Here is a 72,089-nt window from a genome sequence, read left to right on the forward strand (position 1 = left end):
CGTGGTTAGCTCTCCTCTGCCGCAGCGTCGTATCCGCACCGTCAGCACCGTGCCCCACCTCGCCCGCTTCGTCCTGCAGCACTGCCGCCGCGGTGCCTGAAACATCAAACGTGTAAGCATGGCTCTGCCCCAGCAGCTAGTGTCAGCGACGAGAGAGATGGTCTTGGCACCTACCCATTTCCACTCATTCTCGCTCATCTTGGGAGCAATGACCCTGATCGTGTGGACTGTGGACACCGCACGGAAGCTGGCCTTGTCGCACTCCTTCTCCGACGGGACGCCGTGCCTCGCGTACTCCGTCACGGTGGCGCGCCCCGTCTCGTTCCGGACCCAGCTCAGGAAGAACATGGCGGGTCGGGCGCACGCGTTGTGCGGGCTCAGCGGACGGGTGTTGAACACGAACGGCCCATCGGCCCAGCTCCGCCAGGTCCGGAACGTCTGCAGCGGAACCTCCAGCTCGTGCGGCGCGACGGGCCACGGGTACACCTGCACGGTGTAGCCCCACGCGACGGAGACGGACCAGGTGTACCCCGGCCCGTGCTGGTAGCAGAAGCTCTGCTGCAGCGCCCGCGCCGGGTCGAAGCGGGACGCGCCGACCAGGGGCCGGACCGCGTCCAGCGCGGTCTTTCCCTGCGGGCTGATGGGCTGGATGTGGTCGAGGTGATGGAGCGACACCAGCGGCGCCACCGGGTGGGCCGCCAGCATCCCGTACGCGTCGCCGCGGATGTCCACCTGCATAAGTTGCGCAAGCGACGGTGTCAGTGAAAAAAAGCGAGACAATTTCATGGGTGCCGGTCGGTTCTCGTGACCACTTGCATGTGAAGCTTGATGGCGAGGTTGGCAGGGAAAAAGTAAAGACGTGTGCGCCACGCGACGTAACACAGAACTGTAACACAGATCTTGAAGCAGTACACGCGTGTCCCCAAGCGGCACACGCTTAAAAAGGGAGAAGAAAACGGGCGAAACGCAGAACTGTAACACAGTTCTCGTGGCCATTTGCACCGGGTCGTTTGCTCGTCTGTCGTAGCCTCCTAGAAAACGGCACAAGCGTCTCGTCCCCGACTCAACGGGCACGTCAAGCACGGTAGAGAACCAGTACGCCGACTGCGCTGGGATGCTACAACATTTACCGTTCCCCGTCCGCACCGGAGCGAATCATGCCCGTCGCTCTCGTGATTCCCACAACTCCCCGTGCTACAAAAACTACGCTAATCTGACGACACCTACACCCGGAAATCTCCTCACGGGAAAAGATGGCCAGACACCTGGCCCGTCGAGGTAACACGTCGCACCAACCAACCTCCGCCGCGTTGGCGGCACCACGCTCGGGAATGCGGCGTCGAGATTTGGACCGCCGCCCCGCCGCGGTTTTCTACAACCATCAACTTTGGGGTCCCCAAAACGAGCCGAAGCTTTTGCTCTGCGGCACCAATCGTGGACACACGTCACACCCCCACTACGACCTACCGGCAAAAGCAAGCGGCGGCGGATTCATCAATTCGTGCGCCCAACCAAAGGTTCAAGACCCGCGACACCTAGGGCCCAGAGGGAGTTTACCTCCACCGGGCTCCGCGATTCTGGGCAACGCGATAGAGTCCAAGCCTGTGACCATGCAAATATGATTGGCACTAGAGGTGAGATTTAGGCAGGGCCGAATTAGAGCGATCTATGTGATATGATGATTTGGTATGACCTATAGCACGATGTGGTACTAGAAAAATTAGGTCGAGCCAGTAAGATATGGACACACCGGCGGTGCCGTGGTCAGGTCTTGGCACGGTGGACGGTATGGTCCGATCCAAATAATGGGTCGTGTCTGAGCTAGCCTAACACAAATAGATCTGATTCTCGCAAAGTTGTTGGTTGGTGATTGTAATATACTGTCATTGACAACGGGTCAAGCGAATACAAGTGATTGGCAATTGAAACGTTATTTGGATCGTAATATTTTGTCCAAACCTCTCATTGTGGTGTTGATCAATTAAGTTAAAGAGTCTTACGTATGTCTATAAACATATCGAAGCTTGTTTGCTGGTTGTTGCTAATTATGTTTATGCGGATAGTTTAGAGACTTCCATGAGCGACTAGTGGAGGCGACTTCGAGCGAGGCGCGGATCCGACATCTCCCTTGTCGTCTCCGGCTTGCCAGTGGCGTGTATAGGAGGAGGGACCCATCCTATTAAGTTGTAAGTAGTTATTAGGTTAGTAGTTGTTGAATAATTATGCTCTTGCCCTTCACTTTCTTCTGGTCCGTCAGGGGCTGCGGCGCGTGGAGCTCGGTGCCGATCGAGTGCTACAGTGTTGGCCATCGCCACCGCTCGATGAGGAGGAGAAGGCTGCGGGGGCTGCAGGAGCAGGCGTTTTGGCGCAGTTCGTCGTCTAGTAGTTGTGTTTGTGTATGATTTTGTGTTGCATATAAGTATATATATGCGTATGTGATTGTGTTGGGGTGTATGAGGTTTCTTCGGGTCGTTGGTCTTCTTATCGGGGATTGTAGGGTTAGTGTTTCCGCATCATCGGCTTGGGGGTCGATGGTTTGCGGAGGTTGTTGATGTTTGCTCGTCGGCATTGGTTGCCGTAGTAAGGTTAAAGTTGGCGACATCGGTTTGCTTCAAGTCTGACGAGGTTTCGGTTGTTGGTCGATTTGTGTTGCCTGTTCATTCATCGTTTCGTTCATAAGACCCGTCTCAGGCGGGCTGTCTCTTGTGCTGGAAAAAATTTACGTTTACTTGTTGGTTAAGGGAGCAGCTTCCGGATTCATTTTTAGTGCACTTCCAACACCGGCGATGCAAAGTAGTGTTCGGGAGGGTTGACTGGAGGTGTACCTGAGTTTCAATTGTTGTAATCGGTGGCCTGTAATTCTCGTGTTGTATCAATGAAATGTCATCCTATTCCTTAAAAAAATTATGTTCATGCGTGTCCCTATTCATCGAGCATAACAATCATGTTTGCTTATCGTGACAGTCAGATCGCACCCTCGACGATGCCTAATCGTGCAGCAGTAACTATATGCGAGTTCACAAATACGAGAGTCGTGCTTGAGATGTGCCATGGGCCATGTTTGGGTCTGGCTATCCGCTTGCTATGCATGGCCCGATGGGCTAAATGGGTTGAGTCTGGTCGGCACAAGACGCCACGAGACACGAAAGGGTTATACCGTGCCAGCCCGAACCAATCTAACCCAAGTCCCACCTCTGATTGGCACTACGCCAACCGGCACCGCGCTAGGACAGGGCGGGGAAAATCTACATACCGTGGCAGCCCGGACCAATCCAACCCAAGTCCCATCTCTGATTGGCACTACGCCAATCCCGGCGCCGCGCCGGGTCGGGGCGGGGAAAATCTACCCCAAATATGGATTTTTTTTTCTCTGATTCGTTGTCCTGTTTACAGCGGCTGCGGCACGGCAGATGAAATGGGTGGCGATGGCGAGGTGCCTGGCAAAAAGGAAAAGATGAAGATGTACTTTTACCAGAGGTGGTGGGCAAGGCCAGGCATTCCTCTCGTGACCTGTCGACGCTTGGCCTGCTAGATACCCATTTCACATGGGGTGAACTGGTGGGGAGAGAGAGAGATGTCGCTCAAGGACTCCAAGGACTAGGCCTGCTGGCCAACGACTCCACGCTATCCGGCAACTTTTTATCGAACAGGTCATGGATGGCATTGTCCGTCGCCTGCAGCCACAGCCGGGCTCCAGTAATTTCTAGAAAAAGATTCCAGTGGCAACAATATTGGTCTCTGCAGCAACCGAAAGATGCTTCCGTGGATTCTCAACGGAGGACGAAAGATGCTTAAAGCTCATGAGGACTTTTTACTTGGGGAAACGGTGATAAGTTGGTCAAAAAGCTTTGATCCAGGGTGATGCAGAGAAATTCGAGTGGAATCAGGATGGTCTAACTGCTGCACCATGACCTGCCGAACGGAATTTTGAATGCGAATCAGAAGTTCAGATAATCGGTTATCCATTCCTAAAATTGACATTTTGGGGAAGAAGGGACATTTTTGGTTCCTTAGGCACAACTTGCATACTTCGGTATTAAAAAATTGACTTTTTTGGGGGAAAAATTGACATTTTGGGGAAGAAGGAATCATGGCAGTGCTTAGTAACGATGAAAGAAATGGAGCTGCGTTAAGGACGTTCACCTGGTGGAATCCGTGCTCGCGGGTGAGCGGGACGCCGAGCTCGCTGAGGCAGGCTTGCACGCGCTGATCGCTGCCGTAGAACAGCCTGTACCGGTCGAGGCAGCCGTCGATGGCCTTGGCGAGCGCGGCCGCGGCCGGATAGCTCACCGCGAACCCGCCGCCGCCGAACGCCATGCCGTAAGAGTGCATCACGTTTTGCTCCACGCTCTCCGACGGCGCCCCGACGTAGTACAGCTCCTCGTGGTCGTACTTGCGCAGCACGGCCACCAAGTTGTCCGGGAAGAACACCGTGTCGTCGTCGCCCATCACGAACCACCGCACCTCGTCCGGCGCAGTGTCATTCCCCAGCTCCGCAGTGATGGCTAAGAACGAGTCCACCACGATCCTGGCCATCCGCGATGCCGAAGCCCGGTCGCCGAACCGGGAGGCGTCCGCCGAGACACGGTACGGAGGGCACGTCGCCGCCGGCCACGGGCTCACCGGCTCCTGGTCGAGCCAGACGTGCCCGCGCAGCTGGTCGGGTCGCCACCACAGCTCCACGTACCCGCGGCGCTGGTCCCACGTCTGTGCCGATGCTCCGATGCCGAACACGATGTGAGACAGCGTCGTCGGTGCGCGGCCGCCACCAGCCGAAGGCCAGTCGGCCGCGGCCGCCTCGTCACCCGGGAAATCGCCCAGCTCGCCCGCGCAATCCTGGCACCTCCACAACCGGTACAGCCCACCGGCGCCGTCATCCGGGAAGAAGGCAACGTAGGCAAGGAACGCCAAGGTGGCCGCAATCAACATGGACAGCGACGCCGCCACGCACCACCGGCGCTGGTCTACCCCGCCCGCGCCCGCGCCGCACTCTGCGACCTTCCATTTGTGCAGCATTCGCTCCTGCCACGATCACCGTCTTCCTTCACGGGGATCTCGCGAGGCAGGGCGAAGTGGCTGGCAGGGCTCGAGGCCCCGGCCGTTCTTTTCCTGGAAACAATGATGAGAGGCTGGTGGCGAGCGCTCCCTTTGAGGCCCCTCCTCGGAGACGGCGGAATCGTGCCGCGCGAGCGTGGGAATGGAACGCTACACTGCTCCCCGTCCTTCTCCTCCTCCTGCTACGTGGGCGTATTTGTATTTATCGCCTCCGGCCGGCGTCCGCTCTCACCTTCGGGAAACGAGGAAGCGGCGACACCGTACGGCGTGGGTGCTATGATTTGGACGCCGCGTCCTTGCGGCCCGCAGGTATTGTTTAGCTTTGCTGCTTTGGAAGGACGCCGCGGCGTGGCACTACAAGAATAAAAGGCGCGTTTTTAATCGGAGAATTTTATAGTACAAACTAGTAAATTAATATAAATATAGGAAGATAGAATCAATCGTAATTTTCGAATGAGATTGAATGGACGGTATTCTTCTTTATATATTTACACTTATTTGTTTGTTTGCACTTAGGATTTTTTTAAAGATTTTTTTCCTTTTAATCTCGGTTTGATAGGGTTGGGATGGAACGCTTGAAAAAGTTAGGTGATTGGTGTTGTGTCCCCCGAGATAACCGAGCCGTTAACCTTTCCGATAAAGGCTCGCGGAAGGAACCGCCCGTCCATTCGCTATGGACGAGGAGTCGTAGGAGTCACGAGCCATATCTTCGAGTGCATGTGTGGTGCGGTGGTGCCCAGCCCACCGGGCGCGGCTTGCTTCGGCGCCGCTCAAGGGAATTTAGCCAGCCGCGTGGAGCCATCGCAGCGTTTATTGGGCACTTCGCTGTCTACTTTCCCGGCATCTTCCGAGCCTTTCCTCTCGAGCTTTGATGCCGTCGCACGTGGACTAGTCAGCAAAATCGGGTGCTAGAGCGGCAGCGGTGGTATTCAAATTTGTGTAGCTTCTGTTGTGCCAATTCTGAGATAAGAGTCTGTCTGCGGTTGCGATCTTGTGCTGTGACGTGAATGGAATCTAGTTAGTTAGAGAAATGTTTGGTATTTTGGAGTGAATTATGTTTTTACATACTCAAAATATACTTCTAACTAACAATTACACGTATAAATAGAAATAAATAAACAGTTTTGAAAAGCCACTACAGTAAGCATGTGGACCAGGCCCACATGTAGGCTGTGTGTATATATCCTTACATCTGCAAAGATATTAAATAGTATCATTGAATACTATTGAATAAAAAAACTTAATTTAATATTATTAAAATACTATTTTTAAACAGTAACAACAATACTAAAATATTTAATATTGAGAGCGACCTTTCTTTATTCATAGGTATTCAGGGATGCTATTCAGGATATTTGCAGGTTGGTGAAACAATAAAAATCCTATTCGGTATTCACCATTCTTATCACTAGTTTATTTTAAAAGTAGCAAAGTTTTCCTTAGATATCTCTAGTTATGGACATAAGTGATAAGTTTTTATCATCACTCTAGTTAGTTCCACCCAAAGAAAATACTTCTCTACATATATAGAGCTCTACTTACCCTATTATGACTATACCAGATGCAGGAATTACCTGAGAACTACCAAAGAGATTTCTTCTATATGGTACATAGCATAAAAACTCGTCTCATATAGACAAACTAGAAGACCAAGGAATTTTCAAAGACCACACTACTTCATTTCCACAAACATAGCTTACAAATAATTTTTCCTTTTGAGAACACTCAAATACTTACACACACAGAGGATTACCTTATAGAGGTAGTAGCACAAATCATTCTTTCAATATAACTATTTTACAAGGTGGACTTAATACTAGGAGTGAGAGAGGGAGTGCTAAGGATGCTCTCGCTCTTCTTTGGATGCTGCTCGATGGCTGGTGACTAGTGTCTGGTGGTGTCCCCCCTTTCTGCTGCCTGAAGCCTCCTTTTATAGCCGCGAGAGGATCTCCTATTCTCCTTTATTTAATCTGGTCTAGGTAATTGGATAATAGTTTGGAATTTCAAGATACAGAATATATTCTCTGTCGATGGAACGTAAAGCCATGTGAAGCCGTCTGCTGATTGTCTTCTTTTGATGACGAAATGCGCACTTTGGCCTTTTCAAAGCATGTGAGCATACAGTCTTCTGAACATGTGAGTATGCAGACTGTCTTCTATCTTTTTTCTTTTGCACGGGTCTTCCATGACCAAATTATTGATATCACCTTATCAATATCATATACCTTCGAAGGACAATATTCCCAACATCTTTCATCTTTTCAACAGATATATCTCTTTGTATAGTTTTCTCTTTTTAAGATATATTCTTTAATTTGGATTTTGCTATGTCCGGTAACATCCATAGTGTCTTCATTTGAAATTGGATTTCAAATCTGTCATCATATGCTTTATTCATTTCTTCAAACTTATCACTCATCTCTTTTTGTAATTCTTTTAAATTTTTTTTCCTTCATTTCTATCTTCAAAGGATCACATCTTTTATTAGGCATTCTTTATATGTGAGATTTTTTGAAGACTCTTCTTCCTTGACACAAGATGCTGCTACTGGAATTTTTTTATTCTTTGCTCTTCTAAATTTCTAAATATAATCTTTAGCAGCAGGTTCTATGTAATAATTTACTCCCAAAATTTTTCGAGCTTGATTTAATGCTTCATCAATATTTGTATATTTTTTCCATGACATTCCTCATGCCAATTTTAAATCTATCTTTCGAGAGATTATTTCTTCAACTGATATATATATATATATATATATATGTGTGTGTGTGTGTGTATGTATGTATGTATGTATGTCTGGTGTCTGGTACCTTTCCATCAAATACAATATATATAGGCTTCGGCTCTATTATCTCTGGATTTTCTGATGTGAACAGTAATTCATTTATCATGTGAAAATATTCAGTAAGATTATTTAATATTGATAGCATATATCTTATTTCTTCTCGTTTATTGTTATATTGAAACCAAAAGTTATCTACTATGCATTGTTGTAATATATGATCCTTTGGTTTAAATTTATAAGAATTTGGTGGAAATATTCTTAGCTTATTTTCAGCTCCAAAGCTAAATGATTCAACTCCGCTAAAATTCATCGATCTCTTCATTCCTGCAAAATAGATGAACGAGAAAATAAGTCAGGCAACTTATTATTCTTTCCTTTTATATGTTCAAAAATTACTTTATAGTCATTTCTAGTAATAATATCTTCGAACAAAACCTATCTTATAGTAGAACTCTTCTTGCTATTGATTTGATTATAATATATGCATATAGCTTCACAGTTTGTTCTAACTGTAAATTCTTTTAATCTTAAATATAGTCGAAAAGAGTTTATTGTATACATTATTGACAAAATTTCTCTATCAGTATTATATATGGTTTTTAACTTGTAACTTCCTGAATTATATCTAAATATTTTTTTCTTCTATTTTTGGAGAATATTTATTAGATTTTTGCTTTAATATAGCACATCATACTTCTTTAGAGGCATCAATTTCGATAAAAAAATAATTATCATCTAAAGATAATTCTAACGGTCTTAGATCTTTAACTTTTTCCTTTATCAATTTTACTAATTTTATATCTTCCAAGTTGAAATACTTTTAGCCATTCTTTCTTAACTTTGTATATAATAGCCCAGCAAGCTTAGCCAGAATATATATATAGTTTCTCGTATAATTTAAAATTTATAAAAATTGTTGTAGAACTTTTTTGTCATTCATGGTATCAGAGAATTATAAGATTTTCTTTGCAATATGCTCTTATAGATATATTTTACCTTCTCCTATCTTATATCAAGAAAATTAATTTTTTCTTTACAAATTTCCATTTTCTTTTTAGATAATATCAATCCATTTTGTTCTACCTTTCTAAAGAATATTTCAATATGGCCAATATGTTCTTTGTAAGTTTTTGAAAATATTAACAGATCGGCTATATAAACTAATATAAACTATTGCTTTTCATTAAAAAATATTTTGCATTTTCCTCCAAAATAATGCAAGCACATTTTTTAAGACTAAAGTCATTACAAACCATTCAAAATATCCTTGAGGGCATGTGAATAATGTCCATTCTATAGATTCTTCTGCCATCTTGACTTGCCAAAACCTAGCTTTCAAATCAAAATTTGGAAAGTATTTGCTACCTTGTATCCTATTAATGCATTCTTGTTTATTTGAAATACTATATACATCTTCCACAGTATTATCATTTAACCTTTTGTAATTTACTATCATCCTTGATTTATCCTTACTATTTCAAAACAATTTCTTACTATAAATATTGTTGATCTATCTGGATTTCTACTTTCTCTTATAGCTCCTAATTTTAATAATTCTTCAATATTCATTTTAAACTCGTCTATGTCCTTTGGAGTGGCTTCTATAGGACATGTCTTAATTATATAATCTGGGCTTATAATGTTTATCTTACATATAATAGAATTCTTATCCCAGTATTTTATTGGTATTTATCAAATTATTTGGATATCTTCTAATCTTTGTTCAATCTTCTCTATATCTTTTTTAGATTTTATGTCTCTATACCAATTTGGTGCGAATGATTGTAATTCGATGCATTATATATAAGAATTTACTATGTAATATTCTTCTATGCTTGCATTAGACTCGTTTTCTTTATATCTGTCTAAGAACTTATTGTTTATACTACATTCAAGATTACCATTTTCAAGATCAAGATTGGCAATTTTTTGGTGTTGCGTTCCACCACGCTTTTGTACTTTTAAGATATATGGGACATTGTCTTGATATGGAATAAATGTAATACCTTGTTCAGGTATAATTGTGATTTGTAAAGAATGTCGTAAAAACCTTAATCCAATTATCATGTCATCGTTTATCATAGATAGGTCTCGTATTGTAATTTCATCTATTATGTATTTTGTGCCATTTATTAATACCTCAATATTGTATGCTAATTGATTATAGATCTTCCTTATTCCTGACAAATACTTATACATACAGAGGATTACTTTACAGCGGTAGTAGCACAAATCCTTCCTTTAATATAACTATTTTACACGGTGGACTTAATACTAGGAGTGAGAGAAGAAGTGATAAGGATGCTCTTGCTCTTCTCTGAATGCTGCTCAATGGCTGGTGGCTGGTGATGTCCTCTCTTCTGCTGCATGAAGCCTGCTTTTATAGCCATGAGAGGAGCTCTTTTTCTACTTTATTTAATCTGGTCTATGTACTTGGATTGTAGCTTGGAATCTCAAGGTACAGAATATATTCTATACCGACGAAATATGAAGCCATGTGCTAATTATCTTCTTTTGATGACGGAACACGCACTTTAGTCTTTTCAGAACATGTGAGCATACAGTCTTCTGAACATGTAAGTATACGGACTTTTTTTTTGTCTTTTTCTTCTGCATGAGTCTATCACGTCCAAATTATTCAAAGTGTGCATTCTTATTCAAATTATATATATAAAGTTAGTGGCCACATGGGCAGGCACACTGAAAATTAAGGGTGTACAGATGTATATCTAATTTTTTTGCAAAAAAATTAATTATATGTATTTTCTAGTGATAAAGCCTAACTCCCAATAGCCTAACCGGCGTAGCCTAACTCCTAACCACCGGCTACCAGTCCAATCGACTCTTGTATATTGTCTTGGCCACCGGCCCAATGTCATATCTGAAGTGACCATTGACCTAATCGCTAATCCAATGATCCAATTCAACATCCAAAGCCCCAAACGACAAGCGAACGCATGAGTGCCTTGTCGAGAATGGAGATGGAGAGCGGCGACGGCGGCACGGGCATGAGCTCGGCGGACCATGGTGGCAGCGGCGCTAGCGCAAGTGCGGCTCGGCTCGGCTCGGCAGGGCGGCAAGAGCACGGCGCGGCGTGGCGGGTCCCACAAATACAGAAGCAAGGGAAGCGGGAAAGAAGGGTGTTTTTCTTTTTTTAATTTACTCGGTGGGGCCCACAAGTACACATGGTGAAGAGGGGTGCACAATTTCAACTGACAACTGTGGGTCCTTTTTTTTTTTCTCTCCTGGCATCACTCCATACTGTCGAGGGCCTGAAGAGTACTTCAGTCGGTGCTGCATCAAAAGACGAAGTGATCAGACCTGTTTTGATATTCAGAGCATCTGTTTCCAACTCCACTCGTATCGTGCTAGATTCATTAGCTGCATGGCTGCTACAACTTCAGTCTGTATAGCATCAGAGATGTGATCGGGCCTTCCCGCTCCTGATCACACGGCTGTACCATCACTACCATGGTGATCACGAACAACAAAGCCCCATCCTCCTGTGTTGTTATGATCATGAAAGGCCCCATCAACATTTATTTTCAGATAATCCTCGCTGGGGAACTGCCACTTATGTGCCTGACAGTGGTGCTGCTCGTTTGGCTTCCGAAAAAAACTCCAAATATTCAGTAAACATTTTATGAATCTGAAAAGAAACTTGCCTAGCTGATTTAGCTGTATCCCCATTATCCACACAAATAAATGGATGATTTGGGACCGAAAAGATTGACTCATATCTAAAGTAGAACTTATGGCGATTGTAAAGCAGCCAAAGCGATACATTGTTCCTCCAGCATCAGTTCTCTTCAAATTGCCTTTATCGATTTGCATCAATACTCTATCCTATCGGCGGAAGGAATCGCGAGGGCGCAAGGCGCCACGGTCCTGTAGCTCCTGTAGCTCACCGTGCGCCATTGCCTGACGGGTGGGCTCCAACATCAGCAAGTACCGGTGCTGTCCGCTTCCGCAAATAATAATAATAATAATAATAATATCCACCGCACCCCGGCTCCAAAAGCCTCCAGCTGCTGGCCGAAAAATCTCCGCACTGCGCTTCGCCCAGGTTTCTCCGTCGCACCTCGCTTCATCCACCAGCTGCAACGCCTTCGGCACCGTCGCCCGCCACCACCATCCCACGGCTCCGCCCTCTCTCCCCCACCCTCGCTCCCAAGCTCCATAGTCCAGCGCGTGTGTTCGTCCTTCAAGCTCCACCGCCTCCATTCCTCACCAGAAGAGGCACATCGGTCCATCTCTTCCCTCCCCCCAATCCCCCCCAGGAGTTCATCGTCTCGATTCATTCCCGAGCTCCACCGCCTCCATTCCTCACCGGCAGAGGCACATCAGCGCGTCTCCCCCCCCCCCCCCCCCTTCCGCCTCCATTCTTCACCTGTGCAACCACATCGGTCGACCTCTAACGATTCGGCCCGATCCCCTCCCCCCCCAGCGGCATTCCTCTCTCCGAAAACCTAAAAGGCCTGGCCGCGGGTGCCCAGCACTCGCCCTCCTGCATCCTCTCCGTCTCAACTCGCGCCCGTCGCTTCCAAGCACCTACCTTCCTCCCTGTGCCGAACTGTTGGTGCGTTAATTCAACAACGTGGTGGCCTTCCTCATCTGCAAGGATTCCTGAACAGTGCCGACACAGGTTTGACCCCTCTTATTCGCTCATTTTCTTTCGACTGTTCATTGAACATTTGCAGTAACAAAGTGCTAACTGAAGTTTCCATCTTCATATCAGCTATGTTTTCCACCGGGGCATCAACACTTGCAAATTGATATAACAGTTTCGCTAGATAAGCAATGGAGACATAAAAAAATTGCTTGACCTTTTTTAACCAATAATTTCAGATCTTTCTACCTAAGGACCTGTCCATTATTGTTACAGCCAAAGCTTCATTTTTTGAGTGATATAGTGAATACTTTAGAAATCCAATACAATGATGTCTGTTAGCTCGAATAGTAGCATGTAGATCTACAAAAGCTCCAAGTTCAATATATGCTTGCAATGGTTAGAACTACATGTAGGCTATTTTCTTTTCTGCTATCTTGATTACAGTTAATTTTAAGTCTTTCTGTCTAAAGTTCTGTTCATTATTCCTCCAACCAACACTTCATTTTGAGTGTATTATTATATGTTTAATGTATCCTTGCAGTGGTTACAACTGTGTATTATTGCTGTAACCAAAGGTTCATTTTTTAGAATGATATAGTAAATACTTTAGAAATCCAATACAATAATGTCTGTTAGCTTGAACAGTGGCATGTAGATCAACAAAAGCTCCATGTATAATGTATTGTTGCAATGGTTAGAACTGCATGTAGACCAATATAATGATGTCTGTTAGCTTGAATAGTAGCATGTAGATCTACAAAAGCTCCAAGTTTAATGTATGCTTGCAATGGTTAGAACTACATGTAGGCTATTTTCTTTTCTGCTATCTTGATTATAGTTAATTTTAAGTCTTTCTGTCTAAAGTTCTGTTCATTATTCCTCCAACCAACGCTTCATTTTGAGTGTATTCTTACATGTTCAATGTATCCTTGAAGTGGTTACAACTTGAATTATTTCTCTAACCAAAGGTTCAGTTTTTTGAATGATATAGTGAATACTTTAGAAATCCAATACAATGATGTCTGTTAGCTTGAACAGTGGCATGTAGATCAACTAAAGCTCCATGTTCAATATATTGTTGCAATGGTTAGAACTGCATGTAGACTATTTTCTCTTCTGGTATGTTGAGTACAGTTAATTTTAGGTCTTTCTATCTATCTTCTGGTATGTTGATTACAATTAATTTTAGGTCTTTCTATCTAAGGCTCTGTTCATTATTACTCCAGCCAAAGCATGATTTTAAGTGTATTCTGACATCAGCATGTAGGTTGACGAAGGCTCCATGTTCAATATAATCTTGCAATGGTTACAACTGCATGTAGGCTATTTTGTCTGTTACTATCTTGATTACAGTTGTAGTGGTAGTTTCTTTTTTTTTTCCTAAAGATGATAAATATGCTGATCTATCCATAGCTAAGTTACAATGTGGTTCACTAAAATTCTTTCTGCAAGTAAAATTCATGAGATCTCTAATAGTGGTCCTTTTTAGATTGTAAATGTGCTGATCACCGTCCATAGGTAAACTATAATGTGTTTAACTGAAATTATTTCTGCTAATGCAACAATATGCTGACTACTGTCCATATAGTTCACAGATACTACTGAGCATAATTTATACACCATATATGCAAGTATATGTGTTGATAGATAGCAGTGTTCACAATTTATACACCATATATGTAAATACATGTATGTTCAGTCTATCCAATATAGTAATCTCTGCTAGATTAAAACTACTTCTACTGATACAATCCATCTAATTATTTAGCAAATTAAACCATATGATCATTTCCAGTCTAATAACAGGGAAGGGGGGGGGGGGGGGGGGGGACTGAGCACTATTCATGCTGCATATCTCCAAACATGTCTATTTCTATTGGTACAATACCTATAATGATTTAGCAAATTAAAGATGAACAATAACATGTAGGCTATTTTCTCTCTTGCTATTTTAAATGCAACTCTAATGCTGGTCTCTTTTCCTTTTTTTTAGATGAGTAAAATGTGCTGCATGTAAGCTAGTTTGCTCTCCTGCTATCTTAATTAGAATTGTAATGGTAGTCCTTTCCTACAACATGCTAAACTGAAACTGTTACTGCTAATGCAACAATTTGTTGACTATTTTCTATAGTTAAAGTAGAATGTGTTGCTTTATATGTTATATCTGTATAGAATTTCATTTAAGAATTTATGGTTTGCCTTAATAGATTGATCCTTCCCTGTTTAGTAACAGGAGCGGGAAAAAAAAGTGATTGCAACTCTAATGGTGGTCCCCTTTACTTTTTTTAAAGATGATTACAATGTGCAGCATGTAATCTATTTTCCAGTCCTGCCATCTTGATTACAATTGTAATGGTTGTCCATTTTTTTCCCTATATTTTTTAAATTACATGTGCTGATCTGTTCATAGCTAAAGCATAATTTGCTTCACAGATATTATTTGTGCTAATACAATTCCTGTAAACAATAATGGTGCTCCTTTTTAAAGATGATAAATGTGCTGATCACTCTCCATAGCTAAACTAGAACGTGCTTAACAGAAACTATTTCTACTAATCCAACAATTTGTTCACTATTGTGCATAGCTAAACCATAATGTGTTGCTATATATGTTATGTCTGTGTAAAAAAAAACTGTTTACTCCAACCTCATCTATATATATGTTATGTGTGTTTGAAATTTGCATTTTACAATTTGCGGTTTACCTTAATAGTTGATAGGTACCATGGACTTCTATCTATATATCACATATCCTAATACATGCATGATTGCTCCAATAAGTTCCAAATAATAGCTGGCTACTGTTCTATGCTATTTAGTTATATACATGTCTTCAAGTCGTAGATCTCGCACGCGGCGGCGCGTGCGAAGCAACTCTCTTTCACCTCCAATGAACATGCCAGCTATCAACTATCCAGGTACGATCTGGTTACTAAGCTCTGATATATGACTTACAAAATCACTCTGCATTATTCAATATATATATCACATGAATTTTTTACATGATTCTTACTCTCAAAAATAAATCAATCATATATTTTCGCTTGGACTTAATATTTGCGACCCACAAATGCCTCTTATCCTATGATTTCTTCTACTAATCTCCAACATATACCTTAGAAAATAACTCTTGATTGTTCTAAAAAATAAAGCTATACTCACAGAGGTTCTCATCTTTTTCTTATTTGGAACAGAACCCCTTGGAATACCTGTTTCAATTTCATACCTACAGCCAGACTGCCAGAAGCTACAAACCACAATAGCAAGTAAGTACTGCACATAGACAAAAAAAAATATCAAAAAAATAATAAAAAAGTAGATATAGATATGAAAGTACAGATACATACAATGCTTCTTACAATTTCATTGAAAATCATTATGAATAATGCAGGGGATCATTTCTGTCCCATTGTACTACCGCATATCGCTACACAGAATCGCAAGAAAAGAAAACGTTCGAACTATTTCAAAGCTCTGGCGCAACAAGGTTTATATTTTCTTCCTCTTTTAGCAACACAAGTATTTAACAAAAGAAATATGCTAATGGTATCAACACTGCATCTATTAACTGAAATGATACTCATGTTTGCAGCTTCAGAAACTGACCTGCCGCTCTATTTATTACAACATATGTTTGAATCAGTGAAAGAATATACGAATTTCCTCAAAGGTATGTCCCCTCTACCTATGCACTCAATTAATATAATACAGCATGTAATCTTTTGCCACAAGGTATTATACCATGTTTAAACTAAAAGAATTTTCTTTTTTTTTGTTGCATATATTTAGAGACATATAAAAATCGATCTTATTATGGTGCACCGGATTATATCTGTGATAAATGTGATGCTATATTTTGGTACCAAGAGCGTATCGAAAAAAGCAGCTCACATGCCCAAAAAAGAATTATATATAATTTGTGTTGCCATGGTGGAAAAATCTAATTGCCATGCTTTAGACCTAGACTAGAACCACTTAATGAACTTATTCGGTTTGATGGAGGCCCACAAAGCAATAAATTTATGCGTCATATAAGACAATACAACTCTATATTTGCTTTTACCTCTATGGGAGTTCATATTGATCAACGCATTAACACTGGTGATGGCCCATATGTCTTTCGTATCAATGGTGTTGTCCATCATCGTATAGGATCTTTATTGCCTAAAGAGGGCGAGCCTCCTCAATATGCTCAACTTTATATCTATGATACTGAGAATGAAATAACCAATATACTAAATATATTTGGTAATGATGCAGCGTCGAGAGATTTAGATCCAGCTATTGTAGCAAATATCATAAAGATGCTAGATGCATATAATCTTTTAGTAAAAGAATTCAGAATGGCAAGATATCGTTTATTATCACCAGCTGCTCCAGACATCTCAATTAGATTAATCAGAAGTTATACAACTCATGCGGACAGATATGGTTTACCTGCTGCTTTTGAATTAGCTGCTTTGGTAATTGGCGATGCTTCTATTGGTGCAACTGAATTTGACATCATTGTTGAATGTCATAGTGGTGAATTCAAACAGATACATCCTATACATCCAGCATTGATGGCATTACATATCCTCTTCTGTTTTCATATGGTGAGCCAAGTTACCATTTGGGTATCAAATATAAACAGATCGACGATCAGCCTGTAACTGGTAGACAAGAGATCACAATGCTCGAATATTTTACCTATTATGCTCATTACCGAAAATATGTCCCAAATCCCTATAATTGCTGTGGTCGATTATTTGATCAAGCTTCCGTAAATGCATACTCTTGCGTGGAAAGCGAACGCTTGACATTTCATTTTTTCCACCAAGTTGAATTAAGATCTGAAACATATAAAGGAATTACTGAAGCAATTAACAAAGGTGTATCAAGAGGTAAAGATGTTGGGATAAAACGTACATTACCCTCCAGTTTTATTGGCTCCAAAAGATATCTGATACAAAATTACCATGATTGCATGGCTATATGTCGTGTCTACGGAGCTCCACAGCTCTTTATAACACAAACTTGTAATAGCAATTGGCTTGAGATAATAGAAGGAATCAAGTATGAATCAGGTCAAAAACCACATGACCGAAATGATATTATTGTTCGAGTGTTCCATCTCAAGTTACATGAGCTATTAAATGATCTCAAAGATGGGAGTACATTTGGACTTGCTCTAGCTGGTAATACTACTCTCAATTCATTTTTGCCTTCTACTATTTAATTACATTCTTGCATTTATTTCAGATAAGATCATCATATTAGAATATTTTCAATATATAGCAGTCCTGATATTTATATTCTTTTCTTTAATTATGCTAGCTTTAATGAATAACAAATTTATTTTCCCTTTACAGTTGTTCATACAAATGAATTTCAAAAACGTGGGCTACCACACTCTCATATCCTAACATGGTTAACACATGATAAATTCGAATATTTACCATCCTCTATTGATCATTATGTTTGTGCTAAAGTTCCTAACAAAGAAATAGATCCTTTGGGCTATTATTTGGTTGAGGAATTTATGATTCATGGCCCATGTGGGAGACACAACCCAAATGCTCCGTGCATGAAAAATGGTGTATGCAGCAAAAGGTTTCCAAAACAGTATCGTGAAGAAATATTCATTGATCAAGATGGCTTTGTAATCTACCGACATCGCGATGATGGTAGAACAGTTACAAAGATTGGAATTCAATTGGACAACCGTTGGGTTGTGCCATATAATATGATTCTTTAAAAAAAATATCAAGCTCACATCAATGTTGAAGTCTGCAACAGAACTAATTTGATTAAATATTTATTCAAATATGTGATGAAAGGTCCTGATTATGCACGGGTTTCTTTAATCAACTCATTATCCAATGATTCTTCACATGGAGATACAGATCAACCAGATAATAAGGATGGAGTAGATGAAATAGCTGAGTACATAAAATCTCGCTATCTATCTGCTTGCGAGTCATTTTGGAGGCTCTTTGGGTTTGAAATACATAGTAGAACACCTGCTGTTGAGCAGCTCCATGTTCATTTACCAGATATGAATATCATTACATGTCATGAAGCTCAAAATCTCCAAGCCATAGTAAATAACCCTGATTACCAAGTGACCATGCTTACACAATGATTCGTCACTAACCAACAAAACATGGAAGCAAGAGACCTAACATATTGTGAATTCCCTACAAAATGGACATGGCACCCTGATAAAAAATATGGGCCAAAAGAGGTGTAAAAACACCCAAGATAGGCCGACTACGGTTTATACATCCTAGAACCGGAGAAGCATTTTACTTACGTGTGTTGCTTATGGTAGTTTGAGGTGTGACATGTTATGAAGATATTCGAACATATGAAAATATCACATATCCAACATTCCATGAAGCATGTAAAGCTTGAGGTTTAATTGGAGATGATACCGAATGGTTTATTTTATTCGAAGAAGCCATTGTTTGGGCAACATCATCTCAATTGAGGCATCTATTCATGACAATTGTTACCTATTGTGGTGTTACTGATATACAACTACTATTTGATAAATATTGGAAATATATGGCTAATGACATTCTCTATAAACTCCGTAGGACATTGCAGAACAGCTCATATAATATTCTTACTGAACATCTCATGGCATTGCTCATGCAAGAACTAGATTCAATGTTTGCAAAAAATGGACTATCTTTAGGTGCTTATAATCTTTCTCCATCAATCAGTTCTTCTACCATCACTAGAAATAGATTAATCATAGAGGAATTATCTTATGATAGAAATACATTACAAGAACAAGCAAACAAGATGTATCAAACTCTTAACAACAAACAACGAAGAATATATGATTCAATCATGACGAATATTCAAAACAATACAAATTTTCTTTACTTTGTGTCAGGTATATCTGCGCCTTATATTCAATGCATGAAGATCTACACCTTTCTAAATATATCATAGATACTAATGTATTTATTTTCTTTTCCCAGGATTTGGAGGAACCGGTAAAACATTTTTATTGAACAACATAATCTATAAGCTACGGTCACAAACAAAAATTATCTTACCTGTAGCTACAAGTGCAGTTGCTGCTTTGTTACTCGCTGGAGGTAGAACAGCACATTCAAGATTTCAAATTCCGATAGATATCAATGAATCAAGCACCTGCAATATACAGCGAGGTACAAAGCTATCCGAACTACTAAACAAGACTTCTTTAATACTCTGGGATGAAGCACCAATGGCTCATAGATTCTGTTTTGAGACATTAGATCGAAGTCTAAGAGATATCCTTTCACTTGAAAATCCTGATAATAAAAACAAACCTTTTGGTGGAATGAACATTCTTTTAGGGGGAGATTTTAGATAAGTATTACCAGTAGTCAACACTGCGACATCTGCTGAAGCCATTGGTGCATCTTTAGTCAGTTCTTAGTTATGGTGACATTTCAAAGTTTTTAACCTTACAATCAATATGAGATTAGAGAATCCAAATTTGGATTCTACTGAGAAAGAAAAATTGTCAGCTTTTGCAGAATGGCTTCTAAATGTTGGTGATGGAAAAATTCCAGGGCAAATAGATTCTGAAAGTGAAGATGAGAAATGGATACTGTTGCCTACTGATATTCTATTACAACCTACTAGCAATAATCTAGAATCAATAACCAATACTATCTACGATGAATTCAGTAGTAACTTCAATTCTATTGAATATCTTAGCAAAAGAGCATTGGTATCTCCTTTGAATTTAACAGTTGATGAAATCAATGAATTTATGCTATTTATGCTCCATAGAGTTCCAGGAGATTGTAGATATTATTTCAGCTATGATAGCATCTTAAATTCTATTGAACAACCCGATTATTTCTCAATATTATATCCACCTGAATTTTTAAACTCTATATCACTCAATAATTTTCCTCAACATGCATTGGCTCTCAAAATAGGTGTTCCTGTAATGCTTCTAAGAAATATTGACCAATCAATAGGTCTATGCAACGGAACCAGGCTAATTGTTACAAGATTAGAACAACACCTGATAGAGGCTAAAATTATTACAGGTTCCCATATTGGTCTCCATGTATGCATACCACGCATTGTGCTACATGGAAACAACTCTAAATGGGCTTTCACTCTAACACGACGTCAATTCCCTTTAAAACTTTCTTACGGTCTTACTATTAACAAATGCCAAGGACAGACACTTGATAGAGTTGGAGTTTACTTGAAATGTCCTGTATTTACACATGGGCAACTTTATGTTGCCGTATCAAGAGTAACATCAAAACAAGGTCTCAAAATACTTATTGAGAATGAGGATGGTACTACTGGAATGATTACAAATAATGTAGTATATCAGAAAATTCTGCTATGGTTATGAATTATGCAGAAAAAAAACTTCGATCCTGCATTTTTGTTTCTTGCATGATATTTCATGGCTTCCAGTCAATTAATGATTTGCAAAAGAGTGCAGCTATGTCATTCTACCAATTCTAAAATAAATAAAAGAAACTATATACTTTGGATTCTACTCTATTAGAACTCATATATATCTCAAGCTATACAGATAGAGCTGTTCCTCCCAATATAATATCACAGCAAGAACAATGCTCTATAGATTCAAGTGAATGAATATTTTGCAAAAGAGCATGCAGCTATGTCCTTTATGGCTTCCAATGAATTGATATATTGCAAAAGAACATACAAGTATCTCATTTCAGCAGTTCTAAACTAAATACAAGAGGACATCATGTATGATCAGTAGCAGCTGTTATCAGGGATGTCTATATTTAATTTTATCAAACATAATCATCCCAAGACTAAGAAAAATGCAAGGACCTGTCAAAAAAAAAAGAAAAAAAGAAAAAAGGGAAGGTAACAGATAGTTACCTGGCAACTATTTCTTATGTCAGTCTTTGACCATACTCTTTAACAATCAGATACATTCAGATATCTTATCATTATTTAATCATATGCTCCAAGTATCTTATTTCAGCTCAAGCTTATGGGGTGTTTGATCCTGTGCAATGCAGACTATCTTACTGAGTTCGATCAAACTAAAAGGAGGAGCATATCTGTTGTTTTATGGCTCATATATCTCAACTTATATCTTATGTATATGTATTTCTAACACTACTTGCAGCTGTGCACCAGTGGACATCAATATATATATATATATATATATATATATCCTTTTTCCTCCACAACATATTAATTATTATGAAGATAATATCTTGCTATGCTGTTTATCTATATGATTTTCCATTGTTCCATCATGCATATTTTACATAACTGCTGCAATACCTCCTGACTTCAAACAAGTACGTTCCAAAACACCTTGCAGTTTGCTTCCAAATCAAATATTATAGCTTCTTTTTGTCTTATAGCTGTAGCTGACAAATTTGAAACCATGGACATATAGCTATTCTTCATAATATAATATAGCAAAACAAAACTGATTGATTTGTACCCCTATGCAAACACTTTTGAGAATATAAATATATAGACCCGCTGAATATATACCTTATGTATATCTATATCTGTACATACATACATACATACATACATATATATATATATATATATGTATATATAATTATTATTTTTAATTGTGTCCCGCTGGAAATCAACATTACTTTAAATTAATTGTGTCCCGGTGGAAATCAACATTACTTTAAATTCAAGTTCTTTTCTGTAGATGTGAGTTTGCTACATTGCTATACACATAACAGTTATTTAGTACTATGTACATATATATTTAGTACTATGTGTGTGTGTATATATATATATATGTGTGTGTGTGTGTGTGTGTGTATGTATACCCTTTAAAGCATATCTAAAATACTTTCACCAAGTAATTCTTTAACACATGATTTTATCCTTTCAGATGACAATAACTCCTTTGAAAAATATCAATGCATCATCATTTTGAGCAAAAATATGTGCAAGAGTTACAAGACTATCTGAATTTAGACTTGATAATAACCCAGATAAAATACAGAGACTTGATTTTATTCTACTAGATGAAGAGGTAACGCTTTTGTTACAGACTTGATTTTATTCTACTAGATGAAGAGGTAACGCTTTTGTTACTACCTTTTTTATTTACATGCAAGCCTAAACACATAACTAACTCTATTGTATACACGGGGGAAAGCTATTGAAGCTCAAGTGCCTGAGCGTCAAGTAGATCGATATAAACCACTACTTAGAGAAGAGGAAGTATACTTCATTCAATACTTCCAAATATTTCCAGCCAAAATGACTTATCGAGCAGTTGATCATATGTTCTTAATCAGATTCACGAATTACACTGAGGTCCATAAAACATCGACAATCTCTCCGATGTTTCCAAAGATTGCTTACTCCTTAGTTTCCTTTGACATATTGAAGACAAGAATAGATAACATCAATGATATGTCAGGTACTCTACAAATCACCCATTATATAAAAATGCATATACTACCATTTTACAATATCATCATTACTTACAGTTCATGAATACAAGCAATCTAACAATATGTATGGTTCCTAAGATATCATAGGTAGACTAACTACAGTTGGCCATACTACAACAGCCTACGTTAAAGGAGTACAAAAACCAAATCGAAAACTTTATTTGACAGATGGCAGGTATGTATAAGTATAATTCTTTGTGACATAAAATTAAAAAATATTTACAACACCTAATAAATTTAATACTATCTCCAATCTCAAATTGTGCATCAATTATGCAGGGAAAGTATTGAAGCTATGCTTTGGGGTCGACAAGCTACAGATTTTCCCGCCGAACAAATTATAGAAGAGAGCAAAAGAACACCAATAATTATTCTATTGCTTGGAGTGACTTGCAAATCACGTGAAGGTAAAATCGTTTAGCTTTCTATATGTATAAAAATACATAGAAGCAAGTAATACACTAAGCACTGTTTGAAATTTACAATACTTCTATTATATAGGCCAACTAAAACTCCAGGGGAGCACCACATGCCAATGGCATATTAATCCCATTATACCTGAAGCAATTGCACTTCAAAATAGGTAATTGCTTACTTACTTTACATAACATATTATACAGTCCAATATTTCTTTCGCTGATTCTTAATTCCTATAAAAAATTTTAAAGTATTATATGTACACAGATTCAAAGCATTTCCATATGAAGTGTCGTGGCTAAATACACCAAATGCAAGTACCCAAACCATATCAACATCCATTAATGATCTTGGAGACGTCATCAACCCACACAAGATATATGTAAGCTAATTCGCTATGTTTCTCAACTTTCCATCAATTTAATATCTACGTTCATACTAGATATTAATAATCACAAGTATTTACATACATGTACTCTGCAGGGTAATACATACCAAGTTGATGTTGTGATAAAAACACTGAAACCTAATCAACCATGGTGGTACCTTGGCTGTACTTCATGTCACAAACGAGTGCTCCAAGAAGGTGATGGCTATAGATGTCCAAAATGTGCTGCAACTACTGCTAAACCAATGTAAGCATACAAATCATCCTATACAAAATAGTAAGTTCAATAATGTTACTAAGCTAACAAATGACTTATTTCTTTATTAGGTATCGTATCACATTAGTAGCAATTGATCCAGCTAATTTCAATGAGGAAGACCCAAAAAGCATTGAAATTGTTTTCTTTGGTACCACTGGAGAAGAACTCACAGGTGTTCCAGCTTTAACACTTGCAGCGTCTTAGACAATAAATCCAAGAGAAATACCTCTAGAAATTACATGATTATATGGACACAAGTACACTCTAAAGATTAATGTCTCCTTTTCATCCATGCAACAAACAGACATATCATTTCAAGTTAGATCCATAATAAATACATATGGTCCAATTGTTCCTGCCCTACCTACAACAAGCAAAACGCCAGGTACATGCTTAAACATAAATATTTTTTACAAACTTTCACCTATTGCACAAACTTGCATCTCCAACTTGCATGTTCCAAAAAGTAGCTTACCTACATAGAAGAAGTTTCAATGTTTTAGCTTAATTGCGTAGCTCTGTTAGTGACTAAAATCTTTATAGTTCCTTTAAATAAACCATCACAGCTATTACTTCTGTAACCTTACAAACCATGCCAAAAAAAACAACGTTAACCTTTTTTAACCAATAATTTCAGATCTTTCTACCTAAGGAGCTATCCATTATTGTTACAGCCAAAGCTTCATTTTTTGAGTGATATAGTGAATACTTTAGAAATCCAATACAATGATGTCTGTTAGCTCGAATAGTAGCATATAGATCTACAAAAGCTCCAAGTTCAATATATGCTTGCAATGGTTAGAACTACATGTAGGCTATTTTCTTTTCTGCTATCTTGATTACAGTTAATTTTAAGTCTTTCTGTCTAAAGTTCTGTTCATTATTCCTCCAACCAACGCTTCATTTTGAGTGTATTATTATATGTTCAATGTATCCTTGCAGTGGTTACAACTGTGTATTATTGCTGTAACCAAAGGTTCATTTTTTAGAATGATATAGTAAATACTTTAGAAATCCAATACAATGATGTCTGTTAGCTTGAACAGTGGCATGTAGATCAACAAAAGCTCCATGTACAATGTATTGTTGCAATGGTTAGAACTGCATGTAGACCAATACAATGATGTCTGTTAGCTTGAATAGTAGCATGTAGATCTACAAAAGCTCCAAGTTTAATGTATGCTTGCAATGGTTAGAACTACATGTAGGCTATTTTCTTTTCTGCTATCTTGATTATAGTGAATTTTAAGTCTTTCTGTCTAAAGTTCTGTTCATTATTCCTCCAACCAACGCTTCATTTTGAGTGTATTCTTACATGTTCAATGTATCCTTGCAGTGGTTACAACTTGAATTATTTCTCTAACCAAAGGTTCATTTTTTTGAATGATATAGTGAATACTTTAGAAATCCAATACAATGATGTCTGTTAGCTTGAACAGTGCTGTCGGAGGGTGAACTCCTATCGCAGGGATCCCAAGAGACCCCCCTTTTAGAGATTCGGCCGGGGGAATGATCCTGAATAAGTTCATCGGAGAAATAAATGGAAGTGGAAATAAATGCAACGGTCGGTGGTGGGGGATGATCGACCTAGTGCAAAGGGAAGTAAATGCACCGGAGTTTAGACAGGTTCGGGCCGCACGGGGGCGTAATACCCTACTCCTGTATGGATGCAATAACTTTCCTTGAGGGGGATCCCTCAAGGAATATGTCTGGTTACAAGAATATATTGTCTAACTAAGAGCTTGAGGCTCCTTGTTCTAGCTTTGCTCAGGCTTGCTTGCAGTGTTCTTCGTCTAAGTGTGGCACGGTCGATTGCTTGGGCTTGTTCTCTCCTCCGATGCTTCGAGTCAATCCGGTGTCTCGGTCCAATCTTCTCTTCTTTTTGTACGCCCATCTTTTATGCACTCGCCGGCCACGACATACCCCGAACGGGAAAGAAGGGGCACAAGTTCCAAGACGCCACGACTGAGAAAGGCGTCATCATTTCCTCTGGGCGAAGTGACAGGGGCGGTGGAAAAACGCGGCGCGCGTCCGACCACCCGTCACTGTGGACGCCCTGGCGCCGGGCGCCGTTGAGAGGGCCCACCGAGCAGCCACAGAGGCACCCGGCGCGCCCACCCTGTCTTGTTCCTCTGCCACGGCAGGGTGGCAGGCGGAACGCCTTGATCCTGGCAACGTTATCCCGAGATACACCGGATGATACGGGACGGGACCCGTGCAATTAATGGCCCCACGCCTCTCTGCCAAAGCATGGCAGGGACTGACACTGCGGCGGGAGCAGTTGGGGATGTCAGGATGTCAGGCCGCGCACGCCCATTAAATGCGGCCTCGGACCTCTGACTGGTTGACACCTCTTCGGCGGGCCCCTCGGGGGCCCTTCTGGGTCGTCAGGGCACCGAGTGCTCGGGGGTACTGTTCACCTCCCCGAGCACTCTCTCCCGGGCACCCTCGCACGAACCTTCGGGGAACCGAGTGCTCGGGGGCTGCCATGTGCAACCCCGAGCACCCTCTCCCGAGCACTTTTGCACGAACCTTCGGGGAACCGAGTGCTCGGGGGCTACCACGTGCAGCCCCGAGCACTCTCTCCCGAGCACTTTTGCACTGACCCTCGGGGAACCAGGCGCTCGGGGGCTGCCGCACGCAGCCCCCCGAGCGCTCTCTCCCGGAACTTAGCTCTTCTGATCATCGGGGGACTAGGGTGCTCGGGGGCGAGTGGGCACCTCCCCGAGCACTTTCTTTCCGGTACTTGGACTCTGCGGGTCATCGGGGAACTGGGGTGCTCGGGGACCAGAGGCTGTAGCCCCGAGCACCTTCTCCCGGAACTTAGATTTTTCTCATCCCGCAGGAGGGACCTCGCGGGATGGTGACACGTGGCGGACGGCTGGCCTGGCCTCGGGACTCAGGGATCCCCGGTTCCTGATACACCGACAAGTGCCATGTAGATCAACAAAAGCTCCATATTCAATGTATTGTTGCAATGGTTAGAACTGCTTGTAGACTATAATTTACCTCTCAACTCCTATAATTTAGTATTCTTTCATTTTTCCAATGTATAGGGAATACCTTACTATTACTTACTTTACATTTATTGCTTTAATTCCTATAACTGCTGTCCCTATTTATTCATCTTGGTCATTCAGATTTTACAACCTATTTACAATAAGAAGCAGTAATTGATTATACAATGTTTCATATATCAGTTATATTTTCTTTCCCTTTATTCCACGTGAATATATATACTTTACTACATTTAAAAAAAAACACTTTATACCTACATACTGACTAACATGCTTTCAATTACACAGGAACTACTTCAGCTCACACACACAGCCCAACATCAATTGATATTCCGCAGGTACAAAAATTTTCTGCTTCCATATTATAATAGATGTTCATAGGATAAATATCATACGTTGTACAAATAATTACAGGAACAACACAAAAAAGAAACAGAAAGTCTATTATCTAGATGAAACAACGCCAGTAGAACACATCATGAGTATTACCATATCCTTATTCCAACATCATTACCAAACAGGAGGGAAAAAAAACATGACAAACCATAAATTCTTTGTACTATACAGACTTCAGCTACGGATGTGAAAGAATCATCTAAACGGCACCTCACTGAAGAAGACCCAGATTCATCTGATCCAAAAAATATAACCAAGTTAGTATTCTTTCTCACTACATTTCCCTGCTCAGTGTTTCTAATTCATATAAAAAAGGTTGAATCATTTTATTTACTCAAATTCAATATACTTCGTAGTAAAAGACATGCTGCAAGGAAGCTTCACTTCAAAGACTAAATTATCACCAATTGAACTTCTAATGCGGTAAGTCCTCCACCAATGAACATATACATGCATTTTCTTTTCAGGTTCATCCAAAAACACAAAAAAAAAGAAAAAAACTGACTATTGTCCTCTTTCATTTTCTTCCGGATCTTAAGTGTTGCTGCTATATCTTTAACCTCTCAATGTGTAAATATAGTACTCCTCTGTACAAATAACAATACTAGAGACTAATTCCTATGTATAACTTACCATATACAACTACTACATACTTATGTTTCTAAACTATATCTTTTCCTATATCATATCTCTAAAACATGAATTCAGTACGGGCGCAGCAACGCACGCCACTCTGACTAGTTTTTTTTTAAAGATGAGCACCCTCCTCATCAAATCTGTAGCAAAGCGGGCGCATACATATACATACATATATAAAGGGCCTCGTATCCACGGGCTCCCAGACCCTCTCTATACTGTAGCTACTGTATCTGGCATTCGCACTGCAATAGCACTGCGAATCGCTGCTACAGTACCGTGTATTACTGTTTGCCCGATGTATATATATTTATTATTGTAGATACTATTCTCAGATATTTAGAAAATAAAAAATTATTCCATTCTAAAAACAGCACAATATCTTACTCATTTATTTTCTGGTACAAGTGTGATCAGACAAATCTAATGTCTCTGTCTAGAAACTTCTGTCGCCGGCAAAAAAATGTTTATGATCTCATTTTTTCAAATTAAAACTTTTATTAATCCTTACTGTGCTACCTGTTGTCCACAAAAATAATAATTTTATACAACAAACATATATAATGTGCTGCTAATCAATTACATCTGTAATTTCTCTCTCTTTACCTTCACTTACACTGTAATATGAATAGGCACACTGCCTAGTCTAGTATCAATATCCATCCCCAAAGTGCTAATCTTTTTCCTCGTAGGCAGACTTATGCGCTAACCTCCACACAAAGGTTTTTATTACCTTGTTCGGGCAACACATTGCCCATATTTTCTTCCAAGGAAATATTGTGCCCGTTGTTGGATTGTGAGCATAACACCAGAACTCGGCCCATCGAGATTAGCAAGTTGTCCACACAGATCTGTACGCCGGTTTGACGCTGAACAGGCCCTTTGAATAACCTCTGCATGCATTTTCCCCTTAAGGGAATCGATAAAATATCCTCTGCATCCTCAGGATTAAACACCTCTCGCACAAGCTCTTCATTTCAATATGCAGTAACCGGACTGATAAGCTCACTCACCTTTTGCAGCTGAATTTGTTCTTTTATGTATCTATATCTATATTCTTATAAAATAGATAAGTTATAACAGATTCAAACGGTATCGACCGTACAACTTACATGATTAAACGGCTCACAATCAAAATTGGTCTCCGTCTCCTCCCCTCTCAATTGCAGATTGATTGCCAATCTTGCCAACCTCCCTGCTCGATGTACGAGTCCATCACACCGACCTCCCCTGTTTGACATACGAGAGCATCGCACCGACCTTCCCTGATCGATGAAGTACTCCACCAAGGAACCAAGATGACCACCCTGATCGGTGACGACCTCCCTTACACGACCAAACAACGCCGGGAAGGACTCCACCCTGCGACAAACACCCCTGCTTGGCGAAGGACTCCACCGCGCAATCAGCGTCCTCTGCTCCGGGAAGGCCTCCACTACGATGGCCTTCCCAGCTCAGCGACAACCTCCACCGCACTGTCTGCGTCGTCTGGTCAGGGAAGGCCATCACTGCACCGATAAATACAATATGCTAAACAGGGCATTAGCACTTGGACTTTGTGGCTGGATTTCCTTTGCTCAAATTGTCAACAGTAAACTATGCCTTGCTCCGAGTTGTGAAACCAGCAGCCTTTATCTTCTCTAATCTTGATAATACCTTGCACATCAATAGGAAAATAGCCAAATTGCATATAATGAAGATTCGGAATACTCTGTCAACTAGTAAATTCTTGCGCCAGGCAGGTTTTGAAAATTCATCGAAAACCGATTGATATTCGTGAAAACCGATCAATTTGATCCGTACCGAATTCTGAATTCGACCGGTTTTTGAATTTGAATTCAAAAAATCACAAAAATTCAAAAAAAAATACTAGAGACAATCTAAGACATTCTGTGAAAAAACATTTCAAAAAAAAAATCCTTTGCATCATATTTCATGGAGAGGAAGTTTGGGAAAAAACGAAAAAGCATGCTTTAAAAAGTGTGCAGCTCATTTAGTAGGGTTCATGTTAAGGAAAATATTAACATGCAAACATATATTTTTTGTGTGGGTAGAGTATACGTTAGAAGGATCAATAAAATTAGTTTCACTTCATTTAGAGTTTTTATTAATTTCTCCATAACTTTTACAAAGTTCATAAGTATAAAGTAAACATATTAAGAAATAGCATTGTAATTAACTTTTTCATGTCTACCATTATTTTTCCTACATAAAGCATAGTATAAGTAAACTAATAAAAGTGGTTTCACTAATTTTTAAGGTGTGATGGGTTAGTTATGAATTAATCTAGTTGCAACACATTTACACAATCATGTATGTTACAATAACTATTTCATGAGTTTATATATTTTTAAAAGATATAGGATCATGTAAGAAGACTAAAAAATGATTTCATGATTTTTGGATTCGCAAAGAATTAACTATGCATTTAACTAGGTTTAGCAAATACATTTTCTCACAGAAAATATTTAACTTTTTTATGATTATAAATACTTTTATCATATAGATCATGTTAAAAAAACCAAAAAAAATTTGTTTCACTTGATTTGAAACTCAGATGAATTAGTTATTGATTTATAGGTTTGAGCTATTTTTGATTTTTTTTTGTTGAACTTCATTGAAATTCGAGAAATGCGCTTGGTAAATCAGAAAATTAGACCGGTTTTTGACTAATTCATTCAAAATACGTTTAATGTGGAAAATGCAATCGGTAAATCGGAGAATTCGCTCGGGTTTCGGTGGAATTCGATCGGTTTTCATTGACTCGATTCGGTCGGTTTCTGTCTCCGATTTATAAATTTGATCACGTGAATTTGTCCGAATTCTCACCGAATCTTGATCAAATTTTCTGGTTTTCATGAATTTAGAAAAATCGGTGGGTAGCGGTTTTTTTTTGCCCAAACGAATTTTTGAACCAGGTCTCGTGAAAATTGTCATAGTTTTCTCACTACTGGCAGCTACAAGTTCAGAACCATCAATTTTCTTCAAGCGAAAAATACTATGAAAATGATTAAATTGCAATTCATTGTCTATCTTTTCAGTGTTGCCCATTTGAATAATTGAAGCTAAACTAATATAATATATGATCTGACCATTGATTCGGTCCATATTAGTATAGATTTGTACTGGGTGGTTCTATAATCCTGGGTGTTGGTTTTACTGATCAGTGTTGGTTCGTACAATCCTAGATGTCAGTTTAGATTATTTGTCATTTGTTAATGACCTTTATTTTCGTCTGGCTTTATGCTCTCACAGAATGAACGGTGTTAACTTTTTTTTCTTGGCTACGAGGAGAGATTCTACCCGGGCATTTGTAATTTTTAAGGTAGAGAAGTATTGAACCCTAGTTGATTAGGAAACTGTTAAAACGTTTTTTCAGGAGGTACCTAAATGGGTGCGCCTCTTCAGTTCCTTTAATTGACCGCTGACGTGGTGAGGGTTATACTCCTATGCTTTGGTTTTCAATTAAATATACTTCAACCCTACACAATGAGATGTGAACTGCCAATCTTAATCCCAGTGCAATCAAACGACTAACATTGCCGATTAGTTGACATATAGCTTATGCTGTGGTATTTGTGAGTGCATCATAATTTTTTTCCATTGTTCAATCAACACATAATTCCTTTTTCCCCCCTCGAACAAGCAAGAGAATTATGCATCATTCCATTAAGACAAAGGGAATAAACTCTGGTTAAGCTTACATTATTAACGCCTATTTCATCTTATTCCTTTGTCTTAAAGCATAATTCTAGAAAGGAATAAGAAGTCGAACAAGACTGTTTTAAAGTACAGAATAATAAGGAAAACGTCATGGTGGTGGATTTTTTAATTAAGAATATGAACAGCACTAGGTCTTGCAGTTTGTGAAAGCCAATTCTGGAGCATTTGAATGAACTGCATTGTAGGAAGCCGTTAGTCTTGACCCATTGGTCCCTGAACTTATAAACTTTCACAAGTGAATTGAGGCAGGTCCAAATCCTGGCTTATAGCTGTTAATGATGTTCTGTAACTTTGATCCTGTTCTGGTTAAACATTGACATGCGCCGATTTTTTAGTAACATTATTTTATTAGAAAATTACAAAAATAACATCTAAATTTACAAAATTGCAATGTCGGCACGTGAAATGCCGACTAGGGACCTATCAGCACTTTGTGTACCGACATTCTATGTGGCAGTGAGCCTAAGGACCTATTGGCAAGCATATGCTGCCGAAAAGGCCTGTTGTCACTCCGCGTACTGACAGGCTCCCGGATACACACCGAGATGGCAGTCGGGCTAGATGATAGCCGACATGCCTATCGTTATTTGAAGTGCTGACAAGCCTATCGACAATCGACGGGCCGACTGGATAATTTTCTTTAATATTTTTTAGTTGTTTGTTAATTTGGGAAGAATCATGTATTTAATGAGGTACATCCAGAGCAAAAGGCAGTATACATCCATATGGCCGGGTTAGATATATATCGGTACTAAATAATACCGCTTGTAATATCGAAATATTGAAGTGCGCGAAGCACCATAGGCCCATACACCGACTCTAACAATGATAGTGGCATGTTCAAACATTTTTCATTTCATCATAAGCATGTACCGATTACAAACCTAACGCACCTTAGGAAATTTACAGAAGCCACATACAGAAAGTAACGACAACATTGGCATGTACAATACAATTCTAAAAGTAACCTAGACATGTACCGATTCTAAACCTAATATGACTTACAGAATTGAAACCAGCCGATTACTATTGATACTCTACTGAGTGCAGTGTGGTTACTTTCCCTTCCTCGCCGCCTCAGGTCCAGCTTCACAAGCTCGATATGCCCTCTCACGCTTCCGCTCCCTATCTTCCTCACATGCCTCCGTTTTTAAGTGGTTCTTCTCCTCTCTCCTCTTCTACTCATCCTCCTGTAGGTGTTTGTGGGTCACCTCTATCCTCTCATTGGCTTCTATTTTATGAAATCGTCTCCATGCCACTCGGTGTTGGGTGTGCAGGAGGAACATACCTGCTTCACTCTATTCAGTATCGATCCACTGTATGAATTCATATAGTAGTGGCAAAGACTAGCAAAGAAGGAAATATTTGTAAGTGCTAAACAACATATAGTTGTGTTTTAGTTCTATAATATGTGATTACCTGGCTGCGATAGCCACTGTCGGTGACATGGGAACCAGGGGTCCCGAGTCCCAAGGCCAGGACAACAGAATGCCACGTGGCGCCTTCCCTCGGGGACCCGAGAAGACACAGTTCCGGGAGAGGACCCTCAGGGCCATAAATAGTGGTCATCGGGTGCCTGTAGTTCCCCGAGGACCCAAGAAGACACCGTCCCGGGAGAGGGCGCTCGGGACCATGAACAGTGGCCCCCAAGCACCCGGAGTTCCCCGAGAACCGAGAAGAGACATATCCGGGAGAGGACGCTCGGGGCTATAAACAGTAGTCCCCGAGCACCCAGAGTTCCCCGAGGACCTGAGAAGCCCCTTGCTGGTGGACCCCACAAGGGCTCAGTGGTGAGGTGTCACTTAGTGAGAAGCCCGATGCTTCATTTAAGAGGGAGCATGGCCTGTCACTTCCAACCACTCCCCTCACGCCTGTCGTACTGAGTACATCAATCCCTGCCACCGCCTGGCAGGAAGGTGTGGGGACATTTAATACGACGGGTCCCATCGCACGTTACCCTGCGCGGCTTAGCGGTATCGTCACTGGACTCGAGGCATATCATCTGCAACCCTGCTGTGTCAGACCCGCTCTGACCGAGCTGGCATGCGGGGTGGTTCAGCGGCTGCCCGGTGGGCCCCCCTCCTACAACTGCTAAAGCCGAGCGTAATGGGCGACAAGACCGGCCGGGGACGCACTTTTCAACCCTTGTAACGTCGAGCTGCAGCCCATGACGGTTGCTTTTCATTTATGGTGCATGGGAACTCGTTCCCTTCTTTCTGGGCATGGCAAGCATCCCCCAACAGGATAAAAGGGGGGGTGCACCCCGGAGAAGAACAGGTGGGATAGGTCTGAGACACGCGACAAGTTCGGACAAGCTCGAAGCAAGACTGAAGCTCTAGACTTAGACAAAAAACCTTGTAACACAAGAGATCCAGAGAAAGGCATTCCCAGAGCATTAATAGCATACACACAGGAGTAGGGTATTACGCTCCGTGCGGCCCGAACCCGTCTAAAATCCCTTGAGCATTTACTCCCACTAGCATCCGATCACCCGTCCCGCCTACATCTCTTATACTCGCATTAAATCCATGTACGAGGTAGATTTAGAATCATCCCTCTGGCCGAATCTCAAAGGGGGTCCCTCAGGATCCCTGCTTGAGGAGTTCATCCTCCGACAGCCACCATGGATGCTACCCTCTGATAGGTTGTATTCGTAGTTTGAGCACATGAAAAACTTCTTGCCATAGGTATCTGAGAAGTTATTGGATTTTCTAACCCTACACAGGTCTCCACACTAGCACATCGGAACTTTGACCCCAGCAGGCAAAAGATCCAACATTGACTTCCTCGGGCGAGGATCAGAGGCCATTTTGGTAAGAGGAGAAGGCTTTTGTTTATTTGGACAAGTTGCCTTCTAGGCTGCTATTTATACAGAAAATCAGTGATGTTTTATGGACTAAGTTCATGGATATTTCGCTTGAAAACCTAAGTCTAAAAAGGCTACTTCTGAAAAGTCTACATCTGAATAGTCTACTTCTAAAAAGGTTACATCTGAAAAGTCTATGTCTGAAAAGGATACGTTTGAAAAGACTACTTCTGAAAAGGCTACATATGAAAAATCATCAAATTTTGAAAAGCATACATCTGAAAATGCTATATCTTAAATTGTTGGATTAAGGTTAAATGTTACGATAAGCGTCACACGTAAGGCTTAACGTTAATTTTATTATAATTAATTCGTGGTAGTGCATCTATAAAAGGGTTCGTATAGTTAAAACCATAGGCACAACATGGAGCCACTCGAGAACTTCCACTTTATAGGAAAAGAGTGAGTTTTGGTCACCCCATCATCTAAGGACTTACGATCACCCGAAAGAAGAGTAGCCGAAGTGCTCCTATGGATATGACTGTGTTATGCAGATGTATGATGGTATCATTAACTGAGGTTGTCGAATCTTCTGATGTCCTATTGAAAGGGTGAGAGTGCCAACAAGTTCAGTATCGTGTTGTAGGGTATTTTAGTCTTTAGTATCTATGTATTTGCAAGAGTTTGACGATGATGAGAGCTTCCACTACACGATATAGGTCCATCCTCTTGTTGAACAGAACATACAGGAGTACATCCATCACCTGTAAGACCTTATCTTTGGCCTATAGCGTGAGATTGATGATATTTCAATCCCTCCGGAGGAGGACGAGCTGGTCATCCACATCGACGATCCTACCGTATGCCTCAAACCCTGGTGCCCCTGCGTGTCTCACCAAAAGTTTCCTCCCCCTCCTCCACCACCACAGGTGCAATATAGTGATGGGAGATGCTGAGAGTTAGGATAGTCTTTTCAGTTCATTCTAAGTCAGTATGACTAGAAGTAATGTATCCCGTTGTGTTGTCTTAGCCTTATGTTACATTTTCTTATATCATGTTGTTTATAACTGAATAAATTGTACCCCATCATGTAATATTGTATTCTGGTTGTAGCGTAAACTGTACTTCATCATGTAACGTTGTATTCTAGTCGTTGCCCACCACTGTTCGTTGGCTCGCTGCGCCTGCCTCTGTGCTGACAACCCATGATGTGGTATCTGTCACCTCTCCCCACAGTCCACCAAAAAGCTATGTGGCACCTCTGCGTACTGACAAGTCCTCGGACCCACTGCCACGTAGTATGTTAGCATGCGGAGCGCCGAAGGTCTATAGTCGGCACTCCGGGTGCCAACAGGTACCTATTCTTGTAATTTTTTGAATTTGAGTATTATTTTTATAATTTTATAATAAAATAATATTATTTAAAAATCGTTATGCGCCTGCAGCTTCCAGGTAAGATGTATACAAATCTTTTTCTAAACGAAGATTTATATGACTCTCTGTCCAAGGACCAAAGTGAAAACTACCTTCAAATTGTAGGAAAGCAGGTTTCCTTTGATTTTACATGATGATCGCATGAAAAATTGCCATTTACATAATTACATTAGAGCAAAGTGCCATGTCATCTCTAGTTACCAATAAAGTTAGGTTCAGTTTTACATTATCTCATATTTATAAGTTCATCCAAGTGCAGTTTTCAAGTTTATGCACACACATGACATAAACTTAGAAGTTTAAGGACCTGTAATTCAATTCACTTTAATCTTTACACCTTAACAATAGAGTATTATGCCAACAGAGGTTACTATGAAAAAATAGCATACTTTTCATCATTACAAAAAGATATGCAAGTCTTGGAAGAAATTCACTATGGAGATGTTCTATTTTGTGTTAATGCGCATAACATAGTTGAATTCATGGTCAGAGAAATGTTAAGCTCGTATCAAAACTCTTGATGGTGGCACCATATTAAGTGGTGGTGATATTTTGGTGTGTTGGTGAAGATTTTCATTAGATCTATCAAACCTAGCTTAGAACTCTCAAGAATTCTGGGGAACTAGGATACAACTGGCCTGTCAGGCTACAGGTTGAGCATTTGTTCCACTCTATTTTCTCTTTTGCCTTTGTCCCATTACTTTGTTATTTGACTGCATTTTGTTTTTGCATCGTTCCACAAATCTGAATGCTTCATGTTGATTTATGCTTGCTTTCTCCATTTGTTCTTGTAGGTAAACAATGTGGGGACAAACATAAGGAAACCAACTACTGAATTTTCTGCAGAGGAATACTCATTTTTGATGGCTACTAATCTTGATTCGTCATATCACTTGTGCCAAATTGCTCATCCTCTTCTAAAATCATCTGGGTCAGGTAGCATTGTTTTTATATCATCAGTTGGTGGAGTAGTTGCCTTGTTTAGCGGAACTATATATGCTATGACTAAAGGTAGCAGTTGTAGCTCAATACTAAATCAACCTTCCTTTTCTTGACCATTCATGAACATAAGGTGCTTTGGACACTTGGCATGCATAACCAGCTACTAGTCTTGTTTAGGTGCCATTAACCAGTTAACCAAGAACTTAGCATGTGAATGGGCAAAAGGCAACATAAGAACCAACTCCGTTGCACCGTGGTACATCAAGACTTCACTTACGGAAGGAGTAAGGATCTTGCTTCTATCATTTGTACTCCCTTCGAATCAAAATGTATGTCGTTTGAGGATTCCTACCGATCAAACTTTTTAACTTTGGCCATCAATACATAAAGAATTACTTAGATCGGCAGTGTAAGATATATTTTACTATATTCATTATGAAAATTACTTTCGTATATTCAATCATCTTTATTTGAAATGTTATATTTTATAAAAATTGCTAGCCAAAGGGTCACCGTATAAACCCTGTCGATGTCCTAAACGTCATCCTGATAGTGATTTGAAAGGCAATGGTTTTAACAGTTTGGATTCCAATATAGTTTGAGTTTGAATGGATTGAAATGGGCTGACATAGCTAACGGGCTGATTTGGTTTGGGTGCACTATGAGACTGGTTTGATTTATTTTATTTGGTTTGAGTTTGAGTTCCAACTTTTCGGGTCCAAATGGTTTTCAACCCATGGGCTAGCACCGATTCTCATATATAGTTTCACCACGAATCGGTCACCCCATCGCTACCACCCCTCAACTCCATCACCCTACCGTTGTCTGCCGCCGTCATGCCTGCTTCCGCCTCCACCCTTCCCCTCGCACAAAAACAAACCTCTATTCCCTTCATCCTCAATAACCATCTCCTCCTCGTTCTCCTTGCCTCGGCACCTCGGCTACTGCCATCGGCAGGGGACTACGGCAACAAGGCCATAAATCAGCAAGTGTAAGGTTGGCGACCGCACAGGGCCCTCATCAATTAAGGGCCCCATTTTCTGATTAGATTTTTAATTAGTGAATTAATCTTCAATTAAGGAAGTTAATCATATTAGCAAATGAGACCCTTAATTGAGACCCATGCATATTTCTCTCTCAATTTGTTCGTTGATCCTTTCTATTCTTTCTGTAGTCCAACTCCGTACTTACTCTACTGCTCCAATGTGGAGACAACAATGATTATTTTTGCAAATAACTTAGATAAACAACATATTTTTAATGGAAATGCTTAGACTCTTACATCCGATACAAGCTATTCACTCCCGAACGCATCATCTGCCATCTACTGCAATCTGATGAAATGGACGGCCCCAGTGCATTGGCAATGCACGTGTTCCCCATGCTTTGGTAAGACCGGATCTGAAGTTTCTGGTAACCAAAAACAATAAATAGCTCATGTCCATCCAGACATCAACTAGTAGTTCTCATCCTCATCAGTTGTCTCCTACCCTGCTTTCAACTCTATGTCTCCAATTCTCCATCAAGAGCACCAGACCACAGCATGCCATGGCCCATGGCCTCTCTCTCTCTCTCTCTCTCTCTCTCTCTCTCTCTCTCTCTCTCTCTCTCTCTCTCTCTCTCTCTCCAGCCCCTCTCCCCTGCACGTGCCCCATGAATGATACGGTGCGGCAGGGAACTCAAGAGAGTGATGGTCACCTGCATGAAGAGGTCGTAGCAGCCTCGATTTGTCGCAACAAGACGGAGACCAAACAAGGCGGTGTTGCAACTGGTTTCTCCATTTGTTGCAACTTCTCTCTTCATTTGTTGCAAGCTTGTTATCGGGTTGTTGTAGCCTTTTGCACTTTTCTGTTCTAATTTTTAGATGTTGCATTCATACTTCAAGAATATTGCAGTTATGCTTGTTGAACGTTGCAAGCTTATGGTTGTTGTAAAATTGTTTGATTGAGTGTTTCCATAGCTAGTTTTAAATGTTGCTAGTTTTTGGGATGTTCCAATATGTGTTTTGAGATGTTACAATAGTAATTGTTGGATGTTGCAATTGTTTGTGTGACTGGTGTTGTGATTTAGGGTTAGGAAACTCGATTTTATAAGATTAGGGACCTTTTCATTTTTACAGTAGGATTGATCAAAGAGTGAAACTCATTCAAGATCTCATGCGATGAGATCAAGGTCAAGTGAACACATAGGTTTTGCATGAAAGTCGTAATGTTGTGGTATTTTTCATGAAACAAGTCATAATATTACGGTGGTAATTTTTCTCCTGGATCGGATGTATACAATGTGTTATTTTGATGCATATTTTTTGATGTTGCAAACAATCATTCTGATGTTGCAGATGTTATTTTCAATGTTGCAATGGACTGTTGGAGCGTTTGATGGACCAGACGTTCAGGTGCTAGCAATGCTCTACTTTTAAATGTAGCCATGTTTGGAACTTGAGAATTTTATGGAAATTAGAAAAATATCAATAATCACTAAGTATGAGGTATATATTCCACTTGTTTCAAACATATGGATTTTTTTAACACAATTCTAAGAGAACAATTTGATTTGAGAATCTCGAAAAAAATTATGTCTGTCAAGGGAAAATAGATGTAATTTTCTGGTTGCGTGTATTTTAGTACAGTGCCCTCAAATAGTACGGTACTACCTGGGCGGCAGCGGGGTGGATTGGGAGAGCCTCGTGGAGGCCATGTCTGGGGCGGCCGGCTCGCTCCTAAGTACCACCGAGCTCTACCCGCTCGACACCTGCAAGACCAAGTTCCAGACCGAGCTCCAGACGCAGCAAGACACGCACTAGTACAGGTACAGCTGATCCCCTTCTTTATTGCTTTCAAGTTTCTGTTTACGATGGATGTGAAAATTCAACTTTCTACATATCAAATTGGCTTTGGTTATTTGTAGCTGATCGCCTCGATCTATGGTAAAAGGTTAAGGTAATTCAAGCACTAGATGGTAATGAATTGTAAAGAGTGTTAGGTTTTCCCTATAGATTGTGAGAACATAATGTAAAGTGTAAAGAGTGTTAGGTTTTCCCTATAGATTGTGAGAACATAATGTAAAGTTTACACTCTTGTAACAAATACAATATCTAGAATGTTAGTATTGGTAACTGGTAAGGGAATCAATCTCATTATACAAGGAGGATGCACATAAGATAATACAAAAAGCTAAGATAACTTCCATTTGATTTAGCACATACCTCAACCTTCATATGATTTGGTCCACTATGATGCAGGAGCAGAGCTGCGTCTTCTCGTACTCCTCTTCCATTTCCTTTCAACATAAAGTTATGCAGAACCATATTTGCTCTACTTGCTTTGCATAATGGTATTTACATCATGTATGGAGTGTAGGAGCTTCATAGGAAACAACATGATTCTTTTGAGATCCTTTTATTTCAAGATCCTCATAAGGAGAGGATTGACATTCTGAGTGAGACTCGTGTTTTGTCTTGAAGGACAAAAAACTCATGGCAATATAATTTTGTACAGGCACTAAGAACAAAATGTGTGAGAGAACCGCACAACATCTCTTCCCCAAAAAATGAACCAAGCAACAAATTTGAACACCCTTCCTTCCCAAGCTAACCACATATTGTAGCTCTTAACAACAATGGGGAAAAAAATAATCAAATTAATGCTCCTGATCGTTCCATGGATGTGATGGAGAGAGGCTGGCGTTGGATGAGCTATTACCAAAGCCGTCTCCGCCACGGTCACCGGCGCTGCCCTCGCAGAGCGCGAATATGGTCTTGAGGTTAGCCCAGCAGCCCCCACCGGCGCTGCTTCCCACCTCCGCATGGCTCGTGCTCACGCTTGCGCCCACGCCATCGTTGTGCCCCGACCCCACCTTCCATCTCAGTATATGTGCCCTGCCTCTACCAGGTTCGTGCGTGTACATCTCAAATAGTCATGCATCAGATGATGTTGTGGGATGGTGGCGCGTGGGCGCGTGGCCTTGGGTAGTTAGGCCGCATCGTGGCCAAGATACCTGATATATATATATATACATATATATATATATATTAATTTTTTTTATGTACATCTGTCCATGCCTTACTGGGCCTGCCCCGGATTTTGTGGAGCAAGTTGTGAGTCGAACCCCGCTTAGACGCGTCGGAGAACCAGAAGAAAATATCGTCACTAGCTTTTCTTTGCATGCCTGGTGCTACTTACATTACCGGCCAGACCATCCTGGTGGATGGAGGTATGTTTGTCAATGGGTTCTTTCTAACAAACAACTAGGCAGAGCCGCAGAGGCTATATGTTCCTTGCTGTCGAGGAAACGGCCGTAGCCGCTGGTGTTCATGGAGGTTAGAATAAACCTAGTATGTATGTGAAAGTGAGCGTATCACGAATCCATCCATGGTTACGCCCCTTTGTACAATGCTTCCAGAACCATGTGAAGACGATTGTGTTAGATTTGTGCAGTACTCTGTGATAGGTTTGTCCTGAATTTGCGAGGGCGCCTACCTGTTGTGCCACTTAATTCATCTGTGATAGGTTCTTAGACGTTTGCTGTTTGGTTTCATCACTTTCATGTCCTCTGGCATCCGTTCAACCGTCTTGAGCGGGTGATCTGAGCTGTCCCGACTCCTTAAGGACAAAGGCAGCTGAGAAGCCTGAATGCAGCGGCAAACACTTGGCCCCACGCTGCTGACAACTGTTGGTGAACAGAAGCTAAAATGGTTGCTAGTCCGGCACAGCAAGAACAGGTGTCCACCGCAAGGTGTTGCAGTTACCACAGTGTCCATCTCGATCGCATCCGGGAAAGCGAAACAGCACAAACTGACGTGCAAGCTCATCGCGACGGAGGGACCATTGGGGGGGGGGGGGGGAAGCTTCCCCTGTTTGTGCGAGAGAAAGAAAGAAGGAAAAAGAAAGAAAAGTACAAGGGAAAATTCTCGGGCGCGAATCCGCGGACCCAGCAGGGTGATCCCCGTGAGACCGTGACAGCGAGGGTCCCGGCGCCGCGGCACGGACGCCGAACACGTAGCGCGGCCCCCCGGGCCGCGCCCGCGTGCACTATCGCCGCGCGATCGAGGGGATGCGATGCGTTGCGTGGTGTCGGCCGTCGTGCCGGCTTCACATGGCGGGCAGCGCCGCGCGTCCGTCACCGGCAGTCGGCAGCGTACCGTCTGCCGTGGTGTCGTAGTCCCAAAGCAAGCGAGCCAGCCTGCATGCCCGCTGCCAGTTTTACACAGACGCTGACAGATGGAACGAGTACATTGCTACTGTATTGCTTGGGCCCAAACCTGAAGAGAGAGAAAAGGAGTCGACTCTGTGATTGCTGGCACGATGCCATGGATGCATCCGAAGAAATCTTGCCGTATCGATGCTTTGACAACGCCGGATTTGAGTGTCGTAATGTTGAGACCCGTGGCGATCAAAATAGCAAAAAGTCGAGGTTCTGAGACGAACATGTCGGAGTTTTTTCTGTCCGCTGATGATTTGTGTCCTGAGTCTTGGCTCATCGTTATCGAGTGTTTTACTTTCTTTGTATGATGGGACTCATCTAGTCTTATTCGTCTGCTTTTTAGGCCATCAAACGGGTGAGCGACTGATGAGCTGCTGAATTTACGAAACTGATCACACAGATCTCAGCTCAGAAAAGTTGCTGACGAGAGTGATGGCCAAGCTTACCAATAGCAGCGATTTAGCAACGGTACACCCTATAGCCTTAAAATAGTGACAGGTGTAAAAAAAATGCATGAATATCACAATTCATACTTTTTGTCAATTTATCGCCAATTATAACGATATATCATCTTGACGTCAAAACTGATACATCATTGATATATGTCAAGTTATGTTTGGGATAGGTTTTTAATCATTTTGACCCAATAGAACTTAACCAATTATATATATATATATATATATATATATATATATATATATATATATATATAAAAGATGAAATGCAATAAGAAACCATAGCCATCAAAAAACTGAGCTAGCACCTGATGAAGTGGTTGAACTTGTACATATGGTATCTGTTGCACGTCCAACAAGGAAAAAAAAAAGGGCAAGATAGTACTTAATATTGTATCTTCTAGTTCCAGCCAAATAAAGAGAATAAAGAAAATTATTTATGTGAGGAGGAAGAATTGTAGTCCTCACCCTTATCTTCTTCTGAGGATGAAAATGAAAATACTGAGATAGAGTCATCAGGGACTAGGGGAGCTCATCCCCTCAATCACAAGGTAGTGAATCAGATGTTTAGTATTTTGTGTTTGCGATCCAACTTGTTTGTGAGATTTTAAGATGATGCATGGTTATATTGGTGAAGTTGAACTTAAAAGATCAATAGATTATATTTGCCTATTTTTATTGATAATGTTTCCTTTACTACTATAGATCTTATACTTTATCAATATGATTTGTGTGTTGAATAGTAAATATGACTACATAATATGATAAAATAAATAAAATTTATAATATATTTTAATCTTTATCGATCGATATATCACGGTAAGCACTAAACGTTAAGTAAAATCTCTTCCGCTAAGCGCCGCTAAAAACCCAAAAGATAGAGGCAGGACAAGGAGGCCTAGAAAATCTCAATGTATGCGGTCCATTACTCTATAGACGTCCTGCTTGGTGTCCACCAATAATCAAGTCACCATGTCAGTTAGAGTGTCTATATTCGATCTTATTAATTAAAAAAGCAGCTATCTATTAAAAGAGTCGTCAGGCTTGTTTTCAATGTCACAAAATTACCATGTTAATAAAAAAATCTAAACTACTCATTATCAAATATAATTAATAAATAGCTAAACTCAAAAACCAAAGAGTCAATATCAAATACGATTAATAAATAGCTAATTCAGAATTAAAATTTTGGAAAATTAGAAGTTTGATTTTCACACGGTCTGGGAAGTAAAATATCTAAATAAAGAGTCTAAATAAAATAAATAAATAATAATTAAAATTGAGTTTAGAATAGAAAAGAGAAGGATACATATCAAATATAGTCTTAGAAAAAAATCAAATACCTAAATAAAGAGTCAATATAAAATACAATTAATTAATAGCTAAAATTCATAATAAAAATAATGAAAAAAATCAAAAATCTTAAAGCAGACATCAAGTAAGGTATAACACGCATGCGAGATAAATCTATTTAGTTTTGGTTGGACTACCTATACTTAATGTACGATTTTAACAGTTGATCAAAAGATATACGAATCGAACCAATACATATATACAATTTAGGTATGAGTTTTTTAAAGCATAAATTATTTTTTAACTATTAACATAATTTTTATCTCTTCTTCTAATTTTATATGTTTTGTAACTAAAAAAACTCATTTTTAATTAAATGTTATTGTAATAAAATATTGTAAGATGCTAGCTAGGTTATTACTATGTGACAACTTGTTAGTTAAAAACAAAAGAGACGTGAAGATTCAAAACCATGTGCTCCATGCGTAAGCTTGCAACGCGGCCAATCACACAAGGAAAATATCCTGCCGTAGAAATGGACCAGGTGGCTGGCTGTCGTCCGTCCCATTGCACAAGGCGCCGAACCATTGAATCCGCCCGTATGCTTATGTGCCGCTGCGTCTGGCCAGAGCCTCCAAGCAAGCGCCTACGTACAAAAACGTGGCTCGTGTCAGTTGCGAAGCTTGCGCCGGAAGAGGACTTCACTATATCAAGAACAATACAATAAAGTTTTTTTCCCTGATGCTAATGTACCATCTGGATCATCGCAGCTTTGCCGTACAATATACTTGACATCTGTTCATAGGACTGTGCAAGGTTCGGTTCATCTAAATCACCTTTTCATTAAAGAAACATAAGAGCAGTCAAGATCATGTGCTGAGCTGCTGTTTCTCGCACACGAATTGCCCTATGGCGCCCACGGCGAAGGACGGTGTGGTACAGTTGTTTGCATGAGTAGCTGGATCACTGAACGGCCGATTTCAGCTGCAACGCAATGGAATACGTAGGTCCGATGGGATAGGAAGTGGTTTAAGAGTTTTTGACTATATGAGAAAATAGTTATGATCTTTGAATTTTTTATTGATTTTTATAATAATGTTTTTAGTTTTTCGGTAGAAAAAATCTCAGTTTGTTTCTTAGTTTCTAATTTATCTTTAAGTAACAGTCACTTTCTCAGCTAACAAAAATCATAAAAAAACCGAGATAAAAATCAACCTCTAAGATAGCTTCTGACTTTAAAAAAAAATAGAAAAAAACATATGCAAAGGGAAACCTCCTTGTAGTTCGTAGCCGTTCGGCCACCTTGATTAACCTCCTTGTAGTTCCTTCTGTATCTAGCTGTCCTGTTTGACAAGCAAACGCCAAGGCTTAACACGTGGCTTTATGATGTGGTTGCAGCCTTGCCTTCTTTAATTTTGTGTGCATATAAAGTACGTGATCGGATTTTAATACATGGCATTGTCACCAGACAAGGACTTGTTCATGGAGCGGTTTCACATGGCTCGCGTGCATAGATGATCGTGTTCAGAAGACTAGCAGTACTTCATCACTTTACAAACGTTAGACGTGGCAAGTTTGGTTTGTTCACCATCTATTATGTTAATATTTAATAAAGGGAAAAAAGCTCCTACATTCATTTTTAAGCTATAAAATTATCATATTAATAAAAAATAATCTAACGGTCTAGATTAAACTAAAGAGTCAAATACCAAATGAGATTAATAAATAACTAAATTTGAAATTAAAAATTATAAAAAAATTAGCAGTTCGATTTTCATACGGTTTGAGAAGCAAAATATCTACTAAAGAGTCTGAATAAATAAATAAATAATAATTAAAATTAGTATTAGAATAGAAAAAAAGGATCTATTTCAAATATAATCTTTAAAAAATGAAAATATTATAAAAATTAAATACTAAAAATTCATATAAAATAAAATTAATTAAAAATTACTGTAATAAAATATTATAGTAAGACTAATTATATTATTAACGTGAAACAGTTTACTAAGTTGATCCTTACATGCACGTACTTGCAGCATCAAAGGAGCGCATGGCTGTATTCCATTATTAGCCATTAAAGAATCATGTAACGAGACAGCAGTACACCAATCAAGGAGTTTCATTACTTAGCTTATAGCAGGATTACAATCTGAGATTAAGCATTCTTGTACCGGTAGTGGTAGTAGTGTTTCATAAAGCCACACATCACTCACCCTCGTACCTGAAGCTTGTTTCGCGCACGTATGTGCAGCCTTGTTACACAACCGACAAGTGTATGAGACATTAAAATTTGGGTTAATTAGATCGGTGCCATTATAATTTTTATGGTTTAGAAATATGCCATCAAACTTTACTAAATCGGTCTGATGTCATTATTGTTTTGCATACGTCCGCATCTTGCCATGTTGTACGCCTCCGGGCTCCTTGGGCCCACCTGCAAACGGACGTACTTCGGTATGTCCCAAAATGCCCTGCCGCCGGGCCCTAAAACGACCGCCTGGTCCACTTGAGCTGCTCCCACACCACTCCCTCATCGTCACCAACGACGTCGGCGACCAACACGGAGACGGCGACGGCGACCAACACGGCGACGACGACCAACCGTGAGTAACCCTAGACTTTCCAGATCCCCCTGATTGGGACAGCCCCAAGCAAGGTTTGGAATAGCCCGATGAAGGCGGCGTCGGGGTCAAGCGCAACCGGCAACGATGTGGAGGAGCTCCCCCTTGTTGATTGCCCAGATTGTGGGAAACATGTGATTAAGCTACGAAGCAAGCAAGCGGCGACATATGGCAGAGTGTTCTACAAGTGTGAGGAGAATGTGAAGGTGAGCTGGATCAAATCGATGTTAGGTTTTCGGTGTTCTTGGCCACGGCTTTGTTTGATTTTGTTGATTTCGTTGATATTGGTAGGATGATCCATTGACTTGTGGATTCTACAAATGGGAGAACGAGTACAGGTCGTGGCTGCGGCGTAAACGTTTGCTGGAAGATGTTGCCGTGCCCTGCTCTTCTGACGACAAGTTCCACAGTGGTCACAATGGAGAAGTGAAGCAACAAATTTTGGAATTGAAGCATGAGATTGCCCATCTGACAAATGAAATCAGGGAGTTGAAGCAGCAAATTGTGTCGTTGAGGATAATGTTGTGCATAGGGAAGAAAGGAGTTGTTATTGACAGTGTGTGTTGCTTTAGTTGGTTGTTTGCTAGGTATTGTGGTTGTAGTTCTGTGCAAGTAGTGAAAGACTGTGTAATTACTTTGTTAAGTGAATGAAATGTTGTTTGTTAGGCATTATGATTGCTCCATGTATAATATTGCTACATTGGGTTAAGTATAATCTAACACATCATTTTGTATGAAATGGGAAAGAACAGAACAAGCTTCACACATCATGCCCAGAACACTAAATTGCACAATATCAGATCCATAACAATGTTAACATAAGCATCAAGTCCAGAACTAGCATAACAACAACTACATATTACATGCATCATGTCCAGAACTAGCTTAACACATCATGTCCAGAAGTAGCTTAACACCTCATGTCCAGAACTAGCAACTACATATTACATGTCCAGAACTAGCAACTACATATTACATGTCCAGAACTACATGCATCAGGTCTTCAACCACTCCGAGAGCTTTTTGACAACACTGGCAGTTGATGCACTTGGTTTAGCCTTCTTCTTTTTTGGTGTTTTCCTCTTCTTCTTGGGTGTCCTCTTCTGCTTCTTGGTCGTCTGGTTCTCACCCTCCCCAGTGGAAGCCTTTTTTTTCCTGCTTACAGAATCTCATTGTCAGGCATACTTCACAAATATGAAATAAAAAATAAAAACAGTACAGTTTGAGGTTACCTCTTCCTTGATGTTGATTGACTTGGGCCTACATGCTCCCCATTGCTCTCCACACCAGATGCCTCAGGTAGCTTGCATGTCTTCTCAGAGTGTCCAAAGTCTCCACATCTCCTACACTTAACAGTTCTTCTTCCTGGTTCAAGAACACCTCTTATTCTCTGAACTCTAGGCCTCCCTGCACCTCTCTTCTGCTTTGGTGGAAACACTTTGTAACCAAGGTCCACAATAGGCCACTGGGACCTATCTGTCATTGGGGGTACCATGGCAGCATATGTTGCCTTGAACCTCTGCACAGAGTAGTAATCATGGACATAATCTTCTATTTTACCTCTATTGGCACAGATCCAAGCTAAGGCATGGTTGCAAGGTTTGCCTGTGATTTGCCACTGCCTGCATGAGCATCTATGGTTTTGCAGGTCCACTGTATGCCTCCTGGTGATATTGTCAGCATGAACAAGTGTGACTTCTACTCAAATGGAAGAACCTTTATCTGTCATTGGAAAAAATAGATGTGACAAACACATTTATAGACGAACATTGACATGAAAATGAACACTAACATGTAAATGAACATTGACTCACCTGTATTGTTGTGTTATCTTGCAGCCTTGAAGCATGTATACGCCAAGGGCAGCCCTTATGTGAACAATTGGCAATAAACCTAGTTTTATCTGTCTTCAAACCACTAAACTCAAAACCTCTCTTAATAGCATAATGCCTAATTGCTTTTCTGAAGCTAATGATGTCAGGAAACAATGCATGCAATCTAATAATTGGGTTCTCAAGATCATGCAGCACATGGAGTTCCTGAGGGTCAGCATCATTTATTTCTACCTCAGAAGGCTCTTGTTGTGCAGTGTCAGCACCAGCAGCAGGTAGATCAGGCTGCCCTGGTTGTGCAGTGTCAGCACCAGCAGCAGGTACATCAGGCTGCCCTGGTTGTGCAGTGTCAGCACCAGCAGCAGGTGCTGATGGATGACCATACATACCTTCATTATCTACACCAACATACCCCTCACCACTGTCAAAGACATCAGGCTCAGCTTCATCTGCTTCTTCACCAGCAGGTTCTTCACAACCTGCTACTTTAGATTCAAATGCTGCCTGGCCTTCTTGAGCAGGAGGTGGGAAACATTCATTGGGAATGGTACTTGGTTCTGGTGGCACAACACACAAAGGTTCTAGGACTAAAGCATCATACTGATCATATGTGTCTTTGTCAAACACTGCTACCAGGAGCTTTAAGTGTTTCTCTCGTTTGTACATGTCAAGCACGTCTAATATTTGACTCTCATCAACTAATTGAATATCCTCACCCATCCTCTTGTCAAAGACCCACACCACTGGCTCTTGGTTCGTGCCCCATTTGACCTCGACACTTAAGCTTCTCATAAGGAAATCCAATGAAAAGCTGTCTGAATCCACTACCCAATCCCGAGTTAAACCTTTTGTATACAATTTCCTACCATTTGAGTCAACCGTGACAAAATCTTCAATCTTAACCTCTACTGTGTACCAAATCCTAGCGAGAAAAGAGAGGAAACCTAATCAAATCGTGAGCTATTTCCTCCCGAGAACTGAATTAAATCACGAATCTGAGCTATTTCGTACCAATAACCAATGCATTGTGCAGGAATTAGGGGCATCTGGGAAGTCTAGGGTTACTCACGGTTTCTGCGATCCAGGCGCAGTGGGAAGTGCGTCGTCCATCCTAGGTGTGGGCGCAGTCGTCCTCAGCCGAGCTCCGCCCCCATCGCTGGTGACAATGTCGCCTTTCCCAGTCGCCTCCACCATCCTCGTGTTGGTCGCCATCGTCGCTGGTGACGATGAGTGAGTGAGGGAGTGGTGCGGGAGCAACTCGAGTGGACCAGGTCCGGCGGCAGGGTATTTTGGGACATACCGAAGTACGCCCGCCTGCAGATGGGCCCAAGGAGCCCGGAGGCATATAACATGGCAAGATGCGGACGTATGCAAAACAATAATGACATCAGACCGATTTAGTAAAGTTTGATAGCATATTTTTAAACTATAAAAATTATAATGGCACCGATCTAATTAATCCTTAAAATTTAAAACACTCCTACTCAGCTCCCTTATATCATCAAGGACACAGGAAATCTCTGATCTTTGTTGCCTGGACTTGTTCCACAAATCACCTAGGACCTGGCTGTCCGTCTCCAAGATGAGTTTCTGCACTCCCTCAGAATGGCAAACTGCAAGCCGTCTCTGCACGCCATCGCTTCCGTCGTCAGGGTATTGAGAGCGTGGTCATATCACACAGCACTTGCACCACAGAAGGACCCTCCATCATCTCGCGAAATCACACCGTGAAAACAGGGCAAAAATGTAAAAATAGATAAGATACACCGACATATTTATCAAAATAGAAAATATATCGGCGTATTTACAAATTTAGCATATGTATTCGGTACCTCAAAATTCGAAAACCCGAATTCGGTACCTCAAACATCGAAAAAAGAACAGTCATAATGTATTCAACATTTAAGATACCGAATATTGGACTGTTCACCGTTTTCGGCACCTTATATACTGAAAACTCTCTATATTCGGCGTCGTGCTCGCGAGAAGCTAGAAAGCTACAGTATAAGCTAAGAAGTAAAAAAAGTGCAAGTTTTTTTATTTAACTCACGATTTTTTTAAATACAAAAGTTGTCCAAAATTTCTAAATATTTTCATGAGCAAACTAGATATCACTAGAACTCATCTTAATTGGTTTGATAAAAAGACTGAGCTAATATTTAATTAAAATTCTCCAAATAAGTAAACCTTTATAAATTCTAGCAATATTTAATATCTTAAATAAATTCTCAAAAATCTATAAAAATTCACTAATATTCTTCTCATGTGATGTACTAATATTCTTCTCATGTGATGTACTAATGTATAAAAATATTTTCAACCCTTTGTTATTTGATGAAAAAGTGAGTTCTTTTATAATGCTCCATTATATGTATTTTTATCATTTTATGTGATATTCTCTTTCTAATTCAATTTGAATAAAAATAATTCAACATGAAATGAGAAAAAAAATACTCTGTCTTCACATGTTTGTTTTTTACACAAGACCATCATTTGAGAGGCAAAGATAGAAAAATAGATGACATACGTCTCGTATTTGCCAAAACGGATAACATATTGACGTATTTACAAATTTAGCATTCGTATTTGGTACTCAAATTCCAAAAAACCATTGAATAGAACGGGTTACAAAAGATGCTCCCTACTCAATGCACTTGGGATATTTGCCCTTCCTCAGAGAATCGGGGCCCAAAGCCTTAGCGTGACAGGTCCTCTCCCGCTTACTTTCCCTCTCATACTCACGAGCTTCAGCTGTGGTGCGCTCCTCCGCTGCCTTCCTCGTGCGCTCCTCCTCCTGACACTTAAGTCGTAGTTCCTCCTATTATTGCTCGTACTCCCAGCGTTCGTACGCTTCACTCCTCCACCGCATGCTAATTTAGACCCACTACTTCTGGTTGTCACTTTGCTCTATATCTAGCCATTCTATGAAGTCACAGAGAGGTGGAGGAGACTAAACAAATGAAAGAAGATGAGATATTAGTAAGATAGTACATAAAATCATATGTAAAATGCAACATGAGTGATGTATGTCGCTATACCGGTGGATACTCGTACGGTCCTTGTCGATACTTATCGTACTGGTAGTTGGCACATATGAAGAAGCGTAGACCATAGGTGTAGGAGATGTCCTGGGACTCGCGAAGTCTACAAGGGTCGCCACAGAAGCATATCGGCGGTTCGACCTCCTGGGGATGAAAATCCCCCAAATGTTTCTTGGGTGGGCTTGGTGGAGTTGACTAAGACATTGCAGTTGAGAGAGCTAAGGGAGGACTGGTCTATCCATGGATGAGGGTGGGGTTATTATGGTGGCTAGGGGCTGGTGCATGGACTGAGTGCATGAGCTTGGCTGGGGGCTAGAGCATAGGATTCCCTGTAAAAGCTAGAAAAGTTGTGGCACTGATGCTTTGTAGAGATTCCCTGCGAAAGCTGTTACTCGGTGCATCGTGCTCAGGGATAAGGTACCCACGTAGGCCTCTCGATCACTTTGTAGATGCTTCCGATGTTGAAGGACCGCATCTTTGGAAGCTATGTGATCCTCAATGCATCTATCGTGAAGTACGGTGTTACGTACTGTGATCCGTTATTACCATCCATATCCCTACAAGCGGCTAAGATATGTGAGCACTAGATATGGTGCAGTTTTGGCTTATTGCATGTGCACTTCACCTCGTGAGGCCTAAGTTGATATTGTTGCACGGTGTCCCCCACGCTATACCCTGAATCATACATTCGGCGACACATGACCTCAAAGTCATTGATGGCCATGTCGTAGATCCTCGTCCAATGAAAGTGTACCTTGTTCCTCCTTCTAGATAAGATTGCCTTCACCTTAGGTGCGAACTGCGTGCTGCATAGCAGCATTACCACAGTGTCGAAAGCACTCTGTCGTTCTATAGAATGTGAGCTCAATGATGGCACACAATGGAAAGCCCCGTACTCCCTTTAGGACATTATTGAACGTCTCCGCTATATTCGTTGTCATGATGGTGTACCTAATATGGGATAAAAAAAATTTAGAAGGCCTATTTGCATAACATAGGGTTCAATATGATCATTTAAATTCTAAGTGCTAACCTAGCACATTGAGTGTCATGGATTAGGACCCAACACTCTACTGGCTTCCCCGTTATCCATTGGCTAAACATAGCACATGAACGGCTAACGATAGTTTGTCCCCCAACCATTTGCGTTCGCAGATGGTCCTCCTATTCTTGTTGATCTATCATCATCTTACGAGTGGTCTCATTTAACTCTCTTCATACCTCGTTGAACTTCACATGCTAGTTCTGCAGACACAAACCTTTGAATCTCTTTACAAGAGACTTGCCGCAGTACCTTGTGCACAGGTTTGCTCCCAAGTGGCGCATACACCACCTTCTCTCTACATCAGGCCATGCAATGGAGTAGTTTATGCTATAATGCAGCACGTCCAACGCATGCAGAAGGCCTTGTTATCCACGACACGTGTCCTCAACAAAGTGAGGAACCACAATCAGCTATCATTGTTCACACTCTCAACCATTGCAAAGACGAGAGGAATTATCTGATTATTTGCATTCGCCACCATCGCTGTCATAAGGGTACTGTCGGAGGGTGAACTCCTCAAGCGGAGATCCGGAGGGACCCCCTTTGAGATTCGGCCGGGGGGATGATTCTGAATCCGCTTCGTAGGTGAAATAAATGGGAGTAAATGAGATGCAGGTGGAGGTGGAATGATCGGATGCAGGAAGTAGTAAATGCTCAGGGGATTTTTAGACAGGTTCGGGTCGCACTGAGCGTAACACCCTACTCCTGTGTGTATGCTTAAATGCTCTGAGAATGTCTCTCTGAAGATCTGCTGCATTACAAAAATATTTGTCTAAGTCTAGAGCTTCGTGCTCCTTATTCTTCGAGACTTGTCTTCTGGTTCGTCCTCTGTTGTCTTGATCTCCACTTCGACTCGAACTATCTTTCTCCGAGGAGCCCGCCCCACTTATATACCCGCCAGGGCGGTAGCGTGCCCAGAAAGGATGGCGTGAGTTCCAAGGTGTCATAAATGGAAAGCAACCATCATGGGCTGCTGCGCGAGGTGACGGAGAGGGTTGAAAATGCGCCCTCGTCCGGTCTTGTTCGTCATCATGCCGCTTTTCAACAGGCACCGCGAGGAGGGCCCACCGGGCAGCCACCGAGCAGCCCGACGTGCCTGCCCGATCAAAGCAGGTTTGACACAGCAGGGCGGTAGGCGGGGTGCCTCGAGCTTTGCGACGCTATCCCGAGACGCGTCGGATGACGCGCGATGGGACCCGTGCATTAAATGTCTCCACGCCTCCCTGCCAGGCCATGGCAGGGACTGACAGCAAGCGTGGGGGGAGCAGTTGGAAGTGACAGGCCACGCGCCCTCTTAAATGCAGTATCGGGCCTCTCACCAGATGACACCTCACCGTTGGGCCCTTGTGGGGACCACCGGTGAAGGATTTCTCAGGTTCTCGGGGAACTGAGTGCTCGGGGGCCACTGTGCGCAGCCCCGAGCACTCTCTCCCGGATATGCCCTTTCTTGATCCTCGAGGAACCGAGTGCTTGGGGGCCACTGTTCATGGTCCTGAGCACTCTCTCCCGAAACTGACTATTTGGGTCCTCGGGGAACCGAGTGCTCGGGGGCCATTGTTCACGGCCCCGAGCACTCTCTCCTGGAACTCGGCTTTTCTTATCATCGGGGAACCGAGTGCTCGAGGGCCACTATTCGCAGCCCCGAGCACCCTCTTCCCGGCACTTGGTCTTCTCGGGTCATCGGGGAACTCGGGTACTCGGGGACCACTGTTCGTGGCCCCGAGCACCCTCTCCTGGAACTTGGTCTTCTCGGACCTCGGGGAGATAACCCCCGAGGGAGGGCGCCGCGTGGCACTCTGCTGTTCTGGCCTCGGGACTCGGGGACCCCCGGTTCCTGTGTCACCGACAGGTACCATGGTATTTGCCACTCAGAAATGTGGCATCGACGCATAGAACCGGCCTGCAATGTCTAAAATCTTGGATGCATTGTTCAAAGGATCAGAATAACCTAATGAGGAATCGGTCAGTGGTGTTGTATGATCCACTGAGTCCCTAGATTCGTCATGGTGATCTTCTACAATAGCCTCGGAGTATAGGTGTAAGACTCCTCGAAGCTTCCAAATAGCATCTTCAACGCCTTCTGTTTCGCTCACCACGCGGTGTGGTAATTGATGAGCATACATGTCTTAGTCTGCACCACCTCCATAATGGATTTTGGCAACAAACAAATATTCATGCCAACAAGGGTGATGAGGAGTTGGGCTATGAATCTCGCATCAACGGCGTGGCTCACATTTCTAATAGCCTCTTCGCTGCATGTATGTGGGGGGTGTGTCTACTGATCACAAAATAGTTTTCATATTTTGGCTTATGTGCTCGTACGAAGTAAGGACAAATCGGGTGCTTGATACACCTGATCTCATACTCCGTAAGGTTAAACCAGGTGCACTTATGGTTCCTTCTTGTCACTACAGTATAGTTGCTAATGAAATGGACGACCTCCTGCTGTTACGAAACTTTTGCTCGACCTGGATATCCCTATTCTGGTATCCCCAGTTAGATAAGGTGTTATACTCAACGACGGCACAATCTAGCAAACCAGAACCACGAAAGCACTGGATCGTCGGCACTGGGTCATCATTGTCAGTATCTTCTTCATCCCTGCTACCACCAGCTTTATTATCCATGCATCCTGCATCTACATCAGAAGGGTCCACTCTAGCTCCCTCCTTACTAGAACTGCCCTCCCCTACATGCCCTCCATCCTCTTCATGCATCACCTGCTGGCCTAATCCTTCCACGGTAGTCACTGAATCATTATGCACCAATCGTGATACTATGTTTACATACACCCCCATATCAAAGTTTTCCTCTAATGTATTGCATGAGTACAAAGCTCATGGACTATTCTTTCTCATCTCGAATAATGTATGGACAACGACCGAACTGTTTGGAATAACCCGTGGCCGCACACCTTCCAGGACTACAGTATGTGATTACTGGTTTACATGCAAAGGCTTATAACATGTGATTTCAGGTCATCTAGGTCATTAGGTATCTCAACCGAACTCTCTATGTGTTGGCAATTCTGAATTGTTACAAGGCTCCCGTGTAAAATTGTTGGATGTTCCCCATAATAAATATGGAAAGTCATACCGTATCTGTTAAACAAAGGTACATCTAATAAAATTACTACTAAGATGTTTGCATGATACACATGATAAATATGTAAGTAATTAACAATAATAATTAAATCATCATTATTGAATAAAAATGAAATAATTCATATTCAATATTGAATTAAAATATTATTTAAACTAACATGAAAGTTATATTGAGCAAATATTCAGTCTCATTATAAATTGACAATACACTATTAACCTTTCATAGATTTCCTTATGCTGAGTGAGCTGAGAGGAGTAATGGAGTCTACGGTAAGTATAAGACACTAAAAACATTCCCCTATTTTACTTCATAGCTGCTTCTTTTATTTAACTAAGTCTAAGAGTTCATGTGTACATCACTATTTTAATGGATTACATTAAAAAACTAATTAAAACGACGCACACCACTATTAATTAAAAAATCAATTTGACAATTTATCGGTGCATTGTGATTTGAATCGAATCTTTCTGTCCAACCTAAGTTTTTTGACTAATTAAATCCATGCTAATTACTATTATATAATTTACTAACCTAAGTAAATAATTACTATTACACAACATCACACTAATTACTATTATATAAATTCACGCTAATTACTATTACACTAACTAAGCAAATAATCATATTCATATAATCAAACTAAGCAAATAATTGAACAAATGTAATTAAATGGATTAAACACTCTACTTACTCTAATTACTATTATTGTTGCAAGTACTAATTAAAAACATATTTAAGTACTTATTGTATATCGCGCTGCAGTTCCTCCTCGCCTCGGCCTGATTCTCCTCTCCTCGCGATGCTACTACTCCTCACCTTGCATTCCTTCTCCTCTCCTCGCCACATGCTACGCTGCTGCTTCTCCTCTCCTCTCCTCCTTTACTCGTGCTTCTGCTCTCCTCTCGCGCTGCGGCTCGTGCATGCGCTGATGCTACTCCTTACAAGCCCGTTCTCATTTTATAGCGAAAAATGGCAATGCGAGGATCACTAATTACCGGGGACAGCAGAGACACGAAGTGACGACGAGATGACTCAATGTGACCACGCGCCGAAAGCGGAGACATGATGTAACCACGCAGCAGGCCGGGCCATATTCGGCGCCTGAAGTTCCGAATACGGCACTGTGCACCATATTCGGCACCTGAGGTGCCGAGTATGGCCCGGGCCCATCGTTCCAAGGTTTTTTGGAATTTGAGGTACCGAATACGAGTGCTAGATTTGTAAATACACCGATATGTTGTCTCTTTTAGCAAATACAGTGGCATATGTTGTCTATTTTTTTTCATTTTTGTTGTGAAACCAGTCTTCTCATCATCATAGAATGCACCATGGGTGTTACACCTGAACCATTGTGGGGATACGCTACTTATCATGTATTCCTGAGAACTTTTATAGTGCTCCATACTACCTATAAGTATGAGTTAGTATAGACTTAATCTTACCATCCACGTGACTGGACATTTTAGTAATTGTCACTAAAATTTTAATCCCAACTCATGGTGCATGATTGGATGGACGTACATATCGCGACAACAGATTCATAGGCGGCGACGGCGAGGATGTTGGCGCACGACACGATCCATGGGCATAGCGCCTCCAGCAGAGCCTTGAGGGGGTCGATCACTCCGAACCCCCTCAGCGACTTCGTGTTTAGGCACACACCCTTCTCCCCAGTGAAGTTACCCGTGTCGTCGAGCAGAACAGACGCTTTGCAACCCTGGCGCACATACACACGTACACAGCTCATAACACGACTTGTTCACAAAATTCGTACACCTCGATTGACACGGCACATGGCGAGCCGAGCATCACACTAAACCTTGATGTGGCAAAGTGCATGGAGGTGAGGCTGGGTAGTGGACTTGCTTGCATGAAGCAGTTATGGAAATGCAACCAGAGCAAGGATGTGCGTGTCCAGCGCCACGACCACCCTCATGGCGGTCCTGATGATGAGAAGCGCGACGGGGTATGATGAGTCATAGAACATCGACGACAACTAAGCCCGAGACGCAGGCACTACCGTGGCCAGTGCCAGGAATAGTAAGAAGTGGCAAAAACGATGGTTGTTGTACTTAGTAGCCCTGAATCTTTTTTACCAAAAATATCCTTCTACTTATTATACTACTTCTATATACTCCTTATACTATCTCTGGACAATGGGGAGTATTCTAACCGATCTAGATCATTTGATCAAAAAAAATAGATAACCCAAATTACTTTGAGACTATCGTAAAATCTCTCTAATACAATACCAACTTTAATACACACGATAGTAAAGTTTTATGGAAGTAAAGACCCAAAGGCCAAGTTATTGAAGGTGGACATCATAGCTAACTTTAAATCAGTTAAAAAGACCCAAAAGAAACCAGAGAAACCACAAGACATGGCTAAGCGCTGATGAGACTAGAACGCAAAGTCATCCCCATCAAAGTAGTCATCGTCAACATCTTTACTCTCAAATTTCTCTTTGTCTGATGATATTTAAGCAAGAGTGAGTACTTTGGTACTTAGCAAGCCACATGGAAAAAAATAAAGTGCAAGACAATTCTCAAGAAATAGGCTATGCAAATATAATAAAGACGGATAATAGTTTTCACATTCTAGACTGCACTACGATCATTTTCGTTTAACATGGGGAAGCATAAGCATCACAAGTGACAACAATATATCCATCATCATCAATTTCATCATCACCAAGAGGTGTAAGTACTACCTTGCTATGAAATAGGTATCACCTATAAACACAGCTTCAGTAATTGGAAGCACCACACATTCGAATGATTTAAAGTTCAACTCAAAAGAGCTTGCCCAACTTCACCCACACAATAACACATGTTGATCAGAGCTAGGATAACAGGATTTGGACTATTGTTTCATTTCCGTAACGTGCCCAATACACAATGGCGGGTCCAGCATTTTAATAATGGGTGTACATAGCTAAAAAAAAGTACTCGATCTGATCTGTGTGAATACAGATGTGGGTATGGTAAGCTTTTTTAGAAATCGATATAAATATGGGTGCGAATACAGATATGGATACAAGTATGATATTATAAAAATCCGACAGATACGGATTATCCAATTTTTAGATCGGATTATCTGCAGTTTATTGGGTCCATTGCCTCTAGCCAAGACTAATAATATATATGGAATAAAGTATTGATTATATCTATCTATGCAATGTAATATTTTGAATTATGCAACTAGCTATTACTAATATATTATGCTTATTTGATGAAATTTGTAGTATTTCTATGTGCTAGTCTGCATCCATGGAAAAAAATAGAAATGGCTCTATATTTCTTTTACTTGTAATTGAACCCTGTGATATGCATATATTGTTTTATATCTACTTACCTAGAATCTAAATCTGCTTGGACTCCTTTAGACTTTATCGCTTTCTGAAAAAACGATGGTGAATGGTGACAATACTCTAAGTGAGATTTTGACTATACATATGAATCTTCATACTCACAAAAGTTTATCCCAATAAAGATGATGGATGGCTTCAAAATGAAGATGAAACCCACATAATCTTAATACTAACATGCATGATTGCTATCACGCTACCTATTGCTTGCATGACCATATACGCGAGTAATATTTGACTATTTTAGTCTGTTTCTAGTTTGACTCCAACTCTGAAACAATTCGTATTTGAATGTGTGTCTGCAATATCCGCTCTCAACTCTAAATCCGATAAAAAAAATAGATGCAGATATAGTAAGAGCGTTATCCGTCTAAATCTGATTTGTTCTTATCTTACCAAGAGCTAATTAGACTTTGAGATGGTGAATTACGATAGTAAGAAAAGGTCCAGGAGAGTATGAATATTTGTTGAGTTGGAATACAACACATAATTATTAAATTTTAACAACTACCAATATCAATAGCTATTACATTTGATATATAGTTAATTGTTTGCCAAAAAAATTGGGTGTACATTTGTACGCTCATTTCCCAATATGTGCACACCCATGCCAATACAGAGAGTGCCTATCTTAACAGGTCCTTAGTTGGCCTAGTAATAATAGCATGTTCACCATTTACATGGGTCGTATTGTGGCATAGGCCAGTGCAACTCCGAGAGCCTACACATGGCACATCCGTGAAATGACAACAATATCGATTCAAGTCTGTGTGATTGGTACCGTGGATGGACAAAATTTATGTTTTTATCGTGGCTTGGATGATAATTCCTCAAGTGCCTTGGACATAGTCATCACTTCAACTAATATCCTTAGCTTAATCCATTCTTCCACAATTAAATAGGATAATTAATGTTCATAAGTGATTCTCTAATATTAACCTTAACCCGTAGTTAAAACCATCTAGCTAATGATGATAGCTCATGCTAGGGTTATTTCCAGGTTAATATGGCCATTTCTATTTCATACATATAATCATTTTGATACTTCTACTACAGTTGGTCTAGTGAACCTATGACAATAGCTAAATCAATAGCAATTGAGTAATGCACAAAATAATTAAAAGAATGATATAGGTGCTATATGATTAATTGATGTGTGACTTGCCTTCTTGCTTGTTGTCATACCACTCCACGGCTTCAGGATTCTGATTCTACTTAGTCTAGTTCGTAAGTATCATGTTCTAGCATCGAATAAGAAAAAGGGATAATAAGCAATAACACCAATAAGAACCGAATGGAACTCCAAAAGAAAACAAAAATATCCAAATAAAGACCAGAAATCATATACTACAGTATGATTTCTTTCATATCTACAACATTATGAACTACATGATTTTCAGGTGGAATAATTGGTCTCCCCAGCGATCCAAGATCTGTCCAAATATTTGTTGATGCTCCATCACCAATTATTAGGGAAGATCTACTGGGTGGGCTCAAGCCCCCTACTCCTTGCATTAGTAGGAAGAGACAAACGAATGCGAAGCCCCAGAATCAAACAAAACCGTTGCAAGGGTTGAGTTAATGGGAAACTCACCGAGTACAACTTCCGGTGCTTCCTGAGCTTCTCGAGCGTCAATATGATTGACGCGGCCTTGTCCAACATTCCTGGATTGACCCGCTGATCGATTTCCTCCTCGTCCTGCTCCTGCTGCTGGGGCTGAACGGGCTGGTGCATTGTTCGGGTTAGCCTGGGGGCAGTCCCTCATATAGTGCCCTGGCTGGTGGCAGATGAAACAAGTCCTCTGCGTAGCCGCTGGCGTCTGAGCACTGCTCTGTTGAGACCTTCCTGTATTGGAGCTGCGAGAACCTGATGCTGCTGTACGGGATATGGATCCCGAAGCTGGATACTGCATGGTCGGCTGTTGTTGATACTGGACTCTCTGCCTCTGGCCAAATTTGGTTCCTTGGGATTTATTGCCCTGTTGTTTTCGGTCAGCAAACTTTCTCTTCTTTTTCGCCTCGAGATGCGCGCAAGCCTCCTCTAATAGGAGAGCTTTGTTCATTAATGCATTAAAGTCAGTATAGAACACTGGCAAAAGCTGCACATACAAGCTGTGCCGCAACCCCTTTTTGAACCGATCTTGTTTCTTCTTATCAGTCGATATCTCCTCCGACGCATATCGGGAAAGGCGGATGAACTTCCGAATATACTGATTGACAGTCATTGGCCCTTGTTTCAGCTCACGGAACTCGTCAGCCTTCATCTCCATAATCCCAGTTGGCACATGATACCTCCTGAACTCCTCACAGAATTCCTCCCAAGTGATGGCCTCGGCATATGCTGATGCCTCGCAGTAATTTTCCCACCATTCTGCTGCTGACCCAATGAGTTGGTGAGCGGCAAGCTTCACTCTGTCCTGGCCTTCACAATTGATAACCTGCAGCTTCCTAGTGATTGCCCTGAGCCAATCATCAGCCTCAAGGGGATCATCAGTACTGTCGAAGCTTGGAGGTCTAACTCTCATGAATTCTCCTATCTTACTCTGAGGTCCATAACCTCTGTTATTGAATCCCGCTTGCGCGATTGCCTCCATCAGACGGGTCTGATTTGCCATTACTGCCACCAGATCATTCTCTGGTGGTGGGGGCAGCTGGGTCCTCTGACTGCTGCGGTGGCTCTGGAGAACTTCATGACTGGGCTGTGGACCAGCACTCCTATCTCTCCTTCTGTACTGTTCTCCTGAATTCCTCCCTCGGGATCCATCAGTACTACCCGAGCGAGATCCTCTCCTATGGACTTCACCAACAGGTACTATCTGGCGCTCCGCACGATGACGGGCAGATCCCTCAGACGAGTCCATCTGTTTCTGTGATAAGAGAGGGAGCAAAAGCTGAGATACAGCTATAAGGTAGGGGCAAGTAAGGTAGAAGCAAGGACATCCTTGCTAATCACACAATCAAAGATACAACAAGAAGCAACACCATATATCATATACAAGCAACATGTTCTAAACAAACCTAGGACTATCTCAACTAGGTCCCTAGTACAAAAGCTCTTGATCTACAACGGTAAAAGCGTGCTTCGCAGAGCATCTGACTACATGGTTATCTACAACAAAAGCTATATCAGGGCCTATTCCTACTGCTAGCTACACGTTATGCGACGTCCTCAAGTGTCGCTTGGGGACCTGTCAGCAGTACTGCCGACGGCTGACTCAGTAGGTGAGTAAGTCCTGGCTGGTGTCGGGGTGGTGGCAAGGCCGGTGCCCCCGTCTATGTCAAAGTCGTCATCAACGAGCTTACGCTCGCTGGGGTCCTCCTCCTCGGAGCCGTCGACTGGTAACTCTACATCACCATCCTGGATCGGCTCTGCAGGCGCCAAACCTCCAGTGGCTGCTGGGACTGGGAAGGGTCCGACCCGGCCATCTGCTATGGCCTCTGCTATGCGAGCCGGTAAGAGGGGAACACCTGCGATGAAGATGTCCTGAGTCCGACTCACCGGTAGACGGTAGGTACTCTTCCTTGCGGTAGTCCTGGTCCGGGAGCCACTCATGGCGTGCCCTCTGTTGAGGTCCCGTGTGTGGGTCCTCACTGCTCTCTGCCAACCCTCGCGGTATCTCACTACGGTGTCCTCTGCGGCGGCTGCCTGGACTCTGGCCTCGTCTAGCAAGATACGGAGAGCTCGCTCCCGTATCTCCAACTCCACTGCCCTCTGACGGGCACTCTCAAACAGCCGGTAGTAGTCGTCGTACAGGTGCTCCTGAGCGTGGACGTACTGGGCTGTAACTACTGTAGTGGTGTCGTCCTCAACGTCTCCACGTCCAGAGTCCTCCATCGCTGACATACGCGCGCACCAGGCAGCGTACTGGCCAGCACTCGCTGGAAGGTGCCTCATAGGTCCGCGAGTCACCTCCCGCACGTGAATCCCACAAAGGTGCTGAAGGGCCTGACTGGCCGCCAACTGGTAGGTGTCAGTGAACCGGACGCCTACGGTGTGGACGCGCCACGGCTGCAAACTGACGTCTCTCGAGCAGTCGAACACCTGTAGGTACACCTCACACATCTGGGAGCCACACTCGTCGTACTCGCGCCCAGTGTACTCGGGGCGTTTGGTGTACCCCAAGCGCATGCAGGCTTCCCACAACATCTTGGGGAAGTACGGCACCCGCTCACAACAGATTGTCGTCCGGTCCTCGTCCTCCATCTGCCAGGAAAAAGGGCAGATCAGAACCAGAATAACAACTCCAACTAAACAGCCAGAAAGTATCGGAGAAGGAAGTTTTATAACATAGTTTTTGACAAGCACACCGACACGGCAAGACTATCCTAAGGTCACATCCTACAGCCAAGTGTGGCTCTGATACCACTCCTGTAAGACCCGCGTTGCCGGGATCTCCTGTGCCTCCTGTATCAGTCCCTGGATTACGTAGCTGATACGCACAGTACAACAGTTGTAGTATCACAGTCAAACTTCGTACAATACATTAACGTACAGTGTACTTTAAGTTACAAACCATATTGTCTCTTACAAATATGGCCTAGCGGCCTTCATGAAAAGCACAGCGAAAAAAAGGACCCAAGCCACAAGCAGCGAGGGTGCGAACACGACGCTTAGACTACTCTTCGTCTCCGGCTTCGCCCCCGGCAAAGCCGGCGTTATCTTCTTCATCTGAATGACAGCAAGAGTGAGTACAAAAGGTACTCAGCAAGCCCTATACTACTTTCAAGAGTTTCATAGATGCATAATGAAGTATTTCAAGGATAAAGCTTTACGGAATAGTTTTAGCGTAAAGCAATCTATGCAGGTATTAGTTGTATCATCAATGATTATCTTTAAAACTGTTTTAATAGTTCAAAACCAGTAACAAGCTTTATCTGGGGGTTTTCGGTCCTGGGAGGGGCTATACCTCACTCCGCAGTCCCTTTTATCACAACTGGTGTACCTCTAGTACCACACAGCTTCTGGCAGAATCGAGCCAGGAACATTAACATACAGACATCTAGTCCACACACTCACTCATCAAGACACACGCACCCTGAGTCTAGTCAACGCGATTGCTGCTTTCGCATGTCCATGACCGTGGACACGGCTATTCGAATAGTTTTACACTCTGCAGAGGTTGTACAGCTTTACCCATACGATATGCTCAGCCTCCAACCGTTGCAAGCGGAGGAGCGAATCATACCGAGACTCTCCAAACACCTTTCCTGCCGGGCTTTTCCACGAGACACGCCCAAGTACCAGAGCTGCATGCTTCCGAAGGCCAACATCCCTTTTTAAGCCTTGGCCGGTACTAGAAACCTCCAAGCATGCGGGACAGGATAGTACTTGCCTGCTCGTTGCTCTCAGCCTCCTGGTATGATGTCCGGCCCAGTCCAGTGAAAGGAAAGTCAAGTCCTGCCCATACAGGACGCATGGTTGTATGTAGTGGCTAGGCTAGACGGGCCGCAATGACTCGGTCCTTAAGCGGTCGGGGTGGGCATCTCCCAGCACGAGTATTCCCACAATACCACATGCCCCCAAGAGCATCCCTTCCCACAGAGGACTACTCTACCTGCCCCCGCCAAAACAGTTTTCACCCATTTTTACACACCACCCACCATATCCCACACACCGACAAGGATCTCACATCCATCACGAAATTCATATCCATCAAGGATTCATGGTATATGACTTGTCATTGGATAATGATAATTTATCATCTCCGAGAAGATGCAGTTTAAAAGCGACATCTCCGAGGAGATGTATTCAATCCTAAGCATGCTAGATATCAAGGTGTCGTCTATTGTTAATATATGTAACAACAGGTATTCCTAGGGTGATATGTATTCTGGATGATGACATGTATGGCATGGCAGTGTTGATAGGGTTAACTACTACAAGTAGTTTGAAAGAAAATGCAATATATAGCACATGCGATAATAAGTTCGATTTTAGTTGATCATATATATTATTCGAAAACATAGGTTCAATATGATCAAGGAAAATAGGACTTGCCTTCTCCGGAGTTCTCCTCTTGATTTTGGTCAAAGTCAGGATCCTCCTCAGCCCGAATAATCCCAGCACAGATCTCGCAAAACAAATGTCCTTGTTCTTGCTCTTGCTCCTCTGTAATTCACAACTACTATCAATACGGCTAAACTAAAGAAAAACTGATCAACACCCATTGAAAAGCCAAACAAGTCTTAACGAACACCACGAGGTGACCAATGAGTAGATCTTGATTTTTTTTGATGAATTTCGGCGAAAGAATCGCCGAAATCGGAGCCAGAACGGAGAAGTTACGGTTCTGAGAATATTTAAATCTAAAAAATATGAAAATACACTATTCATGGGTGGGGCCCACCGAACAGTGAAAGGGGCCCATATGAACAGTGACCAGTGGGGCCCACTTGGGCTCCACCTGGGCCTGGATGGGTCGGGCCTGGATCTACAGTAATGGGCTTGCACAGTGCGGCCTACAGAGTATTTGGGCTGGCTGCTAAATGGGCTACTGGAGCTGGGCCGGCCTGCTGAGGCCTGGCCCGCTGGCGGTTGGCTGCTTGGGCCGAGCTAGCGATGCACGGGCCGAGACGGCCGTTGGGCCGAGCCGAGGACGGTCTGGCCAAGCCAGGCCATGGCCCGTTGGCCAGTTTGGTGGGCGCGCGGGCGTGCGCGCGTGCCTACGCGAGCGGACGGTGGAGAGGGAGAAGTTTGGCCGGCGGCGAGCAATCTTGCGAAGGTGCGCACCAAAGAGCTCACCGGAAAAGTGTTTCGGCCAAAGCTTCACGACGACGAAGGCACGCCGGCCAACCTTGAGAACTGACGGACTCGGCAGGGGGCATCTCGATGGCAGCCGGTGGCGGAAACGATGCCAGTTCATCGCCGGAGGGGGAACAAGACGCGGAGAGAAACGGGCGGCACCTCCCCTGTACGGGAAAGGGGCCAACCTGCAAGAAAAAGAGGCATGGAGCCTCTTTAACACACGGCACGATGGCCGGTGACCACACTACTCATACGCACGCGCCGGCGGCGACCAGACGCGGTGGCGGAACCACAAACGCGTCGGCGTGCAGCTATCAGCCAAATTGGCGCATGGGGTGGCCTACTTAGCTAGCCTAGGGACTCTAGGGAGGCTAGGGGGCTCACCAGTGAGGTCGGACGGCGGCAAGCAGCGGCTGCGGTCGACGGTGGGGACGACGAATGACGGCGGCTCGGGCTTCGCGCGAAGGCAGCTCCCGTCGAGCTTTCCGGGCCAACGGATGGTGGCACACGGGCAGCGTCGGCTTAAGGTCCTCCTCGGCAGCTCGTCGGCGATGGCGTATGGTCGACGGCGAGCAGTGGCGAGGCGAGAAACGGGGCGGCGGTGGCGGATGTGGTGAAAGGGATAAGGAGGGAGCGCTGGCCTGCTATTTATAGCTGGGAGGGGAGGCGGCACTAAGGCGAGGGCGAGGTACATGTGAGCGGGCGCGGGTGTCCACCGCGGGTCGACGGCCAGCAGTGGCGTGCAGCGAGGCACGCGACGCGGTGGCGGTGGCCTGTGGTCGGCCGACGCGCGGCAGGCTACCGCCAGCACGCGTACTGCGGCGCCAGCGCAGTGGCCGGGGCAGGGGCAGAGAGAAGGGAGAGGCATGGGCTCGGGGCGGAGCTGTCCCGCGAAGAGCGGCGGCCGGCGACGTGGCCTGCAGCGTTGGCGGGGAGAGAAGGGAGAGAGGAGAGGGAAGAGGGGCGTGCGGCGATGGTCGACGCGCGGCAGCGGGGTCGGCATCAGAGAAGGCGGCATGGCCAGAGGCGCCTTCGGCTGGGCACGCGCGAAGCTGGGCCGTGAGACGGCCCAGGTGCGCGGGAGGGGAGGAGGGCGGTCGGGTGGGCCGCGGGCGCCGGCATGGGCCGCACCCAAAAGAAAGAGGGAAAGAGGCCGGTTTAGGCTGTGGAAAGAAAGAAAAGAGAACCGGCCCACTGAGAATTTGGAGGAGAAAAAGAAAGAGAGAAAAAGAGAAAGAGAATCAAACATATCTTTGGAATAATTCAATTTGGAAATTTGAATTTGGAACTTGACTTTGGATTAAGATCAACTTCAATTATTTATTTGGAGTTGATTTAATCTGGATCTCTGAGCTTGGAGATAATTTGATTTAAGCTGATCAGAGTCTAAGAGTAGGTTTGAATTGAGAGACATTTAATTCAAACCTCAACACAAAGAATCATAAAATCCAATAATGCATGACAGTCAACCTAATGCAGTGATCATGCTAGAATTTGCACTGGTAAACTTTGAAACAACTAGTCAACTCAATACCTCCAACATGTATGAAGGTGTATGCACTGGCATACATACACATCCCTGTACATGTACTAGCTTACTTAATTATCCTTAAAAAGTTTTAATTTGGAGCTAATTCTGTAATTATACAACATGCTAAACACAGGGTGTTACAGCAGTACATGGGGTTAATTAGATATGTGCCATTATAAATTTGCATTAATTAAAAAATGCCATTACAAATCTGGTTCTACCACACCAATGCCATTTTGTATGCCCATGACACGTTCCAACACTTGCATATTTCCATATGGTCCAAAATGCCCCCGGTCTGAGCCATTTTGTTAACTCCGAGTCTGACTCAACCAAGTGTTGCCCACCAAAACTCTTTTCTCGTAGCCGATGAGCCCTAACCCTAGCTCAAGTTGGTGGTAGAGGCGGCTGCTCGACACCAGCAAGGAAGATGACTGCTCGGCACTGGCACAACTGGTGATGGGATCCTAAGGCTCGCATGGAGCTGCTCGTGGTGATTGGAGGAAATTGATGACTCTAAAATGAGGTACGACCCCTCCCCCTTCCTTGTGAATCAGACAAAGATCCGCCCAAATCTCGGTCGATTAGGATGGAATGGACTTGTAGTTGTCCCTGAATGGGACTAGATTGGTTTAATTTTTCAATTTTTGGTAGGCCATTCTTCATGGTAGAACTTAAGGTTGAAGCATTTGTATCAACCAATTCACATGGTAGGAGCATGTATAACAATGGCCGGTCTTTGAAAGAGATCAAAGAGAGAAAATCTTTTTCACCAGATTTACTCATGTAAAACTTACAAACAGAGTTGAAATGGGGCAATGATCAAACTGCAACAATGTGGTTCTTTAACAAGACATTGGGTGAGGATATGAGGCTAGTAGATCAATCTCAAATGGTAGTTGCTTGAAATGTACAAGGTTGAGATGTGTGTGGAGTTTGTTGTAGGCTTGTTTAGTACTGACAAGTTTATTAAATATGAGTTTAATTCCTTAGTTTTTTTTGTATGTTGTGCCACCAACACCTAGCCAGCAAGTCCTGAGGGCATGCCCTCCAACACTTAGCCAGCATGCTCCTTCTTTTCCACATATGGATCATTCTTCTCAGTATGGTAGTTCATAGCCTCAAACAGGCCAAGGAGTATCTGCATCCAAAGTAGCATATTTTGAAGAATCTGTAGCCACAGAAGCAGATGTTCTAGAGCCTAATATATTTGATAATGTTGAGGAGTATGTAGGTGTGAATGATGAGCACTTATATATTTCTGAACCAAATCTAGAACCATGTGTAGAACCATCTGAACTAGTTCAGCCTGATGAACATGTCTAGTCTAATGAACCAACTGGTAGTGCACAACCACCTGAGGCAGAGATAAATGATCTAGACCCGGAGGAAATAAATATCCTGCATGATCCAGAGAACCCAATCATTGAAAATGATGTTTTGTTTCCTGACATATTAGCATTCAAAAAAGCAATCATGCACTATGCCATTAGAAGAGGTTTTGTGTTTGCTCATTTGAAGACAGATCGCACAAGATTCATTACCGGATGTGCACATAATGGTTGTCCATGGTGCATTCATGCTTCTAGGCTTCAGGATGAGCACACAATAAAGGTAATTTTAGATTATTTGAGAACCTTTGAATGCTCATATATAGATGTGGTGTAATCTTCAATAATTTTCATGTGCAGATAAGGGTTCTTCCATTCGAACAGGATTGTCCTACTACCAAGCTGAAGGAGGGGAAGATGGCTACTCAAGAGTGGGTTCAAATTAGGCTTGGAGACTAGATAAAGAAGAACCTAAGTAAGGACCTAAAGGCAGTAAAGGAGAAATTGGAAAAATAGTCTGAGATCAAGTTGAAGTATTCTAAGGCATGGGCAGGGATAAGGCTGGCACTTGATCAGATTCATGGGAAGTATGAAGAGAGATTTCAGCTGTTGTTCAACTAGAAATCTAAGATTAAGAAGAGGTCCCTTGGTACAATAGTGGAGATTGAATTGCAGAAGTTAGGTAAGAAGATGTGTTTCAAGAGGATATTTCTTGCTTTTAAACCATGTGCATATAGATTTTTAGCTTAATGTAGACCATAGGAGTAGATTTAACAATGTTGCATGGCAAATATAGTGACCAGTTAGCATCAGCCACATCTGTTGATGGACACAATTGGTTGTTCTATGTTGTATATGTTATTTTTTACTCAAAGACAGATGAGAACTGGTATTGGTTCATGCAGCAGTTGCAAAGAGGTGTTGGTTCTCCTACAAGTTTAGTTATTTCTAGTGATGCTTGTAAAAGATTAGAAAAGACTGTTGAAGTTGTGTTTCTTGAAGTTAATCATAGAGAGTGCATGAGGCATTTGTATGTGAATTTCATGAAGGATCAAGCTACCTATAGTGCACCACTTGCTAAAGTTGTTAGGAGCTATTAGAATGGCTAGCCATGTGTACTGAACCTGTATGGCCACGTGAATTGAATCAAGCTACCTTTTGTTCATGTATGGTCATGTAATACTTATGGTTGGAACATGTATGAACTTGTATGGATCTGTATGGTCATATATGGTTTATGGTTGGAACTTGTATGGATCTGTATGTTGAACCTGATGTTATGCCTAACCTGGTATTATGATCATGTTCTGTTAGTTGCAAACTTTCATATCTTGTTTGTAGACTTACATGTTCCTTTCAACAAGCTTTCATGTTCTATTACTACCAGACTTACATGTTTCATTCAATAAGCTTACATATTCTATCAGAAGTATATTTACCATGTCGCATTGCAAGCTTACATGTTCTGTCACATATCTTTACTAAGCTAACCACATTGCAACAACAAAAGTTCAATAACTCATGTTCATAAAGAAGGCATTGCAACAACAGAAGTGCAAGAGCTCATGTTCATAAGAAATACACCACATCAACTCCAGTTCATCAGAAGTTTACATGATCCATTTGCACATATTTGTGACAACCACTCCAAACACACAACCAACACAGGCACTCCATGTCACATGTACAGAACCCTTTGACGCCACAATTTGCTTCATCTCACACGTCAGTTGCTTCAGCTCATATGTCAATTGCTTATTCAACTCCAAAATTTCGTCTTGCAGTGCACCAATTTCCTTCAACGCTCCATTTTTCTTCTTCCATCTTGTTCAAGGGTTGGTTCAAACGACGCAAATAGCCCTTGTAGTCCTTCTCCCACTTGAAGAAACCACAACTCGAGCCATTCTGTGGGGACAACAAAAATCAAACTCCTAATTCACCATAAAGCAGAACAAAAGAAATCTGATTTCAACCAAAATTCCAAAAACTAACCAAGATATTATTCTCACACTTAAAAAAAACTCTTCCATGTGTATGGGGCTGCTTACTCCATAGCTTCACCACAGGAATTCCACAGCCCGGTCAACACAAGGGAAAGGTCATTTCCGTCGCTCCCAGTGGAACTCGATGCCGTAGATGTAGCCTTCAACGAATTGCCCCTAATCCTACTCTAGGACATCATCGCCGGCGCCGGCCGTAGATGAGCAAGAGATGAGAGGAGTGGGACGCCACTAGGGAAGGTGCGCCGAGCGCAGGAGAGGGTTATAGATGTGAGGACGATTTGAGATGAGAGGATTGGGCTAGGGTTCATGAGCGTATGAGACGGCCGCTGGAGAGAAGAGAGAGATGAGTTAGACAACTGCTCGGACCTAAGGTATTTGAACCATATAGAAATATGCTGGTGTTGGAACATGTCCATGATGTACAAAATGGTATTGGTGTGGTAGAACCAGATTTGTAATGGTATGATTAGAAATATCCAATTTATAATAGTGTTTTTTGATACTGTAAATTTGTAATGACATGGGTCTAATTAACCCTAGTACATGTGTCAAATAAACAGCCCACCGTACCTAGGATTGAGCGAGCGAGCCGAACCACGCTGAGCTGTGAGCCAGAGAGTGCGGCCCGTATGTACACCGCCCTTTGCCACCCAACCACCATGTGCCCCACAATCGTGCCTCCCTTGCCAACCTCACGCTTATCCCTCCACGCAAGGGTGCGTCAACCACATAGACTTACCTCGTCCCGTGCCTCCCCTCCCCACATGACTAATGTGCCACTGCGTCACGCCCGCTCTTACAACACCTGCACTGAACACCAAACGCTAGAAGTGTAATCGGATAGGATACAAACAGATATCGCTGATTTATATCCTATCGGAATCAAAGTCGGACACAAATGGTGTCGGATACATATACGGATAGTCTCGGTCACAAATATGAATCAATACAAATCGAATATGTGACTATTCATATGCAAACAATATCGGTCACGAATATTTATTCAGATATTGAATAAAAATAATAACTAAATATATCACATATGTTATGATTGTTCAACCATCCACATATTTAAAACTTAACTATATTAGTGGTCAAAAAATAAATTAGTAATATACTCCTATGAAAAAAGTTATGTTAAAACGAAATCGAAAAAGCTACATGTGTATAATATGATAAATGAAGCTTCTATTAATTATTTAAACATATTACTACGTAATAGCTTCAAATAAAAAAAATATCAACTACAAACTTATAGATCTCATTTAGAGCTACAATTTTATATAAAGATGGTGTTCATCCAACTTTGTAGTTACAAACTCCGAAATATAGGCTCATATAGTCTTCGGATATATCCGAATTTATTCTCGGATATTCAATATCCGACAGATATCTGGTACGCTACATCTGAATCTGATGTTCGATACAACTATCTGAGATTCAATCTAATATCTAAGATTTTTTTAAAATATTCAATATCTAAAGTCATATTAACATCTCTTTTTTTAATCATCTCAAGCAGTTTGAGCGATCTGACTGGCGGAAAAAATTCCGGACCGTTTTCACCGCAATCAAACGCCGCGGCCCCGAGCCGGCCTCC

The 72,089-nt window shown here is 41.9% G+C and overlaps 3 protein-coding genes and 1 pseudogene across 8 annotated transcripts in view; 3 read left to right on the forward strand and 1 right to left on the reverse strand.

Annotated features, from left to right (window-relative positions):
* Nucleotides 1-5,416, reverse strand: part of LOC133916430 (uncharacterized) — a 5,683-nt gene extending 267 nt beyond the window's left edge. The window contains exons 1-3 of the mRNA XM_062360097.1: nt 4,144-5,416; nt 175-732; nt 1-96 (exon numbers count right to left, since the gene is read on the reverse strand). The exon at nt 1-96 is cut by the window's left edge and continues 267 nt beyond it. Coding sequence (XP_062216081.1) covers nt 1-96; nt 175-732; nt 4,144-5,016 — 1,527 coding nt within the window. The 5' untranslated portion in view covers nt 5,017-5,416. The remainder of the gene's footprint in view (nt 97-174; nt 733-4,143) is intronic.
* A 13,624-nt stretch (nt 5,417-19,040) lies between these two features.
* Nucleotides 19,041-27,877, forward strand: LOC133916431 (replication protein A 70 kDa DNA-binding subunit B-like). 6 transcript variants are annotated; one of them, XM_062360101.1, is made up of 15 exons: nt 19,041-19,618; nt 22,324-22,467; nt 22,514-22,658; nt 22,736-22,860; nt 22,973-23,069; nt 23,174-23,301; nt 23,396-23,477; nt 23,579-23,693; nt 23,795-23,946; nt 24,027-24,130; nt 24,263-24,343; nt 27,264-27,313; nt 27,390-27,453; nt 27,543-27,628; nt 27,728-27,877. In XM_062360101.1, exons 4-13 carry the CDS (start codon nt 22,782-22,784, stop codon nt 27,429-27,431), a joined length of 930 nt encoding a protein of 309 aa, XP_062216085.1. In that variant the 5' UTR covers nt 19,041-19,618; nt 22,324-22,467; nt 22,514-22,658; nt 22,736-22,781; the 3' UTR covers nt 27,432-27,453; nt 27,543-27,628; nt 27,728-27,877. The 6 variants fall into 6 exon arrangements, with proteins under 6 accessions (XP_062216085.1, XP_062216083.1, XP_062216082.1 ...); XM_062360099.1 differs by adding an exon at nt 21,470-21,757 and having other exon boundaries at nt 19,042-19,618; nt 22,514-22,860; nt 27,728-27,876; XM_062360098.1 differs by having other exon boundaries at nt 19,042-19,618; nt 22,514-22,860; nt 27,728-27,876.
* Nucleotides 27,878-35,969: 8,092 nt separating this feature from the next.
* On the forward strand, nt 35,970-41,162 carry LOC133914778 (tropinone reductase homolog At5g06060-like; annotated as a pseudogene).
* Nucleotides 41,163-46,418: 5,256 nt separating this feature from the next.
* Nucleotides 46,419-47,161, forward strand: LOC133914779 (uncharacterized). The gene is made up of 3 exons (XM_062357798.1): nt 46,419-46,692; nt 46,778-47,044; nt 47,153-47,161. The coding sequence occupies exons 1-3, from the start codon at nt 46,537-46,539 to the stop codon at nt 47,159-47,161; spliced, it is 432 nt and encodes a 143-aa protein (XP_062213782.1). The 5' UTR covers nt 46,419-46,536.
* Nucleotides 47,162-72,089: the final 24,928 nt, after the last annotated feature.

The sequence above is a fragment of the Phragmites australis genome, chromosome 4, assembly GCF_958298935.1.
Source record: "Phragmites australis chromosome 4, lpPhrAust1.1, whole genome shotgun sequence".
Classification (NCBI taxonomy): domain Eukaryota; kingdom Viridiplantae; phylum Streptophyta; class Magnoliopsida; order Poales; family Poaceae; genus Phragmites; species Phragmites australis.

Bases quoted from the DNA above. Each gene is read 5' to 3' on its own strand.
- LOC133916431 (XM_062360099.1), top strand. From the start codon at position 22,698: ATGACTTATCGAGCAGTTGATCATATGTTCTTAATCAGATTCACGAAT. The intron at 24,344-27,263 runs GTACATGCTTAA...TCAATTACACAG, and splicing joins TACAACAAGCAAAACGCCAG to GAACTACTTCAGCTCACACA. The intron at 27,314-27,389 runs GTACAAAAATTT...AAATAATTACAG, and splicing joins CATCAATTGATATTCCGCAG to GAACAACACAAAAAAGAAAC.
- LOC133914779 (XM_062357798.1), top strand. From the start codon at position 46,537: ATGAAGGCGGCGTCGGGGTCAAGCGCAACCGGCAACGATGTGGAGGAG. The intron at 46,693-46,777 runs GTGAGCTGGATC...TGATATTGGTAG, and splicing joins AGTGTGAGGAGAATGTGAAG to GATGATCCATTGACTTGTGG.